Here is a 72,089-nt window from a genome sequence, read left to right on the forward strand (position 1 = left end):
TGACTGGGAATCAAACCCACAGCCTTTCGGTGTATGGGACAACACTCCAACCAACTGGGCCCCCTGGCCAGGGCACTACCACCCTTTTGAAGACGACAGTTTAAACAGATTAAGGTACATGCCCAAGATGACACAACCACTAAGAGGCACGGCCTGGATTTGAACCTAGGCCATTATAAGCCAAAGTTTCTGCCTTAATCTTTATGGAATTTGCCTCCCCGTAGGTCTCTTGTTCTATAGGCCTTAACTGTGTGGAGCAACTTTCAGTGGTCAATGATGTATTTTTTTTCAATTTCTTACTTTTGTTCAACCCCCTGAGATAAATAAGCACAAAAAGTTTCCAAGTGAAAGCTCCTCTGTGATACTCCTAATCCTTCCTGGAATGGAGCAGTGGCAGGAGGATTGCTGAAGACCCTCCAGTATCTGCTCCATTAGGGGGAAGAGCTTTTCCTCTTCTTTAAGTCCCTGTGGTGTTGGAATGGTCTCTGGAGCCAGCACCGCTCAGTGGTATCTAAGTCATGCCCCTTCCATCTGACGTGCCATGAAGGAGCCCCTTGCTATTAGTCACTCCTGCCTGTCTCTGGTTTGTATTACCACTTGAGGGGGAAGAGCTATTCTGCCAGAGAAGATGCTGCCCAGATGGTTTAAGAAAGAGAATGGGACACAAAATAACTCTCTTAATTATGTGTGGGAAAGCACATTTGAAAGTAATAGGGAAAATCTCACAATAATGAGAAAAAGTTTCAGATATAATGAAATGTTCCCATTGCTGCTATTTACACGTACCTCTTATATGGGTCTTAGGCTTGTTTTGCTATATTCTGTTATTTTCCTGCTGAGGCCACTCTTTCTTCTAATTCACTGCTCACAATAGTCCCAGAAAATGGGCATTATAGGTTTCTCTATTCCATAGATAAAGAAAGTGAGATTCAGAGAGGTAAAGTGACCTGCCCAAAGTCAGACCATGAAAAATAGTGACTTGAACATAAGTCTGTCCAATGCTACAAACACTCTAAACCACTTGCCTTACTGCATAAGAAGAAAAAACAAAACCATCCCTGTTGGCCTTGTCTCAGCTCCATCATGCAATAATATGGAATCAGGTATCCACATGTGGCCAGAATGGTACAGAGGTGAAAATATATGGAAGGTCCACATAGAGATGCCAGGCCCAAGTCTCTTGAGAGGCCCAAGGGTCAGGTTAAATTCAGGAGGCAAGAATTAGAGCCTCAGAGATCTTTTTCATTTCCCTCTACTACCAACCACTGAGAGTCTGGATTTTATTAATAATAAGGTGTTATTTTCCTGATGAGGTTCTCTGGCTAAGTTTTATGCCATGGGGTACAGAAGAGACTTCCATTATAAAATGGGTATTTCATATCATATGGGGTTAGCAGCATACCCGGGCTTTGTAATCACAATAAATAAGAAGAAACCTGGATGCGGAATGAGTTATATTTTCTATAATCTCCCATTAAAAGAGAAGATCAAGCAGGCACAGGATCATGACTGGTTGCCTTTCATATTAACCATATGAGAGTTTTATGAGGGACCCAAAGTGATTCATAGGCTTATTTATTCATTTTACAAATATCAAGTAGATGTATTCCCCAAACTGGAGATTGCACAAGACACTGGTGGAACAGTGAAGGTATCTGGCCTCACATTACCTACAGATCCATGGAGCTCTCCAACTCAGATATGTTATTTCCTTCCATCACGAGCTGCGAAAATGCCTAGGCATAGTGCCAACAGAATCAAACCAGCAAATCCAAAAAGCCAAGTACAGTTGCGAAAGCCAGGTCGATTGTTCGCCCAACTGGACCCCAACTTTCCATAAGAATAGAGTTTGGAGATTCTTCAAGCATCCAGCTCTAACCTTAAAAAAAACTTCCATTTACCAAACTGTGACTACAAGTAGCAAGACAGTGAGAAAAATGACAAGGGCTTGGTCTTACAACTGTTCATCAGCAGCACAAGTGGAAGTTTTCCAAAGTTTAAACGCCCTAACTGATAAAATGCAAGAGTGTACAGCATATACACAGACATGCGCATAATCCTTCCTGGCACCCAATCCTCCGGACAGACTTTGCTGCAGACCTTCAATTTATTCTCATAAATATGGTTTTGATTGATGCGCTTTTTGCCATTATCTTTCTAGGTCCATGTTTAGAGGCCCTTTTTTTTTTTTACATCTTAACTTTGTACTCTAATATTAGCTTCCTTTCAATTACCTCATTTGAAGGATTCTTTGAAGATGAAAAATTCTGTTAACTGTGAAGCGTTCACTCTACTTACTCTGCAAACAAGTACTGTGAAAGTTATGAAAAGCTAGCATAGTAAAATGGAAGCAAAGAGAGAAAAGGTAATTTCCAAGAGAAGTTAAAATTTAATAACAATAATACTAGTACTACCTTATGGTTTAGGATTTCCTTTTCATGTGCAGTATTGGAAATATTGACTCATTTTTTCATTAGAAAGTCCCACTAAGCTAAGGTTCTAAGAAAGAGTTAACAGTCTGGCAAGAAAGCAAGAGAACTCAAATGCTTGCCCTAAACTCTCAGAACAGGAGGAGAAAGAGAAAACCCAGCTCTTTTTCATTGATTTGCACATTTCCCACATCGCCTTTCGTGAAGATGCAGCCTTAGAGCAAGGCAAATGAGTGGCAAAATATCAGCTGGCTAGCAAGCATATGAGCAGAAGTTTAGCTTAGTTTGAAAAGCCTTGAGTGCCTCTCTTTGTTCTTTTCTCTGCTCATTCTATTCAGTGGAGATTTAAAAGTATTTTAGAGGCAATTCCCAGATCATCTCATCTGCTTTCCAAAAAGGCAGCTTCTAAGCAGTACACACACATCTCACCAAATGCCTTGAAGAAGGGAAGAAGTGCAACAATTCACATGACTTCTACACATCTGCTAAATCTCTTCTTCTAACGCAGGACTTGTCGATGCCTCTGGGATGAGAGCTCATTCCAGGAGCTGCAGGTGGTGACAGAGGAGGTGCAGAGCCTGAGCAGGAGCTGCCACTACATAACCCACCAACCAGCTCAGAGCCCGCACCCGTGGTTCTGGGAGTACTCACTTCAGTGTTAAGAGATACAGAGAAGAATAATGAAATTATCCTTCCAGCAATGAAATTATACTTCAGACCAAAAAGAGGTCTGAAAAGCTTTCAAGAGATGGGTACATTTCATAAACAATAGCTTGAAAAATCCTGGAGAAATCTCTCAGCCCATCACTTTCTGCTTTGGGGCATTTTCCCTGTTGGCTCAAAAATCTCCACTCCCAATAAATTTCTATTATACTAATTGTAACTAACCATTTTGTTCAGGTTAGGAATGCCAAATATTTAAAAATTCTCTAATTTGCTTTATAACAGTAAAATTAATATATTTTCTTCATTCTAATTCTAACTAAATTTAGTTAATTCGAACTAAAGCAAAAATACCCATTGTTTGAATTGCCCTCAGTACCTTCATCTGTAAATAGAAGGTGAGCTAGGATTTTCTCTAATTTGAACTTGAATCACGACCACCTGGAGGGTTCGTTAATACAGATTTCTGAGCTCTACTGCTAGAGTTTCTGATTCAATAGGCCTGGGGTAGAGCCCTAGTTTGTGTTTCTAATAAGTTCCCAGGAAAGGTTGATGCTGCTCCAGGACCACACTTGGAGAACCACTGGACTAGAAGACTTTTAAGTTAGATTTCAATTTTAAGTATCTGTTTTTTTTTTTTTATGGTAACCATTTGATGGAGGAAAAGTTATGCTTCAGTCCAATGTTGAAAACCTTTATGAACCTAGACATTTACAGTCACCTGGCTTATGACAAAAGTAACACTGTGCTGCAGTGGGAAGGGAGTGGATTTCTGGAAACTGGGTCAAGTGAATATCCACAGAGGGAAAAATACACACACACACAAATTCTGAAGGCAATGTACAACTAAATGTGGAAAGAACATTTTTAAATATTTTAAAGAAAAATATATGATAAAAATTTTGTGACCTTGAGGTAGGTAAAGATTTTTAATAAGACATTTAAAAAATTAACCACAAAGGTAAAAAATAAAAACTTGACTATACCAATATTAATTACTTCTGTTTATTATATAAGACACCAGTAAGAGAATGACAAGGAAACACAAAGAGTGAAAATGTATATTCACAACACACATATCTGATGAAGAGCCAATAGAATATAAAAAGCACTCTTATAATCCAGTAAGAAAAAATAAAAAATAGACTAGAAAGATGATTCAAAGGCTTGAAATGACTCTCCACAAAAAAGAACACCCAAGTAGGTAATAAAATATAAAATTGTGTTCAAATTGGTTATTCATCAGAGAAATGCAAATTAAAACTACAATGAGATGCCACTTGTGCAATCAAAATGATTAAAGTGGAAAAGACCAACAATATCAAGTGTTGTCAAGACTTTGGAACAACCTTAACTCACACACTGCTAATGCAAGTGGAAATTGTTACAATTACTTTGGAAAATGCTCACTGCTATGATAATTTTGCATGGTGACAGATGGGTACTAAACTTAGTGAGGTGATCACATTGTAAGATGTATATATACATACATGTCACTTCACCTCTGCCATGTGCATGTATTAGGATTCTTTTCTACTTAGAACTGTTACATACTTCATCTACCTGGAATATTCTTTCCCTCAGATCTTTGGCTAACTAGTCTCTTGTCCTGTATGTCTTTACTCCATTGGAGATGTCTTTTTCTAACTATTGAATTTATAATTGTTTCTCAATCCCTGGTCCTTGGTCACTCTCTATTGCATGGTCTTGCTCAATTTCTCTCCATAGCACTTTTGACGTCAAATTTTTTTGCTGTGTTCCAGCACCTTGTACATATTAAGCACACAGCAAATATGTGTTAGATAAATTAATGAAATGCAGACTTCAAAAGGATGAAAAACACCATTGTGCCCAATTCCTGGTTTCTAAGGAGAAATACACAGACTCTCGTCCTTTATCACCTGGATAGGAAAGTGTTCCTGAATGTCTTAGGCTAAGCAAGTATCATCTGACAGCTGAACAATGTTCATTGGTCACATCCCTGGGTGTTTCATGGAGACACAAGAGCAAACACATAATGAACTCAAGGAAAGGAGGGCAAAGGTAGGAGCACTGGGCCATCCGGGGTAGCTGTGACTCGTGAATACACGAGGTGTCTCAGGAGAAGGGCTTTGTGTTGGGCCAGTATTTGCTAATGCCAGAGAACTTTGATACCTTTTCTGTTTAGGGCAGGAGACAATCTCCAAGGTCAAGGTAACCTAAGAGCTGGGCATAATACTATGTGAGAACAAAATGCATAGATTAGGAAGCAAAAGGGTAAATAGGAGAGTTCTTGCTTACAAAGCAAGATGATGACCACTTATCATAGAGCAAAAATTTGGCCATTGTATGTTTTATTGTGAGAAATAGTCCTTCAAAATGGTTCATTGAACTTACGATGTATTTTGTAGTTAGAGTTTGCTGCCCAGCCATTTACTCCTTTTCTTTTTTAACTTGAAGAGCAGAAAGACTTCTAAAGTAGGTCAAAAAAAGAGGAGATTTAACTCACCGTATCCAGTTTTTACTGTCTCATTAGGCCAAATCCTATGGTCGTAGCTGCCACCCCCTTAAAGATGCATCACCACTCAGCACTGCAGAGGCTGGTACACAACTTCACTCCGTCCTCTCTTCATGGCTGTGGGTGCCTGACAGGCTGCCTGAGCAAGGTTACAAAAAACCATCTGTGCTGCAGAGCAGTGGATTCAAATAAACCCTAGGTCAGTGGGATGTCATTCGGACATAAACCAACAAAATAGATGCTTCATTCATACCCCTTTGGAACCGTAAATGTGCCCTAATTAAAGCAGGCACAACAGCTCTGCAGATGCGACCAGACAGCAAATGCAGATGCTGACTGCCTGACTCCTCAATTTCCAGGTTATGGCAATGGTAGTTGAATTACATTAACTTATTTGTAACTCAGTCTTCTCCGCTTTGACTATTTGGGCCTTTGCCTATTTACCTTATCCAGCCTCTAAAAGTTTTGTACAAAAGGAATACAGAAACTTAAAGGACATTCCATTCAGGGAAGGAATTCTTCAGAGCACTCTTTGTTTCATGTCGCCTGTATACAAGGGTTCTGACCAAACACTGAACCAAGTCTGGGGTCACAGTGGATCGATCCCAGAAATCCAGGAAAGAACAGCAGATTCAGCCTGTCATCTTGGAGAGTCACGGGCCAGCAATCAAGGTCAACCTTAGAACTCCGGCACAGAAAATTTAAATGAAGCTCAGGAACAATGTAACTAACATATTTGCACCATCTCTCAGTAGCTAAATTAGAGTTTGTCTGGAAATAAACTAAGACATAGTGAAATTAGAGTGTGATTATGTGTTTGACGTTCCACAAGTCTAAACACAGTAACTCAGTGTAAAATTAAAATAAAAAATTCTCCAAACGGTTTGCTTGAAAAGTATTATAAACAAACAGAAGTCATATGTCTTCCTTTGGCAAACTCCTTCAAACCCTATTATATCTCTGCATGGAAATAAAGCATAATAGAGTCACAAAGATGAGAAGCCAGAAAACAGAAAATGTGTCAATAGATGGAGCAGTTAAAAAAATGGTCTCAAATATTTTTACACTCCTTCCAATAAGAAGTGGAGTATATATCCTTCTTCTTGAATCTGGGTGGGCTTGTGACGGCTTCAACCAACACAGCAAAACAGAAGTCATGCTATGTAATGCTGAAGGCTATATCAGAAAAGACTATTCAGCTTCTACCTGGTTGTTTTGAAACACCTGCTCTGGGGGAAGCCAGGTACCATTTAAGAATTCTGACTACCCTAAGATAACCATGCTCAAGAGACCTCGTGCGGGAGTCTACAGCCCTCACTGAGCTCCCAGTCAATAGCCACCATCCACTGCCAGCCATGCGACTGACCCATGTGAAGGACCATCCGGCCCACCAGAGCTGATGAATCAGCCCAGCCAACCACTAACTGCAGCGTCCTGAGAGATCTCAAGCCAAAATTAACACTAATTCCTGACTCACAAAATCATGAGCAAAATAAAATTGTTCTCTTAGCACCTAGTTTTAAGATAATGCATAGTAACTAGAACAATAAGGTTTAAATCATTTAACTAAAAGACAATATTCTCAGGATAATGGAGAACGTGCCCATTAACTCTAATCTAATCACAAGGCATCCAAAGAAGGGCATCTCTGAGGAAAGCCACACAGCCTCTGTGCAGGCTCAGGCTGCAAGGTCAGAACAATGACTTCTAGGCAGCATTGCCTTCCCTAATGTCAGCTGAGCTCTGTCTCTGTAACTTGCACCCATCTGTCCCGGTTCTGCCTTCTGATGCCATAACAAGTCTTCTCTCTTCTTCTATGTGACATCAGAAAAGATTATGCAAATATAATAGGTCAATAGAAAATAAACCTTTTTGTTCCCCAGTCCTTTGAAGCACTAAGATGTTAAAAAAGTGTTCTCTCCTAAGGCAGCCCCAAGGGTCATAATGTTTATACATTCTGTGCATATGTACTTCTTACATGCAAAAATGGATGAAATCATTGCATGTAAAATAAATCTGTTTTTATTCCAGATTATTTTTCTTGAAATGTGTTTAAAATGCCCAGATTCCAAAAACCAAGAAGAAAATTACATGCCAAAAATTCAGGCTGGATCAAAGAGTTAACCAAATACAAACAAGTGAATTTGTTCATCAAAAAAATGAAGAAAAATGCAAGTCAGTATTTATATTTTGCAAATGAAGGAAACTCAGTATAACTTTGAAGATTATTAAGAAAAACTCATAATCACATACAAACTCATGATTTTTGCATAGTAACATTCAAAACACATTAACAGTTAAGGACAAACTAGAAAAAATATTGCTGGCATGCAATAAAACAAAAAATTAAGAATCTTAACACACTTTTAAAATTATAGTTAGAAAACAAACATTCCAATGAGAAAATATATGTATGTAAAAATAAAAATGAACAATTCACTATAAAAAGTACAAATGGCCTATAAATGTACGAAATAAAATTGACCTCTCCTTTGTTACCAATGAAATAGTAGTTAAATAACCTTACATCATTGTTTTGTTCCCTTAGCAATGCTTTTCTTTTTGAATCACCAATAACCATGGTTGACAAAGGTGCAGGAAAGCATCCTTCCATTTATTGTTTATCAGTTACTTTCTGGCCCAATCTTTCTACAGAATACTTTGAAAAATTATGGGTAATTTTAACTTTCTTCTTTGTAATTTTTAACACTTTCTGAATTTTATGCAGTAACTATTTTAATCTTGAAGTCGAAATATAGATAAATATATGAACCCAAGCAGACAGGTTTATCATTTTCTGAAGTCTACTTACCAACTACTCAGATTGTCTGGCAACAAAGATAAAAAAGCCATTTAATGATGAAGAGGTATTTGATAAGAGAAGGGACAGAAAGAAGAGGCAAATAAAACTTAAAAGAATAGCCCTGAAATACAGGCATCAGAAATGTGTCTTTTTTGGAAGAGGACTGAATAGTGGAATAGGAAGAGCTCTAAACTCTGAGTCAGAGAGCTCATGGCCTAGACTTAGTTTGAGACTAACTTGCCCCTCGACCCAGAACAAGACACTTCCTACTCTCGTCTAAAAATAAACACATCGGACAAAAGAATCCCAGATTCCTATCCAACCTTAAAAGACTAGTCTTTCTGATGAATTAAGACATGATTTGTGTTTCAATAGATTTTCTTTAAGTGGATAATAGCACGACTAGAATTGCCAGTCAAAATAAAGGTCACATAGTTAGATTTTAATTTTAGGTTAACAGGAAATAAATTTTCAATAAAAGTATATTTCACACAATATTTGAGCCATACTCATACAAAAAAAAATTTTCTTTTTATTCATCCAATACAGGGTGCCTCTAGCAGGCAATCTATTCTGGCATTCCCATTTGAAAAATGCACATGCTGAGGAACATACATATACTAAAAGATTTGTTGTTTACTGATATTCAGATTTAACTGGGAATCCTACATTTCACTTACTAAATCTGGCAACCCTGGAGATAACTTCCTTAACTTATGCAATCTAACTGTCATACAATGTTCAAATCAAATTATATTTTGCCATCCCTGGTCTTATATTGATATCTGTTCTCCTTTCTTGCTCACCTCCTGTGTCCAGTCCAATGCTAAATTGTCAGTAAGGCTGCTACTTCCAGTGTAGGATAACCCATTGGACACCTGTCATGTTCAGACACTGCTGAGACTGCTATAGGGGAAGAAAAATCTCTTTTTCCTCTACCCACTTTAGGTTCTCTGACAGGGGTCTGTAAATCAAACTGGCTAGAGGCAGATTAATGAAAGAAAACCAAACAGAAATTTAGTTGACAAGTGTGTCACACACATACACATGGGAGAACCTAGTGATAAGTAACCCAAAGAGGTAGTTAGCACTTGGATTTGAAAACCATCTTAGGCTTAACAAAGACAAAGGGCATTTGGGCTTCTGATCAGGGGAAGAAAGTTATAAGAAGGTGCACTATTTTCACCGATATGTCCCCTAGAGCAAGGGACATAAAGGAAAGAATAAACAAATGGGACCTCAACAAAATAAAAAGCTTCTGCATGGCTAAAGAAAGCAGCATTAAAATGAAAAGAGAACAAACCATATGGGAAAACATATTTGCCAGTGATAACTTAGACAAGGGTTTGATCTCCAAAATACATAAAAAACTCACACAACTCTACTCGGAAGACAAACAACCCAAATACAAAATAGGCAAAGGACTTCAACAGACACTTCTCCAAGGAAGACACACAGAGGGCCCAGAGAAATATGAAAACATGCTCAGCATCACTAGCCATCAGAGAGATGCAAATTGAAACCACAATGAGATACCATTTCACAGCAGTGAGAACAGGCATCATAAACAAATCAACAAATAACAAGTGCTGGTGAGGAGAAAAGGGAACCTTAGTGCACTGTTGGTGGGAATGCAGACTAATGCAGCCACTGTAGAAAACAGTATGGAATTTCCTCAGAAAACTAAAAATGGATCTGCCTTTTGACCCAGCAATTCCACTGCTGGGATTATACACTAAGAATCCTGAAACACCAATCCAAAAGAACCTAGGCACCCCAGTGTTCATAGCAGCACAATTTACAAAAGCCATGTGCTGGAAGCAACCTAAGGGCCCATCAGTAAACAAGTGGATCAAAAAACTGTAGTATATTTACACAAAGAAATACTACTCAGCAGAAAGAAAGGAGCTCCTACCCTTCATGACAGCATGGATGGAACTAGAGAGCATTATGCTAAGTGAAATAAGTCATACAGTGAAAGAGAAATACTATATGATCACCCCTATAAGTGGAACCTAATCAACAAAACAAACAAGCAAGCAAAATACAACCAGAGACATTGAAATAAAGAACAAACTGACAGTTACTGAAGAGGAGGAGGAAGAGGGATAATGGGGAAGGGTCATCAAGGCACATTTATAAAAGACACATGGACAAATCCAAAGGGGGTAGGTTCAAGGGTGGGAGGTAGGGATGGGTGGGGTAGAGGGTTATGGTGGGGTGAAAATGAAAAAAGCTATACTTGAACAATAAAAAAAATAAAAAATAAAGTGACTTTAAAGATGGAAAGTGCCCAGGAAAGTTGAGTAAACAAGGGTTGTTAGTAAGGTTTTTTATGGAAATTTAAGTTGGTACCTTCTCCATTGCTAAGGGTTGTTTAGAGTCATCCTCCTCTTGGTATAGGACAGGAAATATGCATTTTGCAAATGGAAATTTCCTTGATACGTGTACATTTTCTTTGAAAAAGGAAAAGTTGTAGACCTTCAAGCTTTTCCTGCAGCTGCTCATTCTCAATAGCTTTTGGCTCAAAGTAATCTTCATGCCAAAGATGCACGATTTGGGTGGCATAGTCTGGGATCCATCGCTGCCCAGGAAGAACATGGCCTCAGCCTCAACAGTGAGGCCCATCGTGGAGGAGTCATGGACAGGAACTGCGATCCTTGAGAAAGGAAGTTTTCTTTGGAAGTGAGAGCTGAGCGGTGCACCTCCCTGCCCCTCACAGCCCCTCGGCTGGTAAAAAACATATAATCAGGGCCCATAAGGCCTTACTTTCTTCTTCTTAAGAACCTGCCCATCCCCTGGGGGGGTGGGCTGGGATGGGAATAAAAGACCAAAAACTGTACTTGAACAATTAAAATAAAATTTTTAAAAACCCTGCCTATTCCTGAGGAAATAAACCATTCACAATTTAAAGCAAGGTCATCAAACTTCTTAAGGAAACAGATAATAAATATTTGAGGCTCTGGCCCTGGCTGGCATAGCTCAGTGGATTGAGCACAGGCCTGTGAAGCAAAGGGTTGCTGGTTCGATTCCCAGTCAGGGCACATGCCTGGGTTGCAGGCCCGGTCCCCAGCAGGGGACAGGTGAGAGGCAACCACACATTGATGGTCCTCTCCCACTCTTTCTCCTTCCCTTCCTCTCTCTCTAAAACTAAATAAATAAAATATTTTAAAAAATATTTGAGGCTGTTTGTCAATATTTGAGGGTGGGGCAAAAGGAGGTTTATAGTTGTGACTACAGAAAACAGTTATTTCTTGTATTATTTATTAATTATTATATTATTTTTCCATATAAACAATTATAAACCTACTTTTGCCCCACCCTGTATATGGTCTTTGTTACACATTCTTAAGAAAAAACAATCTTTTAAAAATATAGAAATCATTCTTAGCTCTCACAAGCGATACAAAAATAGGTCACAGTGCAGATTTTGCCCATGGGTTATTGTTTATCAACTTCTGATTTAAAAGATTACTGGTTTCAGGGTACATTTATAACATAATAAAACCCAAAGTTCACAGGTAAAGGAATTAAGCTGTCACAGTGGAACTTTGGAAACAAGTAATTATCAGGAGGATAAGGAGACATCATTATTAAAGAATATTGTTGATGCGAGAAATACACAAATAAAGCCTGGCCTAATCTGGTCTTTGTTAATTTTACTGTCAGAGTTGAGTACACAAGAGGCACCCATTAATACAGCTAACACTTGATTAGCTCAGTTCACCAAATGTATAGCTTTCATGAGGAAAGCAATTTTATTTTTTTAGAAATTTGAGATTTGGATTATAAAAATGGAGGGTTACATTTACTTGTGTCTATCTTAGAAATACCCAGAATATAATAAGGCTTCTTTGATAAACGTTTACCTGGTTTTCCAGAATCAAGATGTTAAAGGGAACGTATCCCACCCTCCAGCACGAGACAGGCACATGGCTCCACTGAGTCTTCAGGACCATCCATTGGCTGCTTTTCCGACCCACTGGGGCTAAGATTTTCTGGGTTTCCTCAGGGCACCAACAAGTCAATGGATGAAATTTGTGTCTGTCCGGGCTGAATCCTACTAGTTGCATGATCTTGGCCAAGTTACTTAACATTTTTGAAGCTCAAATGTCCCTTCTGAAAATGGGTATAAAATGACCTGCCTCATTTTGTTGTTGGGAGGCTTAAAACCAATAATTTATGAAAAGCTCTAGCACTGCACCTACAGGTAGTGTATGTTCACTAAAGGAGATCTGTTATGACTGCATTCCCATTGCTTTGAAGGCACTTTCGTAATGTCTCCTCTGGTCGAAGATGGATATTTCCTATCTCTGTATCCCCAAGATCTGTCCTATAACAGGGCCTCAGTCAAGATTCATTAAACTGAAGAAAACCATCACACTGACCTGCCTCTGTAAATAAAGCTCCTAATAGCTTTAACGGTACATTCTCTGAATCCATACTTAAGGAAGCAAGACTGCAGACGAGCTCCATCAGAATTGTCCTCAAAAATTCTGAGTCACTGTACTTATACCAAGAATAAGAAGAAAAGTTGCAAATAACCATAGGGCACATGAAACTGGGTCACTGCTTGAAGAATGCTCTGTTATTGGTGGATTAAAGATGAAGCAGTCCCCTAATTGCAGCTTTAACTTCCATATGTCAGTGTCAGCACTGCTCAGGGATAAACTTCTAAAATGATAACACTTTGATTTAGTATTAGACTTTCCCCATTCTGTGCACTTTGCCACCTATTATTTTCTTTTATCCTTACAAGGAGCCCAAGAGGGAAGGCAATTTTACAGATGAGCAAATAGCAGCACAGCAGGTTAAGTGACAGACAGAGGGTCACAGAGTGATTTGAATAGCAGAGCTGGGCTCCCAGACAGGCTTCCACCTCCCGGGACTTACTCCTGGGACCAGGGTGTGCCATTTTCACACTCATAGGACAGGATTCCTCTAGGAACTGGTGCCAGCACCGTGCTATTCAAGGTCCCCTGGGCATTCAGTTAACGTCTAGGGAAGGAAAGAAGCAAGAGAGAAAGGCAGAGAGGGAAGGAGTGATGGAGGAAGGGAATGAGAAAGGATGAAACTAGACTGGATGAAAATTTGGGGGGTAGTAAACTTTTGTGTTTGAAGAATTACAGTAAGAGAGATATTCAGATATTCTGGTGGTAGATACCTCACTAGCCTTCAGAACTTCATAGTCATGTCCAGATTAGAGAAGTATCAAGATTATTCAACGACATGTGCTTGACAACTTTCTGTGGAGCCATGTTTACCAACCTTACTAACCAATTATGGACACACACAGCTTACTGATTCATTGTTGTGTTTAAAGACAGAAGTCACAATTTCTCTCTAAAGAGTCCCTGTCCTCATACACAACAAGATCATTGAGGATCATTTAAGGAGTCCAGTAGATGGTACTTTTACGTAAGTGGTATATTATAGTTTACAAAATACCTCTGTCGGCAGTGAGAATGGCACCAGGTCTTAGACCAGTGGAGTCAGACCAGACCTTGGTTCAGAATCTTGGTACTTGAGTTCTGGCTAAGAAAAGAACTCAGAGCCAAGACTCAATCTGGAAGAGACAGTTTATTTAGAAAGTCACAAAGGTAGAAGAAGTAAGTGATAGAAGAAAAGGGCTCAGGAAACAAGTTACAGAGACAAAAGAAGGGGCGGTTAGAACTTGAGAGACAGAAAGGTAAAGGTAATGTGCCCGGAGGCAGGGGAGGCAGACAAGAGAAGGAACAGGCATGGAGGAAGAGGTGTTTGGTCTTTCCTGGTGTGTCCTTTCAAGGTCATGGCCTCCAATAATAGGTTGGTGTCAGGGCAGGGGGTCATCAGTCAATGAACCTGGTTTTGAAGTCAGCCATGGAGTTGCTTGTCCAGTTTTGCTGCTTTTCTGGGCCTGGAGCTGAAACTCAACTAAGGCATAGATGTAGTTGATGCAGGTCAGATCCTCAATGACCTGGGGGCTTAACGATTAAGGGCTATTCTCTGGCCCCTTTGTTTACCCCCTCTAAGGGTGGTCTGACCTGCCTGACTAGCAACATGGCAGAGAAGAAAAGGTCAGAGGAGGGTCCAAACCAATGACCAGAAGTAGGAAAGGTCAGGGGGTCTAAATCAAAAGACCAGCGATATGCTAGGGGAAGAGCTGTATCCCTGGGGGTGAGCTGCTTGTTTTCCCGGTTTTGCCCGAGCTAGGCTCCAGAGGCTTTCTGCCCCGGCCCATCATCTTTGTTCTGCTCCTGTCTAACTGCCTACCACACCTCTCCCAAAAGCTCTTGATCTACTTTGGGTAAGAGGAAGCAGATTTTGTCACCCCCAAATATGCCTTTTGGGATACTATCTTAAGTTGGTTATTTTTAAGAAAAGAAACACTCGAAAAAACATTGACCTTCCCCCCAACTGCCTAAAAGTAATTTAGATGAGGGCCTGCTCCAACTGTCCTTCTCCTTAGCTCAGAATGCCACATAAGACTCAACTGCCCAATGTATCCTCCGGCCTCATAGTCTTACAGCACCCCGCCATACACATGCAGATTAAAGTTGGTTATTTTCTTCTGTTGATCTGTCACCTGTTAATCCATTTATTAGTCCAGCCAGAAGAATTTAGAAAGGTAAGAGGAAAATTATTTTTTGCATCTTCACACACATGGGTCATCTTGAGAAGGTGAATAAACTGCAGTATGGGCTCTGTTCCACAAAAAACGGGAGAATATGCTCACGCACAGACACAGTTTTACATACAACTCAGAGGACAGGGAGCTTCCATACACCTTTCAGCAGGATTTCATGGGAACCAGTGAAGAACCTATCATTTATAGATTATATCATTTCAAATGAACAACAGCTTCGTGAGGTAGGTAAGCCAGTATCATGTATTCCATCTTCCGCATGCGGAGATTAAATAACTCAAAACCATAAGTGACTTATCTAATGGGAAAAGTTAATTAGGCAGAAGTAATATCAGCCCCCTAAATGCTGACCTACAACTCTTTCCCTATATCATGGTACCCAAGGTATATGTGAATATATAAAAAGTGTCCCAAGTAACTATTTGACCTCACAGGATATGAGTCAGTTCAAGAGGGAAACAGCTTCCTCTCCCTGTCACAGATGTTATTTAAATATTGCTCTGTAAGCCTCCAGAGCATTTCAAAAGTCACCAAAAAACGACCTTGCCCCAAAGGCCTAATTGAGATGCTGATGATGGATATGCTAGGCAGCCTTGAGTTCATAACCACTTAATTCTATATGAATGATGGAAGCATTTCCCAAAGGCTAAATAAAAGTGTCAAAGCAGGTAAGGTAAGCGCTATAATAGGAGTGGGTAGGAGGTATGCTGTGCGAGTATAGAGGATCCAGTTGGGCAAGAATTCAGAAGAAAAGGAGAATTTGCCACTCCAAAATATGTCTCTAAGGCATAAAGATTATTTTAGGCTAATTATTTTTTAAGAAACAGCAGGCATAAGAAAAGCTCTAAAAAAATGCATCAGTTACCCTTTTGTAAGAGATATTTATATTTGCTTGGGAAATGTCCACTTGTAAGCGTGTCTCCCTCTCCATGTCAGGGGGAGAAGGATGGCTTTAAATCTCTAGAAACTCTTATGATGACCTGAATCTGCATAAAAGCCTCACCCTTATTTACTATGCTCTTCCTGGCAACCTCCTATAACCAGTCTTCCCCACCTCACCCCCTATAATCACCCACCTCAACATCTTCTTTTGTCTTCAGCTGGAGATGGTATTTAAGATGATGTCTTAGGCCATTTCTGAGAGTGCCTCAGTTTTCCTGGGTCTCTGTCATGTATGTATACAGGACCTATACATGTGATTACACTTCAAATGTAGAGCCAATCATTTGTTAATGAACGACTCATAGGTGTGAGCAAAAGGGACAAGTCAGGAGTATCTCTAAAGTTTTGGCCTGAGCAATCGAAGGTTGGAGTTGGCATTAACTGAAGTGAGAATAAAGGGGAAGTGGAGTGCACTTTTGGACATGTTAAGTATTATATGTGTACTAGACACCAAGTGGAAATGTCTAAGAGGTAGTTGATGCACAAATAAGTCTAGAGTTTTAAGGAGGAATCTGGGCTGCACTTGAACACTGGCAGGAGGTGTATAAGTGGTATTTAAAGCCATGAGACTAGATGAGGTCCCCAGGTAAGTGAGCACAGTTAGAGAAGTTGTAACCGAACACCACAGGTCTGGCTGCCTGCCACTACAAAAGCCAATATTTGAGAGGCAGGTGCTGATGTAAAGGAAAGTAGTTTATTTTCAGGAATCAGCCACCTGGAAGATGGAGGGCTCATGTCTCAAAGCCCATCTCCACCTCTCAATGCAAGCGGAGGTTTTTAGAAGGAGGCAGAGGGCAACAGAACAAAGAGATCAAGGAAGGGAGTTGAAAAGTTTTGAGCAGTTGAGCACAGTCCTCTCCAATGAGGCAAGTGACAGTCCAGCATGCATTATCCTGGTTTAGTCATCCTGGTTTCATGTCATCCTAGCTCCACAGCTGAAGGTGAGCAAACCTCCCAGAGCTGGGATGCCTGAAGGTCAGAGTCTACAGGGTCCAGCACGAATAATGCCCCTTTTTTATTACAAAACCATAAGCATGTAATTCTGTAACATAACAATATCATACTCAAGTACACCATATGACATTTTAGGTGAAATGTTCAAATTAGAACTGCAAATTATTACACCCACATTATTACCCTAACAACCACACTCAAGCAGATGTTACTTCTACTAGCTCCTGTATATATATATATATATATATATATATATATATATATATATATATATATTTAGACATTAGTTCCTAGGATGCTTATATAAACATTGCTGTTCATCTATAAGCAACATATTCGTCAGAGTCAGCACTTACAGAAACAATGTCAAAAGAATGGTGGGATGGGTTACAATTCCCCATCATTATAATTTTCCACTGGGACAAAAAGGCCCAAAGATTCAGCTTTGAGCAACCCAATGATAAACAGTTAGCAACCTCTAACGGAAGCATCTTGGGTTATAAGCTTATTTGTGAACTGTGGCCTAGGAAATGCTGTGTTTTAATGGCTTGGGCTATGACATATCTCAGACAATCACTGTAGCAAAAAGAGTGGGATTAATCAAGTCTAGACCAATCAGGAGCCTCTCCCAAAGTCAGGCATAGGAGCCAAGGCCAAAACCCATCCAAACTACACAACTGAATACAGAGAAATGGGTCAGATGTTGGGGAGAGCTCCACAATGCCCACCACAGTAACTGTGCATTTTTAAACCTTTTGTTGTTGCTGTGAGAGTTAGACTTTAATATCAAACAAACTTGCATTTAAATGCAGGCACTGTCACCAACAGTATGACCTTAGGCAAGTTACTAAACTTCTTAAACCTGTCTCTGTATTTGCAAAATGAGAATAATAATACTAGCTCTTACCATGAGAACTATCTGAACCAACTCAGCTATTTCACTGTAGAGTGTGTAATATAATGCTTCCTGGGTACTGAATGCTCAAAAATATTAAATACTATTTTTTTTTAACCTGGATTCCCTTCAAAGTGTTGCCTGAGGGGGGAAGGTGGGGAACATGTGTGCTTGTAAATTATTTGGGAGGTAAGCCCAGGAAGTAGGAATATAGGAAGGATGGAGACCCAATAACAGGACTGGTTACTATTAACAAGTGACAAGATGGGTTGCACTGAACCCCTTGGAGGACCCCATGAAACGTGCTCAGAATTGGCAATAGGAGAATGCATTTATCTATCAACTCCTGTTCCTGATTGATCAAAGACGTCCCCTACCCCCCACTTAAACGCCCCACATTTCCACATTATAAAATGACAAGTTGAGCGTTTCCCACAGGTGTTCTATACCACTGCTTCAGATGAGACCCGGGGCAAGAACCAGAGTGGACAGGCTGGGCGTGGTTAGATTGCCCTTGTGCCAAGCAGACTGATGGCGGTACAGAACTGGCCCCTCCAAAGGGGCTGAGAAGAGCTGAAGCCAAGAGGAAATAAGATGAGCTCAGGGGTGTGTGATAAGTACTGTGTTGTCATAATTATTATTATACATTCTCATTAAATCTCTACGTTGGAGATTCTTATCTATGGTTCTTGCTTATATTAGGTCTGCTTGCTAAATGCAAGGCTAATTTCTTCTTTTCACATCTATAACTCAGTGTTTTGCAAACAGAACATAGTCAATATTTGTTAAATTAAAATGAATTAATGTGAGATAAAGCAAATTGCATATACATGAAAATTTATCACTTGAAACCTGGGTTTCGGGCCTGTGTGTGCAGGCTTTTTCATCTGTATACTGTATTTCCAGTATACTTTTCACTACATTTCTCCCTCTGACAATCTGAAAGCAGAAATTTGATGTTAAAATCAATTCGGACTGCTTTATTTCCTTTGGCTCTGCACTGGAGAAAACAACGACAGAAGCCACAAAACCCTGATTTTCTACCAAAGGCAATTAGACTCTGAAAAAGTTTTTTCTTCTCTAATTGCTTCCCCAGCTACCTTTTCTAGATTCACAGGAATTAGTGGTGGAGAGACACAGCTCAATTGGCTGTGCAGAGTTGAGCTCCTCTGAGCTTCGTTACAGCCGGGGTAAGAAGAGGGCTACCGGCAGGAGCCTGTCCATCCCCCTCGCTGCTCTGCTCCCGGAGCTGCTCACAGAGGATGGAAGGTCAGCCTGCCTCCGTTGCCCAGTGTTCACTGAGCCAGTTGCAGGCTTCACTTTTCACGCCAGGTAAGTAGAATATCATTAGCCAGGTAAATAACACAGGAATTCATTTTATCTTAGCTCAATCTGTTCAGTATTTCCCCATGTGTGAGCATTTTGTTGTTTGTTTTATTCTTTTCAGTACCCGTATGCACTACAACAAAGATAATGGGCAAGTGCAGCCTTATCCACAGACAAACTGAGCCACTAGCTATACTGCATATTTAGAGGGCAAGTCCTTCCCCCAATAAAGGCTTGTAAGTCCTTATGAGTACTTCATTCCTCTCCGCTAACAGTCTTCTTCCCAATGAGTCTTCTTTGACAAAAATTCCTGATTTGGAGGCAAAGAGATTAAGCGCACTCAGCCTCTGATAGCTGAGTTTATTGGCTTGGTCAGGTACTAGCTGAGCCAGGCATTCCAACCTTGGAGGCTGAGAGAGAGAGCCAGCAAGGAAAGCTGGAGGGCCCGGGCTGAGTGTAGGCTGGACAGCCTGGAGCCGGTGGAAGACATTGCAAACCTGTGACTCAACCATTTGACCAGCCAGCCCTGAAACGGAGAGAATACCAGCCTTCTTCAAATCCCTAAAACTACAGTGCAGGCTCTTTGCTCTTTGTGGTCCCAAATGGAAACTAGATATTATCTTTAACCACGGAAGACAGAGTGGATCAGCGTGAGCAACTGACTACACCCAAGGAGCACCACAGAGGGGACTCAGATGCCCTCGCTGTCTGGGTTCAATGACTCTCCCGGGGCTTTGTTATCCCCGTGAAAAATTACATTACAGTTATCTGTTCTTATCACCTTTCTCTATAGGAGCATTAACTCTTTGCCAGGTCTACAACCTTTTATAAGAACAAAGCACTTAGCAGTTTTAAGCATAATTTACAAATGAAATGTTCGCCCTCTAATTCTAAAGGCCTCTATCAGGCTGTCCTTCAGAAAAGAACATTTAATACAAACAAAGAGGACCTTCTCTCCCTTTGCCTGTCCTCAGCCACCCTTCTCTGTGGCACTCCCCCACTCTGCTCTCACCCCTCCCGGCAGACCTTCCTCTTTCTCTCCGCCTTTCTGCTTAGAGTTCTTAGTAGAAGGGCACCGGGCCTTTGCTTTCAATTTAATCTGACCACCACCACCCCCTCAATTATTTTCTTATGGGGCCTTGCATTCCTGGCCTCATGTCTAATTTTGGTATAACAGGCTTCTAAGACTGCTAAAAGCATTTCCGAGATTCTCACCATTCAATCAACAAATATTTCTTAGTTACCAAGAAAGTGCCCTGTTTAGGGCTACAGAGATGACAAGTGTCTGTCCAGAAGGAGCCCAGATTCCAGGGGCAAGTGTGAGATCAATTAAGCCAGGAGGCCATGAGACTGAGCTGGCTCTAATGCAGGGGTCAAACTCATCTTCACCGGGGGCCACATCAGCCTCACGGTTGCCTTTGAAGGGCCGAGTATAATTTCAACCCCTGGACAGTTAAGGAGCAGTTACATTTATACAGTCCTAAAATCACGTCAGCCCTTTGAAGGCAACCTCGAGGCTGATGCCCCCCACCCCCCACCTGAAAATGACTTTGACACTCCTGCTCTAACGCTAAGAGAGGTTGGGGGAATAGAAAATTCCCCCTTTCTCCTCTTCATTCTTCAGGCTGGTCCAGTAATTAAAATGGCACAAGACAGAGTAACCAAAGACAAAAACATACAAATGGGGGTTGTATATGAATCCATTTGGCCTGAGGCCAAAACAGGCAGTTAAGGCTTTATGTGCCATCCTGATCTAAGAGGAACGAGGGTTGTGGTTTGGAACTTCAGAGAGCAGAAAGGCACTTCACTCTGAGATGGAAAAACAAATGTTTGGTAAACAGGAAATGTCCACTGGGCCATCTTTAACAATGGGACACACAGGGAAATTAGATCAAAAAGGGCCTGGCTAGGTTCCTCCTTATCACACACTAGTTCCTGTTAAAGTGTTCTTATCTATAATGATAGCTCCCTTTATCTAAATTCCTTTCAGGCAGTTAGGGGGGACCTCAAAGGTTCTTTCTGAGTCTTAAAAATCAGCAGTTTAGCCCTGGCTGGTGTGGTTCAGTGGATTAAGTTCAGGCCTTCGAATCAAGGCATCACCAGTTTGATTACTGGTCAGGGCATATGCTTGGGTTGTGGGCCGAGAGCCCCCCCACTACCCGCCCAGTTTGGGGGTATGTGCAAAGCAACCAGTCGCACATCAGTGTTTCTCTCCCTCCCTTCTTCTCTCTGGAAATAAATAAATAAAATATTTAAAACAATTTTTAAAGAAATTACCATGTTAAAGTAATCAATATCCCAAAGAGAAATATTTTGGGATGGCAAATTCTGCTCCCCTTCACAGCCTACACAGCAAACCAAAATCTAAACCTTGAAATGCCTTGAGGTTGCAAAATTAAAACATAAGCACTCCCAATCACAAACTGACAACAAGGCTTGCAGCTATAACCAATCGGTAATTTCCTTACTTTGTTTCTGCTTTTTCTCCACAAACGTATCTCCCCACTGCATGTAGAGTTTGGTTCTGCCCAACTGGGATCAAATTTTGCTCAAATAAGCTCATTTTTAAAAATATGCCTGTTTATCTTTTACCAAAACCATTAGCATTACAACAAATATACAATGTCATAAACACATCCATAGAGTTGTGAACAGAGTCTCCTTTGAAGAGTGCTGATTGAGGCAGAGGACCCTGCCTGAGAGACATGGAGGTACTCATACTTTCCCAGGAAATAAATCTTTGGCCAGTAGCTTATGAGATGAACAGGACCTTCATAAATCTAGCAGTTCATGCAGAAGCACATTTCTCCAGACTAGAGGCAGAGTATGAGCAAAACAGAAATATTGCAAAGTGTTCAGCATATGAAAAATGTGGTCACTGCATGGCAGATGCAGCAAGGGTGACCAAGGATGAGGTTAGAGAAGTTTGTTGGTCAGAAACAGAGTCATGAAGGCCACGCTGAGGCAGCCAGAGCCAAGAGAGCCTGGGCAGCTTGGAAATGACACGACCGAGTCTGTTTGTAGTAAGGGGCTTACAGGGGAGAAAATGCAGAGGGGCAAGCATAGCAGGAAAAAGTTTGTCTCTGGTTTACTGGTTTGGAGGCAGCAAGTAGCAAAAATTAGGGAAAGATGGTGAGAGCTTGAACTACACTTTTGAACAAGGGTAACAAGATGAACAGGTATCGTCACACGGTCCAGTGTGTGTGTGTGTGTGTGTGTGTGACAGAGAGTGACCAACTGCTTTCAAATCTAAACCAGTGTTTGCAACTTGAACTTTGTCTTAATTTGCCCTATACTTGAATTTGTAAAGTTTTCTTCCACTTTATGTGTTCAGTGAAAACTTGCTCCCAGCATCTCAGAAACCAGCTGGCTACATTTTAATCAGAAAATATTTTTCTTACCTACCAGCAACTGATTTTTTAGGGCTGCCATTACGGATAACAGATGTTGAAATATTTCAACTTACTTTTTATTTCTTTTTTCTCAAGATTTTAAAATGGGTTTTAAAAACATTTGATATAGTTTTTTAGCCTCAATATGTTTTTCCTAACATTATTTCTCCTTTTCTCCCAATGTATAATAGGAAAAATTAATAGCTCCTATTACTGTTTATTTCCCATCTGTTAGAAACGATAAAAAAATTTCAGATGTGCTTATAAAATACCTTCCAAACATGCCATGTATAATCTATACTATACTAAACATTATGTTCATTGTATATATTTTATGTACCACTTCTGGCTAAATTGTGCATTACTGTAGCTGAGTCACCCTGTCTCACCTATTGTAATTATACCAGACTCAACAGTGACACTGCAATGGAATTGGGATATCACATATTTATTTAGTACAAAGTATATAAGCTTTTTCTATACTTATATAGCAAAGTATATTCTATCTTTCTTAACATCAAAACAGTGGTAGATAAGGATGTCATATTCATATGTAAAGTATAGAGTTTAAGAAATTCAGCATATGAAGTAACAAAGATGCTGTGGCAAATTTACTTACATATTTTTCTTGACATAGTGCAATTCTTGGTTATTTGAAACAGAAAGTAAGAAAATAAATAGTTGCCGTCTTAAATCTCTCTGCAGACTGCCCAGATACAGAGCAAAATTGGTAAAAGTTCCCTTCATTCTATCGTGTCCTCCTCACTTCACACCATCCCTATGGACTAAAAATAAGCCTCGAGAAGACTGAGGTGAGCTGTCTATTCATTGTCTTACACAAAAACTGGTACCTAAAAATACTCATTGGGACAGATTTACTTTACCATTAGTAAACTTCAGATATTCCTTAAACTCCATTTCAAACACACACTGTTTAATAAGAACAAAATACAAAACTTCTACGTATCCCCTAACAGAAGTAGATATGGTAGACACAGGTGTACATTTCAGGTATTCAGAAACATGCCTGAGCAATGAGTATGTACACACACACACAAACCTATTTGCTGACATGGAACCTCACCTGTCCTCTTTCTCAGTATCAGATGTCTGCTCCACTTCCATAGATGCTGTAAATGGCTTTATTCAGTGGTCAGAGTTAATAATCATAAGTTAATTGAAATAAAGTTTGATCATATTTTGCAGTTGTGATTCAGTATTGTGTCTTACTCTTTGGGGTTCCTGGCATAGTTTCATGTAAATGGATTCATTTTGATTAATTATTAGCTGATAAACCAGTGCCCCAAAATTGTTTCTAAAAAGAAAGAGATAGATTTAGAGTAGAGTATTCTAGACGAACTGTGCACTTCCATCCAACTATCGAGTAGCCCAGAGGGTTCTCAAAGTATGATGCAATGACCTCTGGTAATCCTAAGACCCTTTCAGGGGACCTGTAATATAAAACTTGTTATTTTTATAACAATACTAAGAAATTATAATAAGCTCTGGCTGGTATAGCTCAGTGGATTGAGCTCAGGCCTATGAACCAAAGGATCAGTTTGATTCCCAGTCAGGGCACATGCCTGGGTTAGAGGCCAGTTCCCGGCAGGGGACGCACAAGAGGCAACCATACATTGATATTTCTCTCCCTCTCTCTTTCCTTTCCCCTCTAAAGATAAATTTTTTAAAAAATTTAAAAAAGAAATTATAATAATATGAAAAATGTGATTTTTACAATACTAAGAAATTTATAATACTAAGAAATTATTTACTAAAATTTATTTTTATAATACTAAAAAGTTATAATAGTAAAAATTATAAGAATACTTAACACTAAGTGCTACTTACACTAAGAGATTAATAATTAATACTAAAAGATCACTTCTTGGCCTTTTGGCTAAGATCAAGTGTAGTATCTGTTCTTACCAGTTTAATAATTAATACTAAGAAATTATTTTTATAATATTAAGAAATGATAAAAAAATAGTATTTATAATACTAAGAAATTATTTATCTCACAAGTTTACAGGGGAGGTTTCCAGAAGCTACCGGGCATGTGATGTTGCAACAGATTGAATGCAGAAGCACTTGAGAATTTGGCTGTCTTCTATTAAGCAAGACATGAAAGAGATTTACAATAATTTAGAAAATATCACTCTTCTCATAATGATTTTCTTTTAGAAATATAGTTATGTTTCTTTAAAAGTGTCATGTTAAGATGTAACTATTATTTTAAAATAAATTATATAAGCATTTTAGCAACATCTATTTTAATTTCTCCTATTTCAGTAAATACTGACTGGTAAACTCATATAAACAAAAGTCCTTTGGGGTTTTCAATAACCTATAAGAGTGCAAAGGGGATGTGGTACCAAAAGTTTTGCAAACCGCTGCCCCAGCTTCCAATGATTTCTTCCATGCTAAACTCATAAAGCAGAGACAGGTGGAGAGAAAAGGTCAAGACCTTAGGGTTCCTTGTCCTGGCTCCCTCAAACGTCCCCAGATTACTCTTACAAGCATTAATTTGAATCTCCATTGATTTGGTTTTCAATTTACATTCTAGTTAAAATTTTCTTACTAATATAACCAGACTGAACATGCAATTAATGAATTCTCCATAGTTAATTCTAACAGCATCCAAAGAGGATGAAATGGGAAAGAGAATAAACATTTATTAGGCCCCTACTGCATGTCAGACATTATAAATAGCAGGTGGTTAAGAAAAAAGGCTCTGGAATCTGACTGGCTCAAATCAGTCTCCATCACTGGCAAGTTGTTTGAGGTTGGCCAAGTGATTTAGTCTCTTTCTGCCTCCATTGTCTCATGTGTAAAATGTCATGTCTCATCAGGCTGTTGTGAGAACTAAATGAGTCCTTACAGGTAAAGCCTTTTGAACAGTGCTTGATACACAGTCAGTATTAAATAAATGTTAAGTTTATCTGGCTACGTAACCTGCACAAGTGTTGTAGGAAGAAGTATTGATCTCCTCTTATTGCTATGAAAACTGAGGCTCCAGTAGATCATGGAATCTTTGACAAGTATGAAGACTGCAAGTGGTAGAGGTGCTATTTAACTTCAGGTCTATAGTTTGCAAAGTGTCTTGCACTAGATCAGTGATTCCCAAACTTAAGCTCACATCAGACACACACTAACCTGATAGTTCCTGATTCAGCAGGTCTCAGGTGAGACCAAGAATCTGTACTTTCACCAGGTTTCCTGGAGTTGCTGGTGCCACTGACACAAGAGCTACACTTTGAGAACCTCTGTCCTAGAGACCAAGCTTGTATTTGTACCCACAAACAGCCTCCTTAAATAGACTAGGATAGTCTCACTTTGCTATTATTTTTGTAGCCCTCCTTTTCTGGACCTTTCTTATATTTCCACTGTTACAGGGAAAATCAATGTTTATGATTACTTCTGTAAGTTTACAACTAAAAGAATGATCTTACCAAATAATTACTCAAACTCATATCTTCCAGAAGTGAAGAAATAAGAAGACCCAGTCAATTGATATTAAGCAAGAGATTTTTTTCCTCCAAAGCTTACATGTTTTCTATCATTCACCTTACATGTTTCCTACCCAGTTACCCAAAAATTAAACCTTAAAATAAATGATGGAGGATATCACCAAGATTTCTTACTTTCATTCCTTCTTTCAAATGTGATTTAAATATAGATATGTATTCCAGACAAAAGGGGGGAAAAGCTGGCTTTCTCACAGGAACTCAACTTTGGGGTAAGTAAATACTGTTTCTCAACTGTGAGCTCATCAGGACAAGAAGAGGAAGGGGAGTGAAAAATTAATGTTCTGAATCAAATTGAAGAAGAGTCACCTTCACCAACTGAGATTCACTCTCTAATGAGAAATAATGTGATTGGAAATTGGCAAGGCAACACATGGAGATAAGTCAGTGGGTCAAGGCATGTGTGGTACAGTAATATAGTAGCACACTCCTGGGGTGTGCTGTCCTATTTTAGATTATTTATGTAAGATGTGCAGAACTCAGCACTGGTCAAGAGGAAAGCAATGACAATGTGGGATTTGAGAATGGAATGGATATTCTATTGCCTCTGAAAGAGACAAAACACTGAGGACAATCACCCTTCTTAACAAGAATCACAGGGCCAGGGTAAGAGAGCAGAGAACAAAGACCACATGCTGAGTGTGTCACTTCTTCTAGAGTTCCTTTTCATTTTAAGTCTTCTGGAAGCTATGAGTTCTCCTTTCTTCCTTTTCCCTATACTCCACTGCTAATTAAACACATTTCTGCTTTTTGATTGTTGTTATTGTGCTTTAAGACAGAAGAGAGAGAACTGAGAAGACTTTTGGACAGCAGTTTATTGTCTAGTAAAAGAATTTTATAGGTATTATATTTAAAGGAAAACATTTCCCACTGAGAGCAGGAGAAAACAAAAAATATTGTGCACTGGCATATTTGAATTAGGTATTTGAAATAATGGTCAAGCTGTTAGAAATATATATGGCTTCTGAGGATAGCCATGCAGACAAGTTTTCTAGGTTAGAATAGACAATTTCATCCGTGTTCATTTAAGAATATTTATACTCAAACAGAGAGGCTCAGGTAGTCTTCCAACCCTATGATACTATGAAAATATAAATTAAACATTGAATCAAGGTGCCTGGTTTTAGTGTGATGTCCCCAGGCCTTGCTCATTTCAGTAATTGCTGGTTGAGAACTCTGCATATGCCAATCACCATGCTAGGTATCAGTGAAACAAAAAAGAATGGGAAAAGACCAATGCCCCTAAGTTACTTTTGGTCAGTCTAGTGATTATGCCCAGGTATTCTATTTCCCCTTAGGTGTTTGCTGACTAGCTAATCAGCTTCATCTCATACAAAACCTCTCCAGGTCTCTGACTTCCTCAGACATAATAAAAGTACAATTAGAATATGCCCCAGCAGAAATATGCTTCCCTTTTCCTCCCTCACGGTTCTCAGCTGTACCAAGGATGTTCTGAAAAGGACAGTATGCACCATAAATCCATAAATCTATAGGGTCAGGGCTGGGAAGGAGAGCTGCCATTCGACTGACATAATAAACCTCCAGGAACAAGCATGAGTACCCAACTGTTAGAGTCGTCAGCAAAATTCACAGATTTAATTATTCCCAAGTAATTGCAGAAAAGATCATCCATTACTCTAACTGCTCTGAACAAGAAGAGCCCATCCCCTGAAACGACTTTGTAGTAGCATAAGTGGAGATCTATTCATTAGAACGATGAAATAAAATGGAAATCTGTTTTCTTTTCAGAGCAATGCGATTACCATCACTGGTAATGATATTACAGCAGGAAAAATGTATTGTCTGCTAGGACGCACATTTTCCATTTTGCCCTGGCCTTCTTTCTGCCTTGGAAGTAATCGTGGTAAGACATTAATAATTTGGGCTCATCCTAAACATTTCAACCTGGTGCCCATTTTTGGTGCTTCTTGAACAACAGGATTCAGAATCCTCAATGCACAGTAACTTCTCTCAACCAATTCTAAAAGCTTTTTGGTTTTTATTTTCTAAAGCCCCTTTAGTTATACTCACAGTATGCAGATTAAAAGACTAGTGAAGTATTATTCCTTTTGAAAGGCTGATTTAAATTGGAAATGGAACTAGGTATTGAACAGCTACAGAGGCTAAAAAACTAGAATAAGGTCTTAGCAGGAGAAGGTGAAGGTATTTTATTTTATTTTTTTGTAATACAAAAGCAGGATTTGGAGCAAGGATTATAGAGCCGGGGTAAGCGGTTTGAGGGAGAATAGAAAAAAATAAGGTGATATATGGCAAACCCAAAAGAAGCTTGTATTTTACTTCATATTAATGAGGGATTAAATATATTCATGAATACTGAAATTACAGTGAAACAGGATGGGGCGGAACGCAATACGAGTTATGACTTGAAATGTTTAAAGTTTTTTTTTCCTAATAGAAATGTGACTGCTGATTGGGGGTGAACAGGAGGACCTAAGCAATTAAAAGAAAGGCTTTAGAGCTCATGGCTGAGACTCAAGGAAAAACCAAGTATATGAGACTCGGAGATGAAAAGAATGAAAGAGAGGTATTAGGACGGAGTGAACCGGGAGGAAAGAACGCCACTGTCCTGGCACTAGGGTAGGGCCCCGACAGAGAAGGCACATCACTCACTGGTCAGGGGCACAGATACAGCTTCTTTTGGTTTTTCTCTTAAGTCTGGAGTGTGTATATGTACAAAATAGATGATTTTTTAAACATATTTAGCATTCATTCTCTCACCACACCCCAATAACATTCTTCTGAATGAATTAGGAGAAATACCTTTCACCTCATTTTACGGATGGTACAGTTGAAGCATAAAGACAAGAGACTCCAAATCATACCTAAATAACTAGAAGGAATTGCAATTGCAGTCTGTTGATTTCAAGTGCAACTGTCTTACGCTTTGTCCACAGGAGCTGCATGCCCTCCCTTTTTTCAGACCCAAGCAGAGAGAAGAGTTTGTGGTCCCTACTGAAATACCCAACTTTAAAAAAAATTGGATTATCACCTTTAAAATCTAAAGAGCTTCCAAGTAAAGGAAACATTAAATTTACTGTCTCTTCACACAAAAATGGAACCAAGAGTACAGGGTGAAAGTAGCAGGGAGGCAACTTTCATCATAAAAAAGAGCTTTGTAATACTTGGAACTTTCTAAAAATAGAGTAGGCTTGTTATGAGTAATGAGTTCTCTGTTACATGAGATGTTCAGGTACACACTGGATGGCGATTGGTCAGGGATCTCAGAGTTATGCCCTTGTTTGAAAGTTGAATTTAATGACAGCTAAGGATTTTCCCAAAGATTACATGACTCTGGTTTTTGTGAAAAGAGCAACCATCTGTTGAGTCAAGAAGAAACAAGCAGAGAAAAAAAAAGCCAGTAATCCCCCCTACTCCCTTTGAAATGTAGACTGACAATAGGAATCTCTCTCTGACTATCAGAAAATATTTCCTCTTACTCTTTCCTAGAAGTTCTTTGACCAACTTCCCATGGATCAGATAGATTTCCATAGAAATCTATGAGATTTTCATAGAAATCTCATATATTTCATATCTGTCTGCTCTCTTAGTGGATATGTAGCTCTAAAATACATAGAAGTTCTGATCAAGATGTTTATATTCCTGTCTGTTTGAGCTATTGCTTCCCAATATCAAAAAAAAATTGTGAGCACTCCATTGGAATTACTTAAAAATAGTTGTACTATCAGTTTTCTACGTGCTTAATGTTCTCATAAATTAAAACATGGAAAATAGAAAATTTCAGTAGTGGGTCAAAAATATTTAAAAACCCAAATTGTTAAATAAAATTTGAACCAAAATTAATAATTTTTATAAGTCTTCACTACATTTCACTCTCTATAAAGTTTCACTAGGGTTAGAACTACTGGATTCAACTTAGGTTCATGATCAACAAGTTATGGCCAATAGAACTAATTTCTTTACTTTAAAAGGATTGTTGGAGAGCCTTAATATGCAGAAAGCATGGCAAACACGAATATAGTATGCCAGGACTGTAGCAAAAGATTTAATGATGTCAGTAACCATGATTTTGGCACTTTGGGAATAGAAACTAGACTATTTTAGGTGGAAGATTACAATTTTCAAATATCCAGACCCAGAGGGTACTAAGCAATGGATATAACTAAGTAAGAAGGCCTTCTTCCCTTTAGTTCTGGCACTACTTCTTAAGTTTTCTAAGTCTGGGATGGTTACTCATTACATTCTCAGGTAACACAAAGCTCAAGATTGATAATAAATATGAGAAATAATATTTATTATTTTAATATTTTGATATTAATTATTAATATATTACCACTAATATTTATTTATTAGAATTAAGATTGATAATAAACATTAGGTGATAAGTATTAAAATGGCTAAATATTAGAATCAAATATCAAAGTGTTTGTTACTCTGGACAAAAAATTGGTTTTTATAAGATAAACTTCAAAAGAGATAAATGAGTATGCATTTTAGAGTGGGAAAGCATCCAAGCCTGAGAAGATGAGGTAATGATATAACACAACAGCATAACATATGACCAGGTCTTAAGGAGCTTAATTAACAGTAAACTGAGTTTGAGTAAAAAGAATAATGTGACCTCTCAAAAAAAAAGTGAGACAGGTGTGTGATATTGTGTATTGTGATTTATAATAAGAAATATATATATCTGGTCTTCGTCCCTCATTCCTGGTACAGAGCTCCTGAAACCCTTGTAAATTCCTAAGTGATTCCTGAGCACCAGGAGCATCTTTTGTTCTGATGAGGTGACTTTGAGTGGGCTTCTTAGTCACTCTTAGATAGGGGCTGGTCACCAGAAAAACCACATCATAATTAGGAGCTTGGAATTCTTAGCCCCATGCCCCATTCTCCAAAGAGGGGAGAGGAGATGGAAATGGAATTAATGATTGATGATGCCTGTGTGATGAAGTCTCCATAAAAAACCCCTAAGTACAGGATTTGAGGAGCTTCACCAGGTTGGTGAATACATCCACGTATTGGGAGGGTAACATACCCCAACTCCACAGGGACCGACGCTCTTGTGCTCTGGATCCTCCCACACCTTGCCCTACATATGTCTTCATCTGGCTGTTCATCTGTCTCCTTTATCACAACCTTCCATAATCTGATAAATGTTAGTGTTTTCCTCAGTTCTGTGAGCTGTTCTATCAAATAATTAAATCCATGGAGGGGAAAGGGGCGGTCAGGGGAATCTCTGACTTATAGCCAAGTCACATGGAAGTGGTAGGTGACCTGAGCACCTGCCAGTGTGACTGGCATCTGAAATGGGGAGCAGTCTCAGGAACTGAGCCCTTAACCTGGGGAGTCTGACCCTTTCTCCAGGTAGGCAGTGCCAGGATTGAGTTAAATTGTAAGGACACCCAGCTGATGTTGCAGAATTGCTTGATGTGGGGAGAAAACCCTGCACATCTGGTGTCACAAGTATTATGAGTGTGGTAGTAGTGTGAGAATGAAGGAGACACACAGGACAAGAACTGAGGTTTTTAATTCAAGGTCAGAGTCAACAGAAGCATGCAATATAGAATGAAGAAACTAATAAGCCTACACTTTCATGTTCAGACAATTCCTGGAGAGTCATATTTTTGTTTTAGACTTTGCATTTTTTGAACAGGTTTTATTTAAAGGAACTCAGGAAGATAAAACAGTAACAATAAGCCTTGATCCCAAACCGACTAAGGAAACACTGAAGGGCATAGGACATTTTAACCCAAAGAGAATATGATTACCATCTTCAAATATTCCAATGGCTTAGATGTGACACAGATTTAAATTTGTCCCATATGGCTCCAAGGAGTAGAACTACTAGAACTATTGAAAGGAAGATAAAACAGAGATATTCTAGTTTATCTAAAGATGAATTTCTAATAATCAAAAGTATTCAAAGATTGAATGGGTTGCTCCACTGTAGGTTTCTACTATTGACCCAAGAATATTGTAAAATCCATGCATTCAATAACAACTGGACTGTGTAAACAAAAACAACAACATAGCAACAACAAAACACAATCTTCCCATGCTAGAAATTTACTATTCTAGGATAGATAAATGAATGCCAGGAGATGAAAGCCCAATTTCTTACCCTTCCAATTTGCTGAAATCATTTATTCTCTCTTTACCTCTGTTTTCTTGCCTGTGAAATGAAGGTAATTCTTTTTACCATCTCAGGCCAGATGGAGAAATCTGTAATGAGTTTGGAGCCTGGAGTATTCTTCACTATAAATTCTCCATGTGTTTCTGTTACAGTTTTTAGAAGGAAATTCAAAGTTTTCTGCTTGAATAAAAATTGGGTTCAAAGTTTGAGAGAGTGCTCTCAAATCATTTCTTTTTCTCTCCTGAAAATAAAAATAGGATGTGATTTAGGCCAATTAGTTTCCTTGATGGTGCAAATAGCAATACAGCTGCTGGATGTTCCCAAGGCTTTACATGAATTGTGTTCTGCTAACCCAGGAACTCCCAGGTTTTACTTAAACACATTGGCCTGGTACCAGCTCATCCATCATGCCAGCCTCTAAACAAACAAAGGCCAACCTGCTGAGGCACAGCTGAATAGGAGGCAACAACTAGGGGATTAAGACCAATTCCAAATTGGACTTTCAATACATTTCAAATATTAGCTCAGTTTTTAACAATATTTTCTTAGATCTAATATTTCTTTTCTCAGGCCCATTTTCCCAGAAGAATGACAAATCAATTATTAGCAGGGTAGAGGGGAGGCTGTGGAAGGGAACAACTCAAACACAAGAAGGCAGAGAACACAATGGAAAATATCAAAGTAAATGTGACCTCCAAAAAATGCCAAAGATTTTCCATTTCGGAATACCTGACTGCTAAATTAACCACCCCTCATTGTTGCCATAATGGTTATGAGTATCAGAAAGCTTTTATTTTTGACATCCCACTTACTTTTGTAGATAATTTTGGGGTTTTTTTGTTTTCTTTTTCTTTTTTTTTTGTTTGTTTAAGTCAAAAGAAAAAAATCACTCAGTTCTTCCCAGATAGAAAAAACATGCAAAGAATATAAGGTTATTTGTTTGGTTAGGTCTACTGATTGAAAATGTTCAATTTTTACTAAATGGTGATAGAAAATAAACTGCATTAATTTTGTAAAATGTGATAAGAGCTGTGAAAAGGAGAATAATCATAATGCATAATCACATGGGTAGGTTGTCAGAATACAATGAAAATAAATACCATACTTTCTCAGAGATATTCAAATTATGCATCTGAGTGAAAGTTCTTAAATAGCTCCTAATGCTTCTGCCAAGAAAGATAACTCATAGCAGATATTCGTTGTTTGACTACAGATTTATAATTTAAGTTGAATGATATCATTGATTAGAGGTTTAAGTATCAGCTATTTTTTTCAGCATTACATTTTCTTATTGCTTCCCCTATATTCTTCATATTTCTTTTAATCTAAATAAGAGGCAGAACTGATAGTCTCAGTACTTAATCTCTCATGAAACAAAGGAAAAATCTCCCAGTTTTGTTGGTTTAACAATGGTATAGTCCATGCATAAGACTAAAGTAACTGAGGCCTGAACAGGTGACAAGAATGTTATAAGGTGCCCTGGCCAGGTGGCTCCGTTGGTCAGAATGTCATCCCTATACGCCAAGGTTGCAGGTTCAATACCCAGTCAGGATACACACAGGAATCAACCAAGGAGTGCACAAACAAGTGGAACAACAAAGCAATGTCTCCCTCTCTGTCTCTCCCCGCCCTTCCCTTTCTCTCTAGTCAATAAATAATAAAAACAAAATTTAAAAAGAATGTTATATGGCCATAACTCTCCTGTGCGAGAGGAGAGACAAGACTTTTAAGTTCACTTTGTTTAATGATGAAAAACATCATTACTATTGCATCTTCAAATTTTGTAGAAAGGGGTCATCAAGTCATGGCACCCCAGAGCCATTTGCACACCAGTATCCAGATAGAAATAAAAAGTCCAACGGTCAGAAATGGGGAGCTATTCAGTACTATATAGATCAAATATTTGGTTTTTATTTTTATTTACTGTTTCTGTGCTTTATTAGAGTTAGCTGCAGTTGTGGACTACAGGGAAAGTATATAAATCCCCACATGGATGCTCGACAACTGTCTGAGTCTGTTGGGTGTCTTATAACAAAATACTATAGACTCGGTGACTTATAAACAATAGAAATAAGTTTCTCACAGTTTTGGAGGCTGGAAAGTCCAAGATCAAGGCACTAGCAGATTCTAATTAGGCACTGTCTAATGAAGGCCTACTTTCTGGTTCATTGAAAGATGTCTTTTTTTCTGTGTCTTCACAGGGCAGAAGGGGTAAGGGAGGTTCTGAGGTCCTTTATAAGGTCACGTCCTTTTATAAAGGCAGAGCCCTCATACCCCAATCACTTTCTATCAGCCCCACCTCTAAATACAATCATATTGGGCTTAGGTTTTTAACATATGATTTTGAGGGTTGGGGAGACACAGTCCATCTATAGCAGAAACTATTTGATCTATGTATTTCATGAGCATAGACCAATAAAAATGGGATGTGACCAGCGGTTGGCCAATTTTTTCTATAAAGGGTCAGAGAGTAAATATTTTAGTGTCTGGGAACCACAGTCTAGGTCTCTGCAGCAACTACTCAACTCTGCTACTAAAAACAGCCACAGGCAATATGTACAAGAGAGTAGCTCTGTTCCAGTAGGACTGAATCTGCAACAAGTGGTCCTCCAAATTTAGCACACTGGCTACACTTTGCTGAACCCTAATGTAGATCATCAATATGGCTGAATCAGATATTTTAAACTAAACGAAACTTAAGTGAGTCATATGGTTCAGGAGGTAATAAAGGTATAATCTCTAGTTTTATACATAATACAACAGTTTCAAAGTGATTAAGGAATTTTCCCACAGCTGTACAGAATAAACAGCTTTCCTATTTGTTTAAACAATGATAAATTCTTCTAACTACACCAAACTGAATATTCTGATCACCAAAAAGTCCCCACATAACAATCTAAAAATAGATCAAGACAAAATAAATTTAGTCTTAATAGAAGGTTTGACTCAGTCCAACTAAGGCCAAAGAATGCCATTAACAAGCTACAAATTTTAAATTGACCTACTATAATTTATTTTTTGTAAACTATTCAAATACATTTTTCATTATGGAAACATTTTACAAATTTAGTTCTGTTGATATGATTTGCAATTTTGGGGAGAAAAAATAGAGAGAAATTATAAAATCAATCTAAAAGCATTAGTTGAATAATAAATCTATAATCAGTATATCAACTGCTAACAGTTAAGCGTTATGGAAGCTGTAATCCCTGAAAAAGTTTACATTCTACTTGGAACAGACTGTAGTTCATTTCAACATGTATTTATTATTATGCAGTTATTATATCCCAGGAGAAAAATCCGTTAAGTTACTGTCCACCTTTGAGAAGCTCACAGACCAGCGGGACTGTGAAGCAGAGCATGTCGATATTTGCACCTCTATTCCCTACATGATTTCTTTCTAGTTTGTAGCAAAAACATGGTCATTGTCATGCTGATTTTTGGCTCCTGCTTTACACTTCTTTGGTAAAGCAGTTCTCCCACTAAGTGCGCAGAGAAAGAACACTTGCAGGTTTTAGATAAGATTCTTAGAGAACGTGAAGAATGAGTTGAGATTATCCAGGCAAAGAGGGGAGACACTGTACTACTGAAAGAGGAAAGCACATGAGGGAAGAGTCTCACTACCTGAGACATGAAGAGTGAGACATCCTGTGATGCACTATAACTACAAGCCTAACAGGCAGGGAGGAGGACTGCAAAAGTTGGGGCTGGAGAGCTGGGGGCCAGATCGTGGAGAGCTTTGCATATTCATAACTAATTACCAAGTGGCCATTTTTAAACAGTTTAGCTTTTATAAATGTGCCTATTTGATATACAACTTATAGCCACCAGCCACCAACACCAACACCAGCACCGTTATAGACTTCCGTGAAGACTGATGTGTTCCCTTGCTTGGAGGATGGAAAAGTTTGACAGAGGAAATAAGTAAAAAGAAGGTAAAGATTTTTAATCAAGTTGTTAGGGATTTAGTGTTTGATGTAAAGCCCTAGTCCTCTTCTCTCCCAAAATATTTAATAAAAATCATATTACTGCTAATGCTTTCTGAAGTTAGATTTATTTTCTGAAGATTTTGTGAATGCAGAGTTTGTCTTCATTGCTGATGCTTGTTCAAGAGCAGAGGTTCTCCATAAAGGTGCAGTCATATAGTGGTTATATTAAATATTTCCTATTGTCAGGAACTGTGCCCTCTGTGCTATGGAGAGAAAGATGAATTATGCCGAGGGAGACAAACACAAGCAAATAATAAACACAAGCACTCTGATATGTGTCGAAAAATATAGTCGGATACCAGTGTTATGGAAGCACTGAGGAGGGAATGATTAACCTTACCCAGGGAGGTCCCAAGAAGGCTTTCCAGAGGGAATGATATTTGAGCTGATCTTTGAAACATAATTGAGAGTTCACCAAAAAGAGAAGGGAATAAGGAAAGTCACTTAAGAGAAAGAAATAAACTACTTAGAAAAACACTGTGTTTTAGAAGACTGTGTATAGATTTGTGTGGTTGTAGCACAGGTTGTGTGAAGCTGACAAGGCAAGAACCAAATCATGACGTCATAGGGAGGAGGGACGTGAGCAAAAATTGTTGGACTGAAGTCATAGAAGAAGAAATATGATCAGTGGGATTAATACATATGACTTGAACTAAGCCCTGAAAGATGGGTAAAATTGATCACCATAAACAGATCAACCGAGAGAGTCCCTATCATGTGTCTCATCATTTCCATATCCCCTTCAATATTTAGTAAGTGCTACAAAAAACATGCAACTTGGTTTGACTGACCAACTGCCACAAATACCACCAGAAACCTATCTTGGATCTTCAGATGTTCGACCAGCTACCTAACCACAAGATCTGTAGGAGAAAAGATATTCCAAATAGTCATTAGAATGAAAAAATGCTGATGAATACTTCCAAGATTCAGCAGGATCTTATAAGACATATGTATCCATTTTTAGAAACATGTTTTTTAGAATATTGGAGGTCACATACCTCATCCCCTCTCCTTGCTTTTATTATAAGGCATGACAATGTGTAAACCACACAGCCCACTGAATATCCAGGATGGGGCAAAAATAAGTTTATAGTTGTTTGTATGGAAAATAATACAATAATTAATCAATAGTAACACAAGAATAAACTCTGTATTTCATGTACGTATAACTGTAAACCTACTTTTGCCCCAGCCCTTATACCTATAATCTCTTGCTTTTCATAGCCATTAAAAATTCTTTTAAAAAATTAAGTTCTGGCTGGTATGGCTCAGTGGATTGAGTGCTGGTCTGCAAACCAGAGAGTAGCTAGTTTGATTCCCAGTCAGGACACATGCCTGGGCTGCTGGCTAGGTCCCTGGAGCAAGGCACACAAAAGGCAACCACACATTGATGTTTCTCTCCCTCTCTTTCTCCCTCCCTCCCCTTCTAAAAATAAGTGAATAAAATCTTAAACAGAATTCTTAAAAACTATTGAGTACAGTACCTACTATGTAACAGGCAAAGATGATGCAATATTTTGATACGTGAAGATTATATAAAATAATAATAATAATTCAATGATAACCAGTATGCAAAACATGATTCAAGTTTTCATTTAATTATTTCTATGTGCATATTTCATAGGTGTATGTGTTCACACATACACACACGTTAAGTTAAACCAAACTTTGGTTTCACTCAAGAGAGCTCTCCTTGGGTTTACCCTGTTTTTCCTGTTTTGTAGTTCAGAATCATTTCTTAAAATCAGCAGGAAAATAAAAAAGGATTGAGTATTAATTAGCTTGCTTTATATGCTCTCCAAGTACCAGAAATAAAATAGTGCATTAAACCTCCAAACCTCAGCAAAATGATAAGAAGCAAAATTTTAATGTGAAATGTCCCCACACTCACCGCACAAATGACGTGTTTTTCCTATAAGGATGTATGTGCCCAAAACCTCCTCCATGTAACAAAACTGGCCCAGTTTCTCTCAGAGTTTAGGGCCAGAATTCCAGACTCCATATCGATATGGTACAAGTTTGTCTTCGAGAGGAAATAAGTCTCTTCGTCCTGCTGGTGGCTGTTAGCCCAACTTCAAATCCCATTTCAGTTTATCCATTTTAATCAAAACGTTTATGTTGTTTATCTTTGCCAAGAAAGTCTATAATCCTCCTCATTAAGATTTTTAATAGATATTACAAGTCTTAGAGCAAGAGTCACTAAGAAGCAATTTAAAATAACAACCATATCAGCCTTATAGGTTGTGTTTAACTGGAGAGAAGAGATAAGAACATAATATTAATAAACAAGAAAATTTCAACTCCAAACTGCTTTGCCATTATTTTAATCCAAGTGTTTAATATTCATTAAAACTATATTAATGATGTTCAATATAGTACAATAAGGATATATGACATTGAATAATATTAAAGAAAATATCAAATATATTTTGAATGTTTATAATTTTTATATACCTTATGGTTCAAATTACCAAAATACCCAAACCATTTCCCAATAATATCAGCATCGAGTTTGTCGTTTCTGTCTACAATAGCCTGTAGAAACTGGAATTTGAGGCCAGAAGCAGTACATGCAGTGGAGAAGCATAATCTGCAGAATCATAGCAAGTTGTCACAAGTGGGTCAATCCATCTCAAAGGAGAAAATGTTGGACATTTCTTGGAAGATTTTGGAAGACTCTGAAGAATATTTTAAATCAATACTAAGTCATTTCATTCAATCCAGTGCCTTAATAGTAAATTTCAGGTCAGAGATTCACTAATCTCTCATGGACCCAAAAGGGTTAATGTTACCTGAAATAGTGCTGGTTTGGCTAAAAATAATAACACTTTACTTCTTTAACTTCTATTATTTTACCTTCTCCATAGATAGATAGATTCAACTCCTGTTTGCCACTACAGCAACCCAAAATATCCCTATCTTACCTATGGGTGGATTGACCTATCAGTCCATAGGTAGATACTGTTTGCATAAGATTAATCACATACATTACATAGGACCTGATATAAACAGTCTTCTTGTCACATTTTTACTTACTCCTACCACCAGGCTCTCTCCAGACTTATTTAATTATAGAGTCTTTTATCCACACTAAGCTTTTCTCAATTCTATCAAATGTATAAACATAAGTAAAATCTTTATCTTCTAAAAAGATCTGCTGTTTTGGTAGTTTAAAGTGTGGAGCATCGGGAGGCCCGCAGCCCACAGAGTCAGGAACAGCGAGACTGGAGAATGAGGGCTGATGGTGCCTCAGGAAGCAGGCACCTGGGGGAAAACACTGCTCTTTTTAATGCCACGATGTCACCACCCGACTCTTGGTGATCGGGACGTGCTGATTAACAGGCTCTTCCTCACTGGAGCAGTCACCCACCTTTCCTAGTCAGTAAGGCGGACTAGTCAGTTAGGCTGACCTAAATGAGGGCTTGGCAGGTTTTCCACCACTGTGCTCATCTAGATTTGCAAAGTAGCTCGTTTTCCAAGAGCTGACACTCCCTCTCCAGTTCTCTGCTTACCCTTTAAGTGTGTTGCCATCAATGGGGGCAGCGCCCCCCTGCAATATTAATAATAACAACAGCAAAACCAGTAACAGAAATACAAGTGTGGACTTTCGAAAGGAAACTTTAAATGATCTATTCTAATGGTTTTTCTAACATTATTTTTCTGTTTAGCTTCAGAAAGGATTATTCAGAGGACAAATTAAATCAGATAAAGGTCGAGCGTGCTCCCCCAGGATAGCCCTGAACCAGTACAAACCTCACGGTAGCACTGCCCCTGCTTGGAGCCTGAGTTCACAGAACAGCTCACAGCTCCTTTTTGTTTAATAGATGAAGAGATGAAGGTCCTTGGAAGTGAAGCAACTTTTCCAAATCCACAGAGATGGTAGCAGAGGTATGAATCTATTTAAAAAACGTATTTCTTCAAAGTATAGAAACTGCATTTTTATAGCAATTTCTAATTTTCCAAGCACTTCTAAGTTGATTTGACTTTATTTCATTTGAATATCACTATAACCTTGTGGCCCAGGCAGCGTAGATTTTTTTTTCTTATCCCAGGTGTATGCATGAGAAACTGAGGCTCAGAGAGGTGAAGGATTTGTCCCAAGTGGCCTTCCCCATAACGGGCAGAAGTGGGGTTAGAATGCATGTCTTCTGGTCCATTGCTCAATGTTTTATCCACTGGGCAATACCCTCTTGATTCACACAGAAAAAATTTCCATAAATATCAAGTAACTAAAGCTAAAGAGGCTACCACATGCTTTTCAACTAACTTATGCCTCTAAAGTAGAAACAGAAGTAAATATTAACAATTAAGCATTAAGATTAAAGAGTGCTAGAGTTAAATAATATATAACAATTCAAAGAGGTAACCGAGGTGTCTTGCCAAATCTCAATCAATTATACCTTATTTCAAAATAACTTCTGAATTTATGTTGAATATTTTTTTTTTTGGCTTGCAGGGAACATCTAAGACCCCAAATAATTTTCTCAAGGATCAAACTCCCAGTTTTTCACTGCTTCTGGTTTCCACGTGCCTTAACTAAAGAGAGAAAATGAAACTACTGAGTTAGAATTAATCTTAGCTGTCACCAGGCCACACTCCCAGAAAGGGCCTGGCCTATAGTGTTGGTGACAGGAAAACTCCAGTGTCCCTACAGCCAGCTCCATTCTCTCTCTTCCCTACTTCGGCAACTCTGCTCTCATCTAATGTAACATAGGACCTTGAACGTGGCTTCCTGTGTTCTTGGGGTTGAAGTCAAAGGCACTCTCTTCACAGGGGTGAGTATAATCCACTCCAGTCTTCCCCATCCTTCAGAATCTGAAATAATTCTCCTGAGGATGCAGCTCATCTTTCAGAGATTTAAACTTTTCCTTGCACACAGCTTGATAGAAACCACAAGAGAGAAAAGATTATGGCCACACCATATGTCTGTTTTTCCATAAGTGTGTATGTATTTTCCCAATGAGAGGGGAGTATATTTTCTCTTTTCAAGGAGAAAGATTCTCCCCTCCCCTTAGGTTTCTAGCCGCTGGATGCTTGCTGATTAATTTAAATCTACACACAACTGGTTCCCTTATTAATGATTCTGCCAGGTTTCCAGAACATAGCAGGATTAACCTGCTCTGAATACAGACTGTTCTTTTTTAAAGGGGCCATTACCTTTGAATAGGAATGTAAGAGGACATAAGAGGATATACAGCATGCCGATGCCATTGTTTGTTCACAGGAAATACCACAAGTTCTCTCCCCAAACTTTAAATAGAGTTGTCTACTGAAAGCTAAAGGTAGCAAGATCCCCTCACCATGATAATGATCAGCCATCTAAGGGAAGAGACTTGGCAATTTCCTCAGTGTGTAGTAGTGAATCGGGAATGTCCAACACTCCTACAAAGGCAACTGGGGAGAATCTCAAGGAGGTGAAGTGAGGCTGAAATGAGATTGTAATTTAGTTAAGCACAAATCTAAGCAATTCCATTAGCCATGTTTGAAGGAAGATCATGTAAACAGCAGGAGGTTTGTAAGGATAACAGACATTAAAAGGAGAGTAACAGGGACAAACACTGATGGTGCTCACCCAACCACTATCTGCGAGGGGGAGAGAGTGCGGCCAGACTCACTTCACGCTACGTGAGAGCACCCAATGCCTCCTTAAAATTTTGACAGCAAACTCACTCTGGATATGATTCCAGACTCATTGCACCACAGCTTCCCACATGTTTTAAGGATGTTTTAAGGACAATGACTGGTGAGTCAGGCTGAAACGAGTGACCACTGCGCCCGACACTGTGTGTGTGTGTGCATCCAAATCTAGTGCATGTGAGCCAGCCTCGTACCTCCTCCCTGTGGGCTCCTTCTTCAGAAAGGTGAGGCCTGCAGACTGCAAGAGCAGAGCCTGAACCCCAGTGAATTCCCTACTATAAATGGAACTCCATGGGCTGACTGACAGGCTAATTGTGCTTCTATATGCAAAATAGATTTGCTTTTTTCTATTATAAGCCTCCTGTGACCTACTGCAAAGGTAAAAACTCTGTTAACACACTAACCTCACAGAAATGTGGTGAGAATTATTCCCAGCTCCTAGCAAGAGCTCAGTAATTCTTAGGTATTATCTTACACAAGGGTTCCTCTGTTACACCTCACATGGCATGAGAACCTCAGAATGCATCCTGTGTAATTGATATCCTAGTTTCTGAGGCTTCAAATGAATGGCATTTGGATGACACATTATGACAAGAAAAAGTGCTCTGGCTTTTCTAAAATTATCTGACAGCCACAAATCTACAGGACTCCACAGAGACACAATCCAAGCAACCATCTCTAAACTGTATCCAAGGTGAGTGAGTTCTCTCAAAGATGAAATGAGACTGTTTCCAGTTTCAAGGAGCTCACAGTACACAGCAGGAAAGCAGACACACAAACAACTGATGACTCTTTGCCCTGTTTGATTTCTATAGGATGAGTCGGGTTGTGATTTGATTGTGCTGGGTATTGCAAAGAGGCTGTGGATTAACTTTTTTAAAGGGCCAGTAAATAGATCAGTTTTTATAGCATGGATGCGCGTGTAGTCTAATGTGACAAGTAAACATACCAGGTATTGAAAGAGAAAGGAAAGTCAAGGCAAGGTAATTTAATACTTGCTGTCTTAAGGGAGGGGAAAAGACAAAGGATTAAATATTTCCCCTTGGTTGCTAGGTGTTCTCTCTGTTGCTGTTCTGGAACTGAAAACACCAACCAAAGAAGCTACAAACTATGAAACGCTGCATGGAGACCAGTGCTGGGAGCTGTCCAGCCCTCTCTGCTCCCACCAAACACCATACGGTCCCCAGAGCTGACATTTCCTCTAAGTCCAGGATTCAGTCATATTTCTCCATGGCAAGCCTGAGGTTCAATTCCAGGAATCAGGTTTGGCCTTCTTCCTAGTGCATTAACAAGAACTACAGCCTGTCAGCAAGACAAACTCAAAGAAAGACCAGTACGATCATAGTGTCTTCCAGCAGAGAAAACTGCCCAGAAAAGGAAATTTTGGACTTCGTAAGAAAGCTAAATATGTAATAAAATAGAAGGAGACTGGGGTGGGGAACAAATGTCAGAATACACAATAAATTTTAAAACCCTATATTTTCACTTAGCACATATTTAAATCAAATCAAATAAAAACTGGAAAGCAGGACTGCATGGTTCTAACATGTTTCAATGACCGGTGTTCTAAGGTCAAGTTTTTGTGCGACCTCCAATCATATGCAGCTGACCCCCTTTCAATGTACCTTTCCAAATAAGAAAACTGTTGAACTTTCCAGGACTCCGTGTCTCTCAGAAGCACGCCTGGACTCCTGGCTCCCCTCCGTCTTGGACAGCCTAAGGAAATGAACCCTGTTTCCACCAGAGGGCAGTAAATAAAAAACAAACAAGCAAACAACCTGTTTGCTGAACACAACTGCTTCTAAAATTGGGTATTGACAAATTTGATTTGCCCGTTAATTGCATTATAAGCTCAGAGATATTCAGTGTTGAAAATGTTTATTTGATCACTCCTCCTGGACCTCTCTTTAACATTCTCATTTGCTGTCACTGACAGCACGACCTGTAAACATATCCCAGGATGAAATAGGGGAAACTGTTTTTTATAAAGTGAAAATCCTTCCTACACCTTAAAAAGGGCCTGATCTGTTCCTTCACCAGGGTGTTCTAGGGTCTGAAATCCCTGCCCCACTCGTCAAGGGGCCTGGGGGTCCCGTGGCTGTATGCCATTGTTGTAAGGCTAGGCAGGCACTGGCAAAGAGGCTGCTGAGCACTCTAAGAAGAGCTGTGAGTGCTGAGCAGAAATCCTACAAGAAAAGGAAGGACAGCGATGCCCTCCAGTGGTCAGCCAGTGGCCTTGCTGCCTGTGTGATCCTCAACACTGCCTCCACCAAAAAAACATTAGCTAGAATGCGTTTGCAGGCTCGGAATCTGAAAGGCAACCGGGAACAAAAGAAATCGTCATTCCAATCTGAGCATATCTCAACCTCACAGCCCACTTTTCTAAACTGCAAAATGAAAATGAAGGCACTGCGGCTGAGCCAGGGAGCTGGAAGCCAACTTGAAAAGCCACCTGGCTGAGGGACTTGCAAGTGCAGCTGCTGGTCAGAACCACCTTGCAGCTTCTTTAAAACACTGATTCCTGGAACCGCCAAGACTCTCCTGAGTTACAACCCCCCAGGGACAGGGAAAATGGTATTTCTAAAGAGATTTCTGGGTGGCCGGCATACAGAGTCTTACCTAGTCCAAAGACTGGGCTTGTGGCAACCCACTGATTTAATCCATTCTCCTAGCTTTGGGCAAGGTTGCGTTTCAACTCTCCCAGCTCTACAAGGCTTTTCTTACTCTACAAGCTTTAAACATGTACTCCAGTCATTCATTTTAATGTCCAAAATCCAAAACCATCAGGGAATTCTCCTTTCTGGGCTGAGTCCAAGCTCTGCTGCTTATTAGCTGTATAACCCAAGCCTCCGAACGCCTCAGTTTCACATGAACACATGGGGTTACGACAGTACTTACCCGTAGATTTGTTGGGGAAAATAAAGTGCCTACAGCAGTAGCTGTCACTGGGTAAGCACTAAAATGCTTGTTATTTGTATCATTTATTATTATATCTTCTGGCTGCTCTTCTAGCTTCCTTATTTTCATTTGCCTAGTCCCAAAGGACAGTGCGAACATGCCGAGCCTAGGGCTTACCATCTAGCTGCTGTCTCACCTGCCTGCCCCAACCCTCCCCAGGCCTGTGCAGCCCTTGCTGTAACTGATAGCTTTATCCACAGGTTCAGTCTACCCATTTTCTGAGCTAAGACTGACCACAGCAGGAGATTCCGTGCCCTAGTGCAGATATACAGAATGGAGAGAAACATTTCTTATGGTTCTACTATATGCCTAGTGCTAAACAAGCACATAATATATATCATCTATTTAACTGCCCTAACAACACTCCAAGGTAGGCATTGAGTTCCCTACTTCACAGAGGAGGTAAACAGTTCTAGAGAGGTAAAAGTGTAAGCGGCACACTTCCCATGGTGCCTCCAAAGGCTAGGAAATGAACTGCTCCCTGTGATAAGCTCTGAGCATGTCTAGCCAGCCTGTGATGCTCACTGCTGCTGATGGTCCGATTTGGGTACCCAGGGGTTCTGTCCAGCATCCAGGTCCTCATTAGCACAGCTGACTGGGCTGTTTATCTGGAATGCCTCGCCTAACACCTGCAAGCCCCCCCGCCCCAGGAGGCTGAATCCATTTCCTACCTCCCTCAGTCTTGGCTTATGCACTGTGCTGATACGTGGACCCCCCAGGCCACGTCAAGGCAGTGTGCCTGACCTTGGAGAGTCACTCAACTGCTGCTGCCCCTTGAGATGTACCTCTTTCAAATGCACACTTGCTGGGGAAAGCAAGCACACATTTACCAAGGTCCTTAGACTCCATACACACCCTTACTGGCTGATCTTCCCATGAAGACCAGGCCTACAATTGCCTCGGTTTCCCCAGCAATCCGTCTGTTCTTTCCTGGTCCCAGCTCTTCTGACTCCCACCACCAGTGTTCCTCACACCGGGCCTGCTCTAGTCACGGCATCAGCAGCGGGCTGTGTGCAGAGGGGCACCCACCGAAGCACATGCAAGCCTGCCGGCACACAGAGGGAGGAGTATGGGTCAGGGAGGGGGCATTTACAAAGTATAGTAAAACTGGATAATAGTAGGTCCTGCTACTATACTCCTACAAAGTACTGGAGCTCACTTGTACTCAGCAAATATTTATAAACATGTCTATAAACAGAGTAAACAAGTTATTAGATTAGGTGGCATAGGAGACATAAAGAAGACCAAGAGATATTTGCTTTTAAGGAATATATTTTGAGATAAGAGCACAGAAGTTTAAGTGTTCATATGAACACATGGCAATATGTCATGAGGCACGTGAACGACATGTGCAGTGTGTGCTATAGGAGTTAACAGAAGACTGTGCCGCAGCCTGTGGGGGGTAGGGGGTGGTCACAGGCAGCTTCCCAGAAGAAAGAGCCCTTCTGCTGGCTGATATATAAGCAGAAGTTACTTAAGTAGAGAAGCTGTGAGATGGCCCACCCGGATTTACCAGAGAAAGGAACCAGAATGTAACTGACTGGAGCTGGAGGACACTGGGAGCCTCTGAGCACCGGGCTTGCATGTGGAAGACTGGAGCGGAACCGTGGGCACAGCTGAGAGAGGGACTGAGGCATCCAGAGTCACTTGTACAGACGAGAAGGTCCCCGTGTAACTTTTGAGATGGGAATGATATGGCAAAAGTGCGTTTGGGAAAAAAACATGTGGCAACTGTTTCAAAGTCGAATAAAGGAAGGCTTTACTAAATTATCCAAGGTAAAATAGGAGCCTTTTTTGCAGACCAGAGCCTGTATGGCAAGGCTCTGAAGGAGGAGATATAAAACAGAGCATTTCTTAAACTTACCTTGTTGCCTATGGAACCATGTTGAATCTCGTGGGACTAGTGCTCTGAGATACAAGCTCTGGATAACTGAGGGTGCCCTGAAGCAAGTGGCAGATGTTGTCATTTTAAAGAATCTCTGCTCTAAATTGTGGAAATTAAGGGAGAAGGCAGAAGCGGCAACACAACTCTGTCCTTCCAACTTCTCATTTGAAACGTGTCAGTGACCTCCGTGATGCCTGCCTTTCCCTCAGGTTACACACCTGACCCATCAGCAACAACTGTTGAATCTACCTGCAAACTTACATCAAGAATCCAACTACTTTTCACCACCTTCTTGGCTGCTTTTCTGCAGAAAACCACTGTCATCCTTCTGACTGGTCTCTTCTTTACACCTGTGTATCTCATGGTTTGTTCTTTAACACAGAAGTCAGAGTGGCTGTTTTAGTAAATTGAGCAGATCACGTCACTCCTCTGTCCCCAACTCCATACTGCCTCCCACCTCACTCAGGGGGAAAGCCGAAGTCCTGACAGTGGCCTCAAGACCAAAAATGTCCCCTCCCCAGCCTGTAGCTCCAGCCCAGGCACTGTGGCCCCTTTCTGGTCCCATGAACACTCCAGGCACAAGACCCCTAACTCAGAGACTCGGACTTAACTTCCTTCCCCCTGGAATTGTAGAAACATGTGACCCAATGGGACAGGAATCCTCCAATTTTGTTTTTTCCTTATTGCGTAGCACACAGGAGGTACTATATACACTGCACTGGTTAATGAGTGGGTTTGAGAAGGCATTATCTCTTTCACAGATAAAGAAATTAAAAGTCAAAGATAATTTGTGATTTATTCAAGAGTGCAAACCACTGGTTAATTTACCATTTTCTAGTTATCATATTAGAATCTAGTTCTCTTGACTTTTCAGCTACACAATGATATCATAGGGCTGTGGAAGCTGAGAAATAGCTTTAAACAAATCAAAGTGACTGAATTCATAGAATACAAGAGGCTTCCTTTTTTGAAAATAAAGAATTGTGAGCTAAATATCATCCCTTTCCTTTATCTCCCTAGGCCTGTTCAGTATAAAAAATTCACTGGTATCCTATAAGGAAAGCAGTGAAATGGGGGTAAATATGCAGAGAAATAGAAACATGTCTCAGGGAAACGTCACTCTCCAGAAATCCATCGCAAGTGTGCGCTCGTTTAGAGGACTTCTGCTTACCCACAGGCATCACAAGGGGCTTTATCTGACCCAGTAAGAGAGTAATACCTGTGCTGGCAAGACTGAAGATGGCAAAAATTTAACGTGTTATGAAAACACTTTATGAAAAAGGAACAGTTATGAAAAAGGAACAGTTTTTATGCCATTTGTCTGTGATAAACAGCAACCAAGCAGTCCAGCATTCCAATGCCTCCATTAAGTCACAAGATATGAGCAAATGCTGGGAAAGAGGAGGAACCATGGTCTTTTCCACTAAATGGAACAAATATTCTTCTCTAAGCTGGACGCGCTCTCCGAGACCCCTGGGGTACGCCTGCAGAGACTCTATACGTTAGGGTAGAAATGACTGAACTGTTCAGTTCATCTGAAATACTCTGTTACATTATTCTAGTAAAGATATTGTAGAAACTGTTTTTCTCTAAGAAAAAAATGGGGGTAAGATGGGAGGAAGAGTTGTGGAAACAGAAAGACTGAAATCAGAAGACTTGAGATGAGGGAGCCCGCTTGTTTCAGGGGAGATAGCTGTCCTTGCGGAGGTTTCTCAGGACTCCGCACACATCAGAATCACCTGGAGGGCTTGTAAGAAACTCAAGTCATTGGACTCTCTCCCCCGAGTTCTGACTCACTAGGTCAGAAAATGAACATTTCTAACAAGTTCCCAAGTGATGCTGATGTTCCTGCAGGAATTACTTTATGGGAATCACTGTTCCAGATGTACCAGTTACCTAAATAGGACTCCATCTTGGGAAAAATATAACAAGAAGCACAATCCTCGAGAATGACTTTCAATAGAATATTAAAATGTTAGAACTTAAAAGGTCCTTAAGGTGCCCTCATGTTAAGGGGGGGGGGAGAGGGCCGGACAGGTTACCCAATGGGCCCAAGGTTGCGCTTTTCAAACTGAACACTGAAACCCACTCATGGATTATAAAATCTGTTTGGGAGAGGCTGACCAAGAAAAATAGAGGGAAGACTCAAATTACAAAAATGAGGAATGAAATAGTGGGCACGAGTACTGACCTTTGAGAAATAATGATCAAAAAGAATATTATAAGTAATTCCATGCTAGCAAAGTAGACAACCTAAATGAAATCTATAAATTCCCAGAAAGACAAACTACTACTGAGCCTGACTCAAGAAGAAAAAGCAAATATGAATAGGCTATTACAAGTAATGGGATTTAATTAATAATCAAAAATCTTTCCCAAAAGAAAAACTAGGCCCACAAGGTTTTTTGGCGAACTGTACCAAAAATTTAAAGAAATAACAATACTATACAAACTCTTCCCCCCAAAAATAAAAGAGATGATTTCTCAATTGATCCTATTAGCCTAATACTCTGACGCCAAAACCAGATAAATACATCACAAGAAAAGTAAGCTACAATATCCCTTATGAATACAGACACAAAAATCCTCCACATGATACTAGTAAAATCAAATCTAGTAACACATAAAAGAGACTACATACCATGATCAAATGGGATTTACTCCAGGAATGTAAGGATGGTTTAACACGTGGTAATAAATCAATTCAACACACCAGAGTAATAAAATAAGGGCAAATTCATGAACATCTTAATAGACTCAGAAAAACCGCTTGGCAAATCTATTTTTTAATTTTATCATTTTATGATAAAAACACTCCCCAAAAAGTGTACCATAAAAGAATGTCCTCAAACTGATGAAGGGCCTCTATGAAACTCCCACAGCCAACATCATACTTAGTGGTAAAAGGCTCAAATCAGGAAGAAGACAAGGACTGCCCCGTCTTGCCACTTATAGTCAACATTATACTACAGGGTTTAGCCAAGAAAATAAGGCAAGAAAAAAAAAAAAAACGGGCATCCACATTGGGGAAAAAAGGAGTAAAACTATCACTATCAATAGATGACATGGTCTAATATAGAGAAAATCCTAAGGAATCTAAAAAAAATTAAGACAAATAAATGAATTCAACAAGGTCATGGGGCTAAAAGTCAACATACAAAACTCACTTGTATTTCTATATATTATCAATGAACAATGCAAAAATGGAATTAAGAAAGCAATTTCATTTTTGACAGCATCTATAAAATAAATAGGTAAAAAATAAAAGTGAAAGACTTAAATACTGGAAAGAGCTAAGCATTGCTAAAATAAATTAATGAAGACCTGAATAAATGGAAAGATATTTGATGTTCATGAATTGAAAAATTTAATATTGTTAAGATGACAATATACCCCCAAGTTGATCTATAGATTTAATATAATTCCTGTCAAAATCCCAGCTGCCCTTTCTTGCAGATATTGACAAACTGATCCAAAATTCATGTTCAAAAATGTTGCAATCTAGGCAAGACAAAAGCTGTATTACCAGAATTTCTTCCCTTCAAGCCCTTGAATTTATTATGATAATGTGTATAGATTGAAACCCATAGTGCATCTTCCTAAAATCTAGGACAGATTTAGGATATTTTCTTTCATGCTAGAACCACAGAGTTAGGATAACCATGGAGTGTTGGTACCGTGATGACAGAACACAGCATGTTAGAAACATGAAGATAAAATTTGTATTCATAAAACTGTTGAGGATGAAGGCAATTATCTTCTCATCTGAAGGCAAGAAAGTGCCTTTAGAAGTGAAGGCTGCCTGCCGGGCACCTGTGTGGTCTGAAAATTTGCTGGAAAGAGAAGAGAGACTAATGACTGTTCACATCCATAGGTGAGTTTATTGGCAAAGCTCAGACAAGGTGAAGTCGTAACTTCATTTTGCCTCCCCAAAGAAGAAAGTTAAACTGTTCCATGTTTGCTCACGCCTGTCATCTGAGTCATGAACGAAAAGAAAGAAAAGTCCTTGCAGATAGGCATAGTTGGTTTGGCTTTTAATTCTGTCATTTACTGAGTAATTTCTTTTATCTCCAAAATAAAAACAATAATATCTGTAAGTTGTACTATTACATTAAAATGTAACCTTTCTGCTTACTCCTCAGAGTAACTTGCAAGGTGAACAACACTGCCCTATATTTTTTAATGAAAAACTAATCAGGTGTATTTATCACGTTAAGGTTTCTTTACCTTCCTATTCATGAGAGTGCTTTGAAGTATGGCTAAGAGGAGTCAGAGCAAATTCCTCTGCCATGTTGGGTTTCGCCTTCATTTCAAGGGAAGGAAGAAATAAAGAGGAAAGCATGTAAATGTTAGACAGTTGCCTTCCTGTATCCTGAGCTGCTTGCACTGCATTTTCTCTGAAAACTTTCCCAGCTCCACATCTAAACTGGAAATTAATAGGGAAGCCCATGGCACAACACACCTGTTTAATGCTTTTTTAACACTTTTATTTGTTTATTTTTAGACAGAGGAAAAGGGAGGAAAAGAAACATCAATGTGTCATCAATGTGTGGTTGCCTCTTGCACACCCCCTACTGGGCACCTGGCCAACAACCCAGGCATGTGCCCTGACTGGGAACTGAACCAGTGACGGGCACTATAGTACACTTTAGTTCTCGAGCCAGTTCTCAATCCGCTGAGTTACACCAGCCAGGGTGTTCAATGCTCTTTGAGCAAAACTAACACCAAGAAATTTACCCCAGAATTTCAGTTATTTGAAATTCTGTATTTCTAAAATGTCTAATGTTTTGCTTCTTGCTGTTTCTTTCTCCATCCCCCATCAATTATGTTTGATAGTTCTTCTCACTATATTGATCAGTAAACAAGTGAATTCATTCATATATTTACTTAATGGAGTGGAAATGTCGAGAGCTCTATGTAGAGCACTGTAACACGCTGCGAGTTTCTGCCTTGTAATAGCCAGAGTGACAGAAGAATTTTAATTTATATCTGGGCTCTCATTTCAACATGCGTAAGCCTTTCAGAGTAATAATACATCTTGAGTCCTGGCTGGTGTGGCTCAGTGGATGGAGCACTAGCCTCTGAATTGAAGGTCACCGGTTTGAATCCCAGTCAGGGCACATGCCTGGGTTGCAGGCCAGGTCCCCGGCACATGAGAGGCAACCACACGTTGATGTTTCTTTGTCCCTCTCCCCCCCTCTCTAAAAATAAGTAAAGAAAGTCTTTTTAAAAAGACTTCAAAAAATAACATATTTTGAAAAGAAAACCATTATTTGGTCGGGAATATTTTCATATTAGTCGGGGACAAAAGAAGGAAAATAAGCCCCAATCAGGCAATTTCACTCTGCTTAGCTGAAGATGACTAAAATACATAAAACTTTTTTTCCTATTTATAGCTACAGAGCTGGTCTAAGAAACTGTGCATAAGTAGTCCTTAAAAGGGAAAAGGTCCAACATCACCATGCAAAGATGGTAATTAAAAACAGGAGGGAGAAAGGCCTATTATAAATTATACTACACTTGAGGCTATAAAAAAACCTTCTTTTTAATTAACTGAAAGAATGAGGCAAACAAACTGTGGGTTTAAAACTGGCTGCTAAAGTTTGGAGACAAATGACACCATTATTTTTTTATGTGTCATTGGTAAACTGAATACCACTAATCACCATCTCAAGGGGTGTGGATTATCCTAAACAAATTCCAAAAATATTACAACTAAAGATTTTGAAGTTTGCACTGCCTCTCTGTAGCTCACCTATTTTAGCAGAATCCAGACACATCTACTGTAAGGCTAGACTTTTTCTAAAGAACAAAGGAATTTGTCCAGACTTCATATGTAAAAGCCACAACAAAAATCTAACACTACAGACCTTAAATGCAAATATGTACGCCCATTATTTTTCTGTTGTAGAAGAAGCAATTTATTTGAAAAGTAGTTTCTTAGCCAGAGACTTTAGGCTCCAAGATCTGATGCCCACCTCACTTATTTCTTTGGGGGTGATGTTGGCCTTGGTCACTATCTCCTCTGCTCTTACCCATCAAGCAACCAGGGTGAGAGTGAAATCATCACCGACGTGTTATTTTGTTTTCTAAGAAAATTTTATCACACATTTGGAGCATGATAATTATGATATGTTGTGTTGACTTCAAACCTCTTTTTGGTTGCTTATCAAAATCTATGGCTCATCTCGGGCCTGAAGACTGGAGAGTCAACATCAGCACTAATTTGGATACTATTGAATGGTATTACTTAAGATGGGGAAAAAAACAAATCCTCAGGAACATGGCCTACAAGTTAATACCATGAGATTGTGTCAAGCAAAGTTGAAGGTGGTTTTGGAGTTCCATGTTGTTCTTTATTTTCAACAATTTCTCCCTTTAAGGCTTTTTAAAAAACATGTATCACCTCAACAATTTACTTTTCCTAACACGAAAGAAAAGAATAAGCATAATTCATTAGCATTTTAATTCTGTTAAAGAAACAATAAACTTAAGTGTCCCAAGCCTAGAAGCAAACCGCCAGAGGAAAAGAATCTATGCACCCCAATGTTCATAGCAGCACCATTTACAATAGCCAAGAGCTGGAAGCAACCTAGGTGCCTGTCAGTAAATGAATGGGTCAAAAAATTGTGGTACATATACACAATGGAATTCTATGCAGCAGAAAGAAAGAAGGAGCTTCTACCCTTTGCAACAGCTTGGATGGAACTGGAAAGCATTATGCTGAGTGAAATAAGCCAGGTGGCGAAAGACAAATACCATATGATCTTACCTTTAACAGGAAGCTAAACAACAAAACAAACAAGCAAGCAAAACAAAAACAATGACACTGAAATAAAGAACAAGGGGACAGTGACCAGAGGGGGGAGGGGAGAGAATCTCAGGAGCAAAAGGTGAAGGATTTACAAGAACTAGTATAAAGGACACATGGACTACAACTAAGGGGGGTGGAAATGGGAGGGAGGTGCGGGGCACAGGGGGGTGGGCTGGGATGGGAGTAAAAGACAGAATACTGTAGTTGAAAAATAATTTTTAAAAAATAAATAAATAAAGAGAGGAAAAAAAGCTGTCAACAGACAGCACATCCCTGCAAAGACAGATAAAGGGCATCATTTAGGAATTAATAAGTTCTGGACCCTCATTCTGTGTCAACACAGTTTAGTCCTCAGAATGCCTGACTCTGTTACCATATGGCTGTGCCTACTGCTCCCTTTCTCTTACTATCAATCATGGGCACCACAATTTCACAGTAATGTAGCTCAAGGTCACGTTGGAGGATGCTTCTTGAGACTGAAGTGGAATCCTGAGCTGGGCCTCTAGATGGCACTCTTTCTTATCAGTAGTCAATGTAAACAGTTTTCTTTCCTATCTTTGCAATAATCAAATGACTAAAATTGGTCTTCTTGTCTTACATTTTGATATAATTGCCCTATGCCATCTTAGTAGAAAGCTGGATTCTTACATAACACATCAGTCAAAGTTTACCAACAGCAATCTGCACTCTTGACTTAAAAAAAATCATATTATTGCCGGAGTGCTTGAGTTCCTGCTGCTGTCCTGATGGAACCCTGCATAGCCAGTCTTCTTCCACCACAGGGAAGTATTCATTTAAGATCCATGCTGTCTCTGCATCCCACTTGGACCCTACTTCCAATGTCACTGAGGTAACAAAACAGGAGGAAATTTGGCATCTCCAGTCCCCAAAAAGGTTCCTGACACTCCTTACCACTCAACTAGAGCTGTGTAGATGTGGGGGGGGGGTCTGTGATTAGAAATAGAAGAAGCTGGAGAGGGGTGAGAGGGAGCTGGGCTTCCCACAAACCCAGTAATGTCTCTGTAACTGCTGGTCTAGTGACCTTGGAAGTATCTTTCTTCTTTCTGTGTCACTAAGGGCATCAGGGATGCTCCCATGAAGCTCACAATCAGCCTTAAAGGTCATTACCGTACCCCCTCCAATATTCCCTGGCTGAGTAGGCAATGTCTGCCAAACACTACCCCTTCCTCCTTACCTACTCCCATTACACACAGCAAGTTCTCGGGGCGGGGGGGCGGGGAATGTACCTAGTTCATGCTTTTTGCAAGAACACATTTCAGTTCTAGGGGCTGGGCATAATCAGGATGTGATTATGGTGACCAAGAAACGCAGAAGTTCTGAGGGTAGGCTGTAGAGTAGAAAACTGAAGAAAGTTGATGGAATCCCTCTTTTCATTCTTTAAATGATATCTAGTGAACAAACTCGTTACTGTCTGGGGATTCTCAAGAATTCCTTGCTCTGTATAACTATAGATATTTCACAGAGTGACGAAGAGTAGAAACCAGCATTCCATTCACATTTATTTTCTTTCATTTTTATCTTATTTCCACCCCAAGTCCCTGTTTCTGACTCTGGGCTTTATATTTTGCAAAGCTGGACCAACCAAGGGTTTTCAGATTGACCCGTACATAACTAAGAGGCTCTCACAAATATAACACATGTTGACTTACAAGACTCTAATGAAAATGCAGAACAATCTCTCATTAACCCTTTGCCTCAAAGCAAAGACCCTTGTGCTTCTTTACAATTAAGAATTCTTACCAACATTCACTCCTCACTGAGTTATTTTTTTAATAGCTTATCTTGCTGAGACATAATGCAGCAAAGGTCATAGGTGCCACACATAAAAATGTAGTTAGTTATGTAAGTTGTAGTAAATAATTTAAATGGTCTGTATTTTCTCCATGGGGCCAAAGGCCTTCCTTTGTTTTAATTCATCTCTCCTTTCATTTTTACTCAGAAGACCATTCTCAGGAGTCGAGAGAGGGAGAAAACAATGAAAGCTGTAGGTTTACCCAGATACATTTTAAGCCTGTCACTTCCCGAACATTGCTTAAATGTCAAGAGCTCCACAAACTCAAGCTGCACTGGGTGAATTCTGCAAGCATCACCAAAAGTAGTTTTCTAGGAAGAAAGCTGCCAACTTTTTCAGACACGAGATAAAACCTCCGAATGGCCTTTTTCTGAAGGGTGAGTACTAATTGGGTGACTATGCCCTTATTTGACTCTCTAGTCCACCCTGAGCACCCTTTCTAGAGCAGTCTGGGAAACCAAATTTCACACAAAGGCTCAACAGATAAAACAGATTCTGTGGTATTGATTTACAGGAACTTGGGTCTCCCTAATGTTAACCCATTTATTTCTAAACCAGCTTCTTTCTGTCTGACAACATGCTTTAAAATCTACCTCGAAGATTTCTTCTTTTGGCTCTAAAAGATATATTTTTTAGCACCCTAAGCAAATCCAAATTCCCTTGGCAAAGGTACAGTCTCCAAGGTTTATTAGCAATGCCTGCATCCCCTTAACTGGCTTGGACGAAGTGTCAAGGAAGAAAGAAGCAGTTCAGAGAAGTTATGAGACTTGCTTAGGGTTACACACCCTATAAGTGGGTAAATCCATGAAACGCTTAGGAGGGGGCCTTTGGAAGCAGCCATGCCAGCTCTGTCTCCATTCTCCCTTCTCCGGGCTGGAGGGAGGGAGGGAGGCACACAGCTCCAAGACCTGCTAGTATTTTCTTAGAGCTGTGGCTCTGGGAAAAAAAGTAGGGAGAAAAAGACATACAACTTCTATGATCAGAAACGTGCTAGTGATTCGGTTTAGAGAAAAAACATGGGCTTTTGTGCCAGGGATGCTCAATTCAAAATCTGTGTGGGTGTTGGAGAGGGGTAGCCTTTTTGGAAAACTCTTGGTGAATATTAGCATATTAGAACAGTACTGAATACCACTTATAACATTTTTAAAATATATTTTATTGATTATGCTATTACAATTTTCTCAATTTTCCCCTTTTGCCCCCTTCTGCCTTGTACCCCACTTCCCTCTAGGAATTCTTCTTTAGTTCATGCATATAAGTTCTTTGGCTTCTCCATTTCCTATACTATTCTTAACCTCCCCCTATTTATTTTGTAATTACAAATTATGCTTCTTAATCCCTGCACCTTTTCCCCTAATTTCCCCCCTGCTTCTCTCAGCTAATAACCCTCCAAAGGATCTCCACATCTATGATTCTGTTCCTGGTCTAGTTATTTGCTTAGTTTGTTTTTTTTAGATTCAGTTGTTGACAGTTATGAATTTGTTGTCCTTTTAATGTTCATAATTTTATCTTCTTCTTTTTCCTAAGTAAGTCCCTTTAACATTTCATGTAATAATGACTTGGTGAACTCCATTGGCTTTACCTTGTCTGGGAAGCACTTTATCCGCCCTTCCATTCTAAATGATGGCTTTGCTGGACAGAGCAATCTAGGTTGTAAGTCCTTGCCTTTCATGACTTTCAATACTTCTTTCCAGCTCCCTCTTTCCTGTAAGGTTTCTACTGAGAAATCAGCTAATAGTCTTATGGGAACTGCTTTGTAGGTAATTCCCTGCTTCTCTCATGCTGCTTTTAAGATTCTCTTTTTATCTTTAACCTTTGGCATTTTAATTATGATGTATCTAGGTGTGGTCCTCTTTGTTTGGGATTCTCTGTGCTTCCTGGACTTGCATGTTTATTTCCTTCACCTAATTAAGAAAGTTTTCTTTCATTATTTTTTTCAAACAAGTGTTCAGTTTCTTGCTCTTTCTCTTCTCCTTCTGTCATTCCTATGATTTGGATGTTGGTACATTTGGAGATGTCCCAGAGGCACCTTATGCTATCCTAGATTTTTCTTCTGGTAATTCTTTTTTCTTGTTGCTGTTCTGGTTGAATGCTTCTTTCTTCCTTATGTTTCGAATTGTTGTTTGAATCCCAGCTTCATCTCCTCTACTGTTGGTTCCCTATAGATTTTTCCTTATTTCACTTAGTGTAACCTTCATTTCTTCCTGGTTCTTTTTTATTTTATTGCTGGTTTTGAGTCCTTTAAGCATCTTGATCACCAGTGTTTTGAACTCTGCATCTGATAGGTTCATTGTCTCCATTTTGTTTAGTTCTTTTTCTGGAATTTTGTTCTGTTCCTTCATTTGGGCCATATTTCTTTATATCCTGAATTTGGCAGCCTCTCTGTGTTTGTTACTACATATTAGGTAGAGCTGTTTTGACTCCCTGTCTTAGTAACATGGCCTGTTGTAGGAAAGGCACTTGTACATTGTGTGGGGCAGAGCCTTAGGTAATCATGAGGGTGGGGCAACCTGTTTCACCGCTTTGTGGCTCTGGGTTGGGGGAGGTCTTGGAGAGGGGACAATGCCACTGCCTAGCTTCTGGAGGTTTGCCCAGCACTCACCCAGTGCAACTGGTGCCCTTCCAGCTGTTGCCCTGGAGCTAAATCCCAGAGGGTGGGTTTGCATATGTTTTAAGTCTGTGTGGACCCTTTAAGTGGAGTCTCCTGAAAATTCAACAGCTTCTTTGGTTGCCCCAACACTCACTGGTTTTTATAGCCAAAAGTTATTGGGATTTGTCTTCCTGGAGCTGGAATCCTTGGCTGTGTGGCTTGGGGCTGGGATTGCTCACTTCCAAGGGCTCCCTCCCAATTTTTATCCACCACACATGAATGTGGGACCACCCATCCACCACTACTGCCTCTCCACATCACACTGTATTTCTACACCTCTCTGCCCATCTCCAAATCCCCACATCTCCTACCCATCTGGATGAATGTGGCTTCTTTAAATCTTTGGGGCCAGACTTTCATACAGCTCAATTTTCTGATGGTTCTGGGTGTTATTTGTTTTGAAGTCTAGCTGTAATTCTTTCTGTGGTTGCACAAGGAAGCAAAGCCTTTCACCTATGCCTCCAGCTTGACTGGAATTCTCTATAACATTTTTTAACCTTACTATCTCCTAAACTATTTGACCATAGAATGCTATTTCTCATCTAGTAACATCTCTATGAAATGATTTGGGAAATTTTGCTTTAGTGGAAGTTGTGATAATTTTCTGTCTCCTCATGATGCCCCATGGTTGCCATGGAATCCAAAACAGAACTCTTTAGAAACCTTTATTCCTGATACAAGTTATTTGAATGTCTTTTCTCCAGAAAGCACAATCTTAAAATGTCCTGAAGGGTTTAGGTACCTACCACTTGTAACTCCCTTTCATTAAAGCCACTAACAACTATAGAGAAAAATTGGTTAAGGATTAGATAAAAGTAAAACCCAATACCCTCTTCTCTCTATTCGTCCTGTACCTTTGTCCTCGTTTTAAGACTCCCCTCAAGTACACTCTTCTCTAGGGAACTTTGCTCACCACCCCCACGCAGAGTTAATTCTGCATTCTCTTCTCTCCCACAGCCCTGAGTTCCTATTTGTATTACAGTACTTGATAGTCTTGCATTGTAGTAATCTACCTACAAGCCTGATTTTCTCAGTATCCTAAGAGCAGTTCACAGCCAGGGAAAATGAAGGGTATATCTTCTTAGTTCCACCACATATAGCCACTGGGGTGTGGTCAATGCTCCCAAAGTTCTGTGATAGGCATGAAGTAATGAGCCAACAAATTCAAGAGGCCAAAATTAAGAAGCATGTATAAAGAGACTGATTTTAAATTTTGAAGTATGAAAAAAATCATTCCACATCAAATAAATAATAATTGATATCTAAATATGTTTCATTATGGCCATTTAATTTTTCAAGAAGAAACAGTAAAACAGGAAGAAAGAAGGAATGAGAAAGAGAATTAAAAGAGAAGATATAAAAACAACAAAAACAGTAAGAAAAAAGGTAGAGAGGGAAAATAAAGAATGAACTTATACAAAAGTACAGGTAAAGTTAGAGGGAGAAAGACAGAAGTAAAGCAAAAGAATAGCTAGAGTGAAAAAAGGTAAGGAGAAAGAAACTACAAAAGAAGGAAGAAAATTCCACAATGTTAGTGCAAGAGTCTATGGTTAAGTTACTGTTATCACCTAGTACTGACTAACTGTAACTAAATTAAGCATTATTCACAGCTCTGCAACTCTTTAAAATCATTTGAGCTGCTCATTTTTCACTTTGAAGGTCCAGTTGGTTGATTCATAACTGCTGCCATTGTAAGTAATGCTACTCTGCAGAAGAGAAGTCACAGGTCTGAGGTTTTGTTCCCTTGATTCTACTAAAACTTGCCTATTTCACTGGAAAGTTGGTGATCTAGCAATTTTTTAAAACCTTCAAATAGAAATTTACCAATAGTCTATTATTATTGCAATAAATGTTTGAATTGCAAAGATACTGTTTTTTATTTATTTCTAAGCACAGGCTTCAAAAATATCATAGTATTTTTATTTTTTGCCAGATTTTGTATTCTGTGAGATTTTCCTTTTCATGATTTTATCTTCCTAAAATGACTACAGGTTCCATAACAATTATCCACTTTCCTTCCAGGGCCTTGTCTATTTTTATTACTTAGAATAGTTTCCCTCAAGCAGAATTGTGGTAATTAACTGGAATAACAAGGAATGACTCAGATCCCTGATCCAAATTTTTCTTCCAACTCTGAGTTCTAAAAATAGCCTTCTATTAGTCAGAAACCTCATCTTAGTAATATCCATTGTTTAGAGGGTCTGTGAGTACATTCTTTATACTCAGGAGCCTCTATGAGGCTTTGTGTTTTGGCTCCCAATAGGAGATCTCCTTGGGCTAATGTAAAACATCAAGTATTATAATCCTTTTCAAGCTTCCAAGCCCAGAATATCATCATGAGTCTCTAACTAGCTCCAGGACGATGGGAAAGAGCAAATTCTTTGGCCTTCAATTTCATGATCCATAAAATAAACCCCTGGACAAGTGAAGCTTCTTAGCTCTAAAATATTATATTTCTAAAGGGGCTTGCTCTTTTAAGGTTCACCCAAACTTTTATGGAATAGAAGTTATGGAAGTAATTCTACACAGAAGTTGACTAAATGATTTCTTGCAAATTTTTTTAAAGTTACTTTCCTAAGTCAGTCAACCAACCAATATCTATTGAGTAATGATCATATACAAACATACACATCTGGAAGTCACAGGAAGAGGAACCCATCCCCTGCCCTTCAAAGAGCTTGTCAACTGTCTATTTCAATAGGACATGCAATAGGAGAATGAATGGCAATAATACAGATACTATGTGAGCCCCAAATGAATGGTGAAACAATAAAAATTCATATCAGGTAAACCTCAAATATTCTAAGGGGGTCTTGAAAAGCTTTGATGAAAAAGTGGAAACTCAAATAAGGATAAGCCTACAGTAAAAACATCATATGCTTGAAATGGGGATAAAGGTGGCAGTGAGCATAAGGGTGAGGTGGCATTAGCAAGAACTCATGTTTCATTTGCTACCCATGAGTGGCCTTCCAGCCTCCCTTGCCTGGTTTCACTCCTGCTATTCCTGCACCTGGAGTGCCCTTCATTCATTCAAATCCACACCTCCCACCCCCTTCAAAATAAGCACAAAGACATTTTCTCCATGAAGCATTCTCTGATCCTCTAGTTAAAAGTTATTCTTTTCTCTCCTGACCTTCTATGAAACTTTATCTTGCCCTCTTTCACCTATTCCCTTCTATTAGTTCTTTATGTATTCTTATATGTCTACTTCTAGACTTCAAGATCCTTAGGGGAAGGAGCCATCAAATTTATCTTTATTTACCCATGCTACTTATATTAAAGCATCATATTACTCATTCATTTGTGTATTGTTTCTTTTTTTTATTTTTTATCCATTCATTCACTTGACACAAATTTATTGAACAATTTACTATGCAGCAGTAACATTCTAAGAGCTACACAGCCACTTCCCTTAGAGCCTGTATTCTGATGTGGGAGAATAACTGATCAATAAATAAACTAATAAATATACAATGTGCCCAATGTTTATAAATTCCATAAAAAATACTAAACAGTAGCTGGAGACAGCTCAGATTCAGTGGCTAGCATTTACTGTAATAAATGAATAATATCATTCTAAGGCAGAAACCTATAAACAAAGAAGATATTTTGAGGCACTGAATAAAATAAATTAGGCAGTAACAAGGTTCTTAAAGGATCCTACTCTAAGTAGAAAAAATAAAGATAATTAATATTAAAAATCATAATGATTATTGTTACGTGTAATAAAATAGCTAACACTGATTACACACACATACGCTATCTGCTAGGCAGATAGTGCCTTCAACCATGAGAGGGGTATTGTTGTTCCCATTTCACAGATGAAGAAACTGAGGCAAAGGTGAAGGGATTAAGTTAAAAAATGGAGAGGGATAGACAACAGCATGGTGATTACTAAAGGGAAAGGGGGTAGAGGGAGGAAGAAGAGGGCATGAGGGGAATAAATGGTGATGAAAGGAGACTTGACTGGGGGTGGTGAACACAATACAATATACAAATGATGTGTTCTAGAATATACAAATAATGTGTTCTAGAATTGTGCATCTGAAACCTATGTGATTTTATTAACCAATAAATTCATTTAAAAAGAAGAAAAGAAACTGAGGCTGAAGTAGGTGAAGTGACATGTTCAGGTGACTAGGTAGCAGTGAATGGACAAGCTATGAAGGGCGTCTGGAAGTGTCAGGCACAAATCTAGTGCTGCACCTGCTATACAGCTGCCCCTTCCTAGGCTTGGATAGAACAATGGTTTTCCCTCCACATGTTCCTTGGAGTCTCTTCTCTGAAGAACAACCCAGTGAGTACCTTCAGCTTTGTGCCTGGCTGCACATCTCTTAGGAACCATCTGAGTCTGGACAAGAAGTTTCCCAACCCAGAGCTCAGAAGGGAACTGAGAAGAAAGCATGCATGTTCTAGCTTCCTACAAAAGGAATTTATCCCTGGCTTCTGCAGAAGGTCTTCAGAAGAGGCTGAATGGGCAAGGTGGTGCCAATTCAGAAAAGAAAAGTAAATTCCATACCCCTGAACACAAGACATCCAGCTCTAATAAAATTCCATGCTTCGAGGTCAAAAAAGCACAAGCTCTAGGCTGAGATTTGATAATGAGGCACTGATTCTCTGAGCCTCCAATTTCCATGATGCAAAGAGAGAATCACTGTTCCGAAAAAGGAATTCGGTTTATAAGGTCTTCATAAGTGAAGTGAAAGAGGGAAGTAAGTATGGAGAGAGGGCACTGGTATCTATTTTCCATAGGTAGTTCCCTCTTCTGGGTGGCCGACCTCTTACTTCATCAGGCTCTCTGTCACCAGCCCACCTAAAACTGGTGTCAACCGCCCTCAGTGTTTCAGCCCTCTACCCAATTAGGGCCATGCTAGACTGCTCAAGAGAAAAGTGCAATTAAAACTTATTTGCATCATGCTATTAAAATATATTAAATAGGAAAGGCAAGAGGGGGAAAAATCCCTTAAGCACTCCCATAATCAAACAACTAAAGTGCTGACGGAAGGAACCACACACAGGAGTGTTTGTTCCCAGGATCAACCTAGGCTGCTGTGAAAATAAGGAGGCAGCTGCCTAGCAGCCTCTTTCTGGAAAAAATCAGTAGATGATCACAACCAAGGCTCAACAAAGAGGGAGGAAAGAGTTCTGAGAACGCTGGCTCTCCTCAGTGGCCATTCCTTTTTTGAGCCAACAAGCCATGCCTGCTCACGTCTAAATGCTGAACCTGAACACAAGGAACTATCAGAGAAAGCTCTAAAATGCTCTGAGAATCTGATATAGTCACAGCTGCTTCTGAGCAAACAACACAGTCACCGGCACACGGTAATGGTTCAGTAACAGTTCTGTGAATAAATTAGTGAATTTGTGGTTTCTTCAGCATCACCCACACTCTGTAATATATGCCCCCCTGCCCTGAACACAGCGGGTAAATGAATGCCTGACCCAAAGGCTGATGCTTCTAGGCAGGTGTGAGGTATACAATACCCAGCATTCAGCACTGGGGTGAAATTCAGTAGAAGGAGCAGAAGGAGAATGATATGTGGAAAGAAAGGAGGCAGCAGAAGCAAATGTGGCACAGGAAGCCAAATGGAAGAGAATAAGTAGGAAGAAGCCACTTGATTTAAAAGATAAAGTGAATGTCTTATGGCCTCACAGAGAGGAGCTGAGTGACCACAATATAATTGTCAGAGAGAACTCAAACTCCTGTTCCTGGGGAAGGCACCACTGTTCTAGCTGCTTTGTGTCCTGGACGCCATTTAGTTACCCATGAGGCCTGAGGGTAGAGTCTTGACTGGGCTCCAAACTGCAGCCCCAGTCTATGGGGGGCAAGGATATAAGACATACTGTTCCTTGATTTCTTACAATAAACTCACATGAACAGACTCTCTGAAACTATATCAGAAAACATGAGAGACTTAGGAAAGGGAAGGAACAATAACTAAGACCACTGAGCCTCAGTGAGACTCAAGTCTCCTGGCAATGCCTAAAACTCTGTAGTTATTGCCTATAGCAGAGCTGCCTAGAGAATATGATAAACAAGGAATACAAGATTCTGTTTGGTTCCCAAGTGCCTGGGTTGTCTGATACTCATCCCAGTTGAGATTTCTCTTTCATACCACTCTTAGAGGTATGCCTCATGAGGTAACACATTTGTCCTTTTAACAACACCTACATGCCTTTCCTGATATTCTAGGTAAAACTGTAACTTTTCTGTGTGAAAGTAATGCACGTCTATTTTAAAGATTTTGGAGAATTCAGACCTCAGCTCCAGCACCACATCCCCAGGAAGCCTCTCCTGACCCCCTGACCACATAGCAGCCCCTCTCATGCCCCCAACTATCAAATATCTCTCTTCAAAGGCACTTAATACATTTGTGATATTTTTTATTGATGTTCTGAGACAGGAGCCAGGTTAGAGAATGTTCATGAGCAGCGAGATTTGATTTTAGAAATAAGTAGGATTTGGATTGGCAGAAAAAATTATAGAGACCTAATTAAGCCAGAGTCATCAACCTTTATGGGTTTGTGGACACATTTGAAAATATGCCAAAAGCTAGGAACTTCCAGAAAAAATCCAAACATGCCCATATATTAAAATACTGTGTGTAATCTGAGGGCGTTCACAGAACTCTAAGCACATCCATGGATTCTGGATCCCAAGTGGACCACATTCAGCCCCTAGGATGACTGAGCACAGTGACCTTTTCTGAGTCTTCTAGACAAACCACATGAGCTCGGGAAACTCCCAAAAGTCAGTCCTGACTGTCTTATGTAAACAGCATAAATGTCAGACTGCCAACTATTTCTATACCCAAATGAATGGTCCCACACATGATTTGCCTTCACCTTACTAAAATGGGGTAGATTGGGGTCAGAGGAAGGGAAGAAAAGGACAAGTGTAGTCACGAATTACAGTACACAATTCTGTAGCCAAGAAAGCAACTGTTCTTTCATCTATTTTATGCAGATAACACTGAGGACCTATCCCGAGACAAGAGAAGTCAAGAATTTCAGAGTTGACAGGTAATTGTCTCCTAGTCTCACCTTGTGTCTCTATATTCCCTGTCAAGTTAACTTTAATGAGTATAGGGCAAGCTGGTCTTGGTCCTTGTCCCCTGTGCCCCCTGCCAAGGGCATCAGCCTCAGGGTAGGAGCTCTGTCCTTTGGCATAATGCCATCTGTTACATCACTCTGCAGAGCTATATAAAAAAAAACCACCGTACCTTAGCTGACCTCATTGTGTCTAGACAACTTCATTACCATGCAGACATGACTGACAGGCTGACCACAAGCCCCAGAGCCAGCCTCCACTAGGAACACCATGGTCCCAGCTGTGTGTACCGCCCCAGCCCCCGTATTCAGTCTGCCTTGGCATCTGAGAAATGTTTAGAATCCCACTAGGGAGTTCACCAGAATACCATATACAGGGACAGAACATTTTTTGTTTAAATTCTGAAGTCCCTTGACAGAGACCATCTTAAACTATGCCAAATAGTATGTGTGACATATATATCATTTTCCATAAAATTGGTATATGCTGAAGTTAGTTTCCTAATTTATTTACACACCACAATGCATACAATTTTACCACCCCAAATTTTAAAGCAAAAATAATTCCCCTTGAAAAGGACAAAAGTGGCATTGCAGGTGGTTGTTAGTCATTTAATCCTGCTATAACTGGAGGTTTACAGCTTACCCACCAGAAAGAGATCTAATGTGCTTTTTCAGGAAGGTTCCCAATGGGGAAGAGCCCTGCTCAGAGCCGAGTTGCTCCTTGACAGGATATCAGCCTTCACTTCCTGCCCTCTCCTCCTCCTCCTCTCACCTCTGTGTACTCACTCATCACAGGTCTGGAAGGCAGTGAAGTGAGTGAGACTGCCTTCTGAGGATGAGCAAGGGGAGGCTCACAAGCTACAGTGAGAATATTCATGTTGCATTAATTCCCTCCATGTCACTGTAGCACCTCATTGATTTTCTGTATGTAACTGTGTAAAGCAAAAAGACAGGACTTCACCTTCAGGGTTTCTTTTCCCTTAAAACAAAATTTCCAGCACATTTACTGGTTTGGGGATGAAAAGCCCCTAATCCTGAGTTTAATGTCAGGCCATTGAATTTTCTTCAACTCTATTGCTTAACTCATCTGGCAGTTTTCCCCTCTAACTACCCTTCCCACTAATCTTTAGTCCTTGAAAAATACCATCATCCAAAAACGTGCAGTACGGAGTTGAATTTGAGGGGAATAAAGGCTGATAAAAGAAAACGCCTGTTGAATAGACAAAACAAAATGCAATGAGAAGACATGAGGTCTGCACAGAAGATATAAAAAAAGATATGACAGGACCTTTTAAAAACACTATGAATATTCACAGTCAGATATATCAACTGGGAGACAGAATAATAACTGATTTTTGAGCACTTACTATGCCCTCCATACCCTTTATGAGCATAATTGTATTGAATAGTCACACAAAACCTATAAGGATAATATTATTATTCCCAAGTTGCAGAAGAAATGGAGGCACTGAGAAATTAAGTAATTTCCCAAAGTCATTCACCAAGAAAATAGCTCCACTGAGATTCAGATCAAGGTCTCCTTGGCTCCAAAGCCTGGGATTTTAATTGCTGTGCTAGCCTGCTTCTCGAGTCACAGAGATGTCAATATTAATTTTTAAAGTCACAGACATACAGAGGCACTTTTGTCTACATTACACTTGAAAAATCTGTACATTCGTAACATAATAGCTAACCCTCACAACTACCGTGACTTGCCTGGAGAAGGAGGCACTTCAAATATCAATCTACCTTGGAAAACTATACACACTCACTGATTCATTAAATAAATATTTATAAACCACATGCTCTCTGCCAAGCAATACTCCAGGACCCACTGGTACACGAGTTGAAAAAGATGCCTGATTTCTTAGAGCTCATATTCTGATAGGACAGATAATAACACATAAAACAGACCAATGAGGAAATAAAACTGGGTGCGGGGGTTGAAAATGTAGTGATTTGCCTAATTATAGACATTTGAATGTTTTATAACTACACCCCAAACTGAATTTCTGATTTCCTTTCATATCTCTTCCCCATCTCAGCTTCTGGCAAAAAAAAACAAAAGCAAAACAAAACTGAAGTTAACCTTGATATCTCTTTTCCTGTCACATTATACATCTAGCCATTTGTATATTCTGTTGACCCAACAACCAAAATATTTCCAGAATCCAGTCCCTTCTCACCATCTCCTCTTCTACCACTCTGGGAAGAGCCAGGATCATTTCATAGCCCCAAATTACTTTTTTTTTCTCGGTCTTGTTTCCTACATCCATTCTCAGTAGCAGCCAGAATGATTCCGTGCCACTCATTCTCGCCTCCTTGCTCAAATGTCACCTTGTTGAGACCTGACTTGCTGCAGTAAACCTGCTCTATTTTTTCCATCGTACTTAACACCTTCTATAATACTACATAGTATACTTATTTGTTATATTTTGTGTGTGTAGTCTGTCTTTCTGCACAAGAATATGTTTCAAAAGGATAGGTTTTTTGTCTGTTTGCTTCACCAGTACACCTCTACTGCATTGAATCTTGCCTGACGTGTAGTGCTCAACAAATAAATGTCTAAAAAAAGCCTCCTTTTCATCAAATTGGATATGTCTGAAGAAAACAGTAGTCACTGGATATACAGATTGGAGCACACAGAGAAAAAGGATAGGAAATGATAGGAAAAGAGTAAGAGACCAAAGGGGCACAGTGAAAATCTGATCCTAGAATTACATTCTAGTGAATGTAACTAGAATCCAAGGAGGCACAGATACCAGACAAGGGACAGAAGCAGTGTGGGAGGAGAGGTTATCTGAGAATTTTTCAAAAATGAGAAAAAACTTCAAGCCTCATACTCAAAACGTATCATAAAGCTCAAGCATGATAAATACAGCAGAAATCACAACTTAGAAACATCATGGCAAGAGGGCTGTGAAACAAAATCATACAGAAAAAGTCTTTAATCATTCTAAGTACTGCATTCATGTCTTCAAAGAAAAGTTGCCAGGTGTTACGTTACCTCGCACTTGGCTGGGCAGCCCCCTGTTTTGCCTCGACAACTGCAGGAGCCCACATGCCTGAGACACTCAAGTGTAAGGGGAGGACCGTGGAGTTCCTCGGGGATAAAATCAGATTCTCCAAATATTGGGGAGTTTTGAGCATCATCCTTCACACTATTAACACAAAGTGAAGGTAAGCATTTTATTAGAAGAATAAATATCATTCATTTAAAAAAGAGTCACTGGCCTATATAGATGGTGATAGTCCATCAATCTTATGAATTTCCTCTATGAAATTCAGCGAAGGTAGTCATGTGCCATCATAGACTCATTTTTCATGATTAAATTGCACTGAGACCAACAATAGACACAAGTGCATGGCACCCAGAAGTCCAGGTTCTTTCTGCACCACACCAGTGAAATAGTGAAAACATTGAGAAGAAAAATTCCAAATAGACTAGTCTATTATGCAGATACTAATTCGAAGTGTATTTTTAAAATACTCAAGTAATATTTTAAATGCACATTTCTATCAGCTAAACTTCAAGGGAAACTGTGTCTTAAAAGCATTTTCTCAGATGTTTAAGACAAACCATCATGGACTTCCAGTCAAGGAAGGGGCACAGGTAAACGTGACTCACCTTCTCACACAACCACATCAAAACTACAACTAAAATATAGAACAACTATCACTCAGAACTGTCAGAAAGCAAGTTGAATGGAAGTCTGACAACTACAGAATTAATGAAACTACATCCATCCAGACTGGTAGGGAGGGCAGAGACACAAAACAGGCTGGTCCCACATCCATGTGTGGCAGATAAAAACTCAGGAGGGATATATCAGGAATTAGGAATCCCAACCTCACACCAGGTCCCCCAGCCCAGGGTTCCAGTGCCAGGAAGATAAGTCCCCACAACTTCTGGCTGCAAAAACTAGCAGGGATTGAGACAATGGAAGAAACTCTAGAGTCCCAAGCAGTTTCTCTTAAAGACCCCACACACAAACTTACTCAGGCTCACTCCCTCTGAGCTCCAGCACCATGGCAGCAGCTTGAAAGGCACCAGTGTCACGCAGGGAGGAACTGAAGTGTCTGGCATCAAGGTGAGAGCCGGAGGACAGATTTCTCTCAGACAGAGAGGCAAGAAGAGCCACAAAGCCAGCAGGCAGGTTCCACATCTGAGACTCCATCAACCTGGCTAACACTGTATGCCCAGCCCTGAAGATCCCCTCAGGCTCTGTCCCACTCAACTTACAACTGTTAAGTTGCCTTTTCATGTGAATGTCTGGTCTTGGCTCAAGCTTCACAACTTTCTACATCCTTTCAAACAAGAAAGAGCTAGCCTCTGTGAGTCCCCTTCCACCCTACCTCTTGCTAAGTGGCCCCAGGCACAGGACTAGCAGCAGCCAGCCTAGATTCACAGCTTGGTTTCACCTGGGAATCTCCAAGCCCAGCACAAGTAGCATCCATCTCAAATTGGCCTATAGATCAGGCAGGGTGTTCTCGAGCAAAACATAGGTGGGAGCTGACCTTGGCCTGCACCACCAGGGAACCCTAGAGCCTGCACATTCAGTAGATAGCTATAGACCATGTCAGAGCACCACCACCTGCCTCTGAATAGTTGATCCTCCATGGAAGATGAAGGTTGGTGGTCAATGGTCACAGCCAATCCTTGCAGCTGACTGGCTTCGGTAAATCCTTCCCACTGACTCGCCAACAGCAACCAAGGCTCAACTACAGGAAGAGGGTATACTCATCACACATGAAGGGCACACCTCAAGTATTCAGCTTGAGTGATAAAGGAGGCTGTGCCATTAAACCCTACAGAACACCTACTACATGAGGCCACACTACAGACATGAGTCAAAGCAGCTCTACCTAATACACAAAAATAAATAGAGGCAGGCTGCCAAAATGAGGAGACAAGAAAACATGGCCCAAACAGAACAAAACTCCAGAAAAAGAACTAAGCAAAATGGAGATAAGCAATCTCTCGAATGCAGAATTCAAAATACTGGTTATAAGGATGGTCAAGGAACTTGGTGAAGAATTTTTATGCCTCAACAGCATAAAAAAAAGATCCAGTCAGAAATGAAGAACACACTAATTGAAATAAAGTACATTTTACAGGGAAACAACAAGAGAGTGGATAAAGCTAAGAATCATATCAGCCATTTGGAACATAAGGCAGCAAAAAAACAGCCAATCAGAAAAACAAGAATAAAAATACAAAAAAATAATAATAGTATAAGCAGCCTTTGGAACAACTTCAAATGTTCCAACATTCTCATCACAGGGGTGACAGAAGAAGAAGAGAAAGAGCAAGAAATTGGAAATATATTTGAAAAAATTAAAGAAAACTTCCTTAATTTGGTGAAGGAAATAAACATGCAAGTCCTGGAAGCACAGAGTCCCAAACGAGATGGGTGCAAAGAGGCCCACTCTAAGACACATCATAATTGAAATGCCATAGTTTGAAGATAAAAAGATCATTTTAAAAGCAGCAAGAGAAAAGCAGATAATTACCTACAAAGGAGTTCCCATAAGACTGTCAGCCGATATCTCAAAAGAAACTTCATAAGCTATAAGGAACTGGCAAGAACTATTCAAAGTCATGAAAAGCAGGGACCTATAGCCAAGATTGCTCTACCCAGCAAAGCTTTCATTTAGAACTGAAGGACAGATAAAGACCTTGCCAAATAAGAAAAAAATAAAGGAGCTCATCATCACCAACCCATTATTATATGAAATGTTGAAGGGATTTATTTAAGAGAATAAGATTAAAACTATGAACAATAAAATGGCAATACATACTTGTCAACAACTGAATGTAAAAAAGAAACTAAGCAAACAAGAACAGAAACAGAATCATGAATATGGAGAATATTTTGATTGCTGCCAGATGAAGAGGGTTTAGAGGGATAGGTAAAGAGTTGAGGGGATTAAGAAGTACAAATACATACTTACAGAATAACCACATGGATGTAAAGCACAGTGTAGTAAATGGAGTAGCCAAAGAATTTATACGCGTGAACCATGGACACAAACAATGGTGTGGGGATGCCTGAGGGAGTGGGGGATGCTGGGTGGAGGGAGGCGAAGGGGGAAACATTAGGACAATTGTAATAGCATGATCAAGAAAATATAATACAAGAAGAAAAAATGTTACAAATCCATCATATCCAATAACCATCAAACACTTTTTTAAATATAAAAATGAGCTACTGTGCCATACCACTGAATTGAATGTAAGGCAGTCCAATTTAGTGCCAACAGCTGTCTAGGTTTGATTATCCGGAGACGAGAAACTACTATAATCTTTGCCCCCAAAGTGTGTCTTTAAAGAAGTGGGATAGTGAAAATCTTTAAAGAAAGAATTTAAATGCTCATTTTAGGGTTTTGATAACCTTACAAAATTAGCAGTTCTCTAGTGAGAGTGACTATATTCTCTTTTTAATGCCTTTCATGCTTTCCTGTAGATGAGAAACAACATGATGGCCAGAATGCCACTGTCATTTGATAGTTGTCAGAAGTAATTTGAAGACCTTCCTCTGGTTCCGGGAAAGCCATCTTGAAATGGAAGTAAAGTGAGTATTCAGGATTTAATGACAGATTGATTTGTGCTTTAGAAAGAGTCTTGTGGAACCATGTAAAAAATCTCCAAATGACAAAGCTGTCACCGTAATCAAATCAATGTGGCTTCCTATTAGAGGCACAGAATGAAAAAAAAAAACAAAACAAAAAACTCAGAGTATAAAAGTTACCCAAGGTCATTTTAGTATCAAAGCTCAGAGGGAAATTACATGAATTACAGTCCAGATGAGCAAGGGCCAGGGTGTGCAGACTAATTCAGGAATTTGGGTTCATGTGAAGATTATGGTCTTGAGATAATAAACCAGTCCTCAGACTCTACCTTAACCAATAGCCAGGTGTTAACTCAGGCTGAAAACTGGATGGAGCACTTCGCTCAGTATAATGGGAGATACAGGTGACAGGACCAGAAAAGAGTATGAGGGAAGGGCGGCTATCAGAGGCAGAGAACCTTTAAGATATCGACACAAGTAGCTTTAAAGTCACAAAGCCACACAGGTAGGGTCATGATATATTGATAATATTTATGGCCTATTTATTTATTAC

The 72,089-nt window shown here is 39.6% G+C and overlaps 1 pseudogene; it reads left to right on the forward strand.

Annotated features, from left to right (window-relative positions):
* Positions 1-24,403: 24,403 nt before the first annotated feature.
* LOC119036763 (uncharacterized) lies at positions 24,404-24,503 on the forward strand (annotated as a pseudogene).
* The last annotated feature ends 47,586 nt before the right edge of the window (positions 24,504-72,089 follow it).

The sequence above is a fragment of the Artibeus jamaicensis genome, unplaced genomic scaffold (genome assembly GCF_021234435.1).
Source record: "Artibeus jamaicensis isolate MK-2021 breed Jamaican fruit bat unplaced genomic scaffold, CSHL_Jam_final contig_588, whole genome shotgun sequence".
Lineage (NCBI taxonomy): Eukaryota > Metazoa > Chordata > Mammalia > Chiroptera > Phyllostomidae > Artibeus > Artibeus jamaicensis.